At 51.6% G+C, this 62,030-nt stretch overlaps 2 protein-coding genes across 5 annotated transcripts; both read right to left on the reverse strand.

Annotated features, from left to right (window-relative positions):
* Positions 1-16,898: 16,898 nt before the first annotated feature.
* On the reverse strand, positions 16,899-26,524 carry Rsl24d1 (ribosomal L24 domain containing 1). Its single transcript, XM_003471883.5, has 6 exons — positions 26,349-26,524; positions 23,871-23,984; positions 22,296-22,368; positions 19,607-19,670; positions 18,468-18,553; positions 16,899-17,324 (listed from the first exon to the last, which is right to left on the reverse strand). The coding sequence occupies exons 1-6, from the start codon at positions 26,427-26,429 to the stop codon at positions 17,251-17,253; spliced, it is 492 nt and encodes a 163-aa protein (XP_003471931.2). The 5' UTR covers positions 26,430-26,524; the 3' UTR covers positions 16,899-17,250.
* A 448-nt stretch (positions 26,525-26,972) lies between these two features.
* Rab27a (RAB27A, member RAS oncogene family) lies at positions 26,973-59,498 on the reverse strand. Of its 4 annotated transcripts, none has more exons than XM_013154611.2 (6): positions 59,424-59,498; positions 38,476-38,649; positions 34,524-34,609; positions 33,883-33,986; positions 32,074-32,197; positions 26,973-28,822 (listed from the first exon to the last, which is right to left on the reverse strand). In XM_013154611.2, exons 2-6 carry the CDS (start codon positions 38,626-38,628, stop codon positions 28,627-28,629), a joined length of 663 nt encoding a protein of 220 aa, XP_013010065.1. In that variant the 5' UTR covers positions 38,629-38,649; positions 59,424-59,498; the 3' UTR covers positions 26,973-28,626. The 4 variants fall into 4 exon arrangements, with proteins under 4 accessions (XP_013010065.1, XP_003471838.1, XP_063105165.1 ...); XM_003471790.4 differs by lacking the exon at positions 59,424-59,498 and adding an exon at positions 56,843-56,978; XM_063249095.1 differs by lacking the exon at positions 59,424-59,498 and adding an exon at positions 48,974-49,160.
* Positions 59,499-62,030: the final 2,532 nt, after the last annotated feature.

Here is a 62,030-nt window from a genome sequence, read left to right on the forward strand (position 1 = left end):
CTATGATCTTATTATTGCTGATACTGGGGATTGAACTCATGACCTCATGCTTGCCAGGCCGGTGCTATGCCCCTGAGCCATATCTCCAGTCCATGATTACAATCTTAAACCCATGACCGGACACCATGAAATTGCTAGAGAAATCCAGAGTCGAAGCTCCATGAGACAGTCTGATTTCCAGAACAGGATCCGAAGAATGCAGGTGACAAAAGCAGAAACGGACAGAGGATTCTGGACAAACTAAAAAGCTTCTGCCCATTCCAGGAGAACATGGCGGATAGTTAACAGCAACTACCGGAGGCTCTCTGAAAGACTCGGCTCAGAAATCAGGAATGAGGGGGCTGGGGATTTAGCTCAGTGGCATAAGCGCCTGCCTTGAAGGCAGGCAGTCGTGAGTTCGATCCCCGGTACCGATAAAAAGGAAAAAGACAAAAAAAAAAAAAAAAAAAAAGAAATCAGGAATGATGTGGACTAAGGAGACATGAGCCGGTAGAGATATGCTCTGCTGACTCAGGAATGAACTGGGCTGAGAGAAACCAACTTGGAATGCAGTCCTAGCGCTAAAATAGGAACAGAAAAGTCTCGGTGTGGAGGCTGGACCCCGTGCCATTGGAAACCGCAGTTTGGATTTCCCGCCGCTCGGCGGCTGACTGCCTCCACAGCGGCTCGGTAAGGAGAGACGCGCAGAAGCTCTGGGAACGGGAGTCTGCAAACGGAGTCGAAAACAGGATGGACAAGGAGGCGTACACTGACTGGTGGCGAGGTGAGTAAGAGAAACTGACACTCCACCACAGTTTGACTCCAGCGGAGGACTTTCTGGGCTCGGGCAGTCCTGTAAGAGCAGGGCGCGGTGGCGACTCCAGCCACATATTCCCCTCTCGGACGGGATTGGTGAAAAGTGCCTGGCCTGCATGACGCTGCGGGCAGACTTGGTAGGCTGGCCTAACCCTGATCCCAGAGCCTGATGGTGGCCCGGAGGGGTGACTCCCACGTAGGCTGCCTAGTCCATAACTCCCTGGTGCGCAGCGGTGGGTGGGAACACCTAGCCAGGCAATTTGATCAGGCTGTGGCTGACAGGCAGGGAAGCTGGGCCTCCTATGTAAGCTTGCATTTTATAAGGAATGGAGAAAATGGGGAAGGGAAGCAACAAGAAAGGCTCCTCGGCCCCCAATTCTGAGAAACAGGCAATAGCGGACACCGCACCAATAGACATTAAGCGCCATATAGAGAGCCTCATAGACCAATTCAGGAATGAAGTTATCAATGACCTGAAGCTAGAAGTATGCAGAATAGTTAGAGAAATGCTAAGCACCACCCAGGAAAAAACAGATGGTGGAATGGAAGAACAGAAAAAGAGGGGAGAATTGTTTGATGGAGAAAACAGAGAAAGCATAGAGTACGTGAAGCAGGTTCAAAGGGACTATCAAGAAATTAAGAAGTCTATCCAAGACTGGCATAACAGCTTGAAAGAAACTAAGGACAGACTATCTGAGCTGGAGGGCAGACTTGTAATATGGGAGAATGAAATGAAAAACTTCTTAAAAATAACAAAGAAACAAACAGCAATAATACAAAGACAAGAAGATGATAAGAGGAGCCATAACTTAAGGATTAAGAACATAAAAGAAGAAGTAGGGACACAAACAAGTGAACTACAAAAGCTACTCACAGAAATAATCCAGGAGAATTTTCCTAATTTAGCAAAAGGTAAAGATACTCAGATGTATGAGGCATACAGGACCCCAGCTACCTACAACCCTAACAGAGAAACACCCAGGCATATAATAATCAAAATTCCAGAAATTCAATACAAGAACAGAATATTAAAAGCTGTAAGAGACAAGAAACAGACCACTTACAAGGGAACACCCATCAGAATTACAGCAGATTTCTCTGCACAAACCATCAAATCACGAAGAGCATGGGGGGAAATAATTCAAGCTTTGAAAGATAATAATCTCCAGCCAAGATTGAGATATCCTGCACAACTGTCCCTGGAAATTGATGGAAAAACGAGGTGCTTCCAGGATAAAGAGGAACTGGGGGAATTTGCAACCACCAATTCAACTCTACAGAAAGTATTGCAGGATATTCTAAAAAAAGAAAAATACAAAGAATCCAGAAATAATGGCAGAGAGGCCACAACGAATGGAGCAGAGAACAAAATGAAGAAGACAAACTGACAGCTACTGACAGAAAAAGAGCTCAACAGAAATGAGGCAGAGAAGATTGGATGATAGGAACAGCTATTTTGGAGAAAATGACATCTTAATAGGTAATACTGATTTAGTATCATCTTGTTTTGAAGTCTCATCTAGCTTTTGTTCTTCTGTCTCCAATGGTCTAAACAGGTTGTATCTTATTGGATTTTATTATGTACGATAGTATAAGCAAAAACCTTTTAAAGACAAGGAGATTATACAGAAACCATTGTTCATTTTCTGTTAGTCGATTCTAAATACTCTATAATGCTGTCATTCTCTTAAATGGTTTTACATTGTTTTGATATACTTAATGCTACAGTATAAGAAGTTGTACTCAAGGACTTCAAGGAAGGAGTCAATATGGTAACTACTTTTAGGTCGGAATTATCTGGTGGTGAAACACTATTCTGCTTAAATGGTTATGTTTTGATCTGCGCTGTTTTGCTGTTATGCTCTCTTTTTTCTCAATGTCCACTCCATTATTTACTTTTTTATTTTTATCCGTTTAATTAAAGGGAAAAAATAGCAGGATATAATATAGTAACCCACTTTGACTTTCTATTATCTCGATTTGAAGCCCTGTATTACTCTCACCATCTTGTTTTTGACTGATGTTCCCCTATTCTGTTTTGATGGATAGTATCAGGTTCGAAAGTTTAGGCATCAGCTGAGAAGATAATGAGATTCATTATAACGCCCATTCTCATTGACTTTTATCTACTTTTGAAGACCTACAATGTCTCCAATGTTTTGGATTTGTCGGTTTTGTTCTTTACTATTTTGTTCAATTGTATTATAACTAATGATATAGGCAATTCTATTAGAGATAGTGGGAGGCATTATGGTAACCATTGATGATCACCTTGTATTATGTTTTTATATTATCTATTATGTCCACCCTTTTGACTTGACCGATTCTGTCCTGTTATGTCTCATTTGGTTTTACTCTCTTCCAAAAAAGCAATAAGAACCGTGGGAGCAATGAAACCCAAAATGTGTAATAGTCATTGTACAAAAGAGAGGAAAAGAAAGTGCTCTAAACTATATAACTGCATGTGTATTTAAGTGTATAAGATAGAAAATGATATCACAGAGTTTTATTGGATCATTAAACAGAACTGTTTGCAGTATCATTGTTGGAATGTCCACTCTACAAGCTTTAATTTTGTGACTTGAACAATTATTTTTAAGATGGCAATATGTAATCCATTAACTAGTGATTTCCTACTGTTCATTTTTTTCTTCTGTAAATCTGTATAAATTGTACCCTTTCACTTTTTTTTTTCTTTTCTCCTTAAATAAAATAAATAAATAAATAAATAAATAAATAAATAAATAAATAAAAAGCTTCTGCCCACAAAGGACACATAAAGAGGAGGCCACTGTAGGGAGAAATGTATGCAAACCAGACTGCAGATACGGAGCTGATGTTCAAAATCCATACATACCTCAGACCACTCAGTAGCAAGAAAAAGTAACATGATTTTGACATAAGCAAAGAAACAAAACAGAAATTTCTCAAAAGATCTGCAAAAAGCCAATAGATACACAAAGATTGCTGCATCACTGCCCATCAGAGAAATGTAACATAAACCATGTGGGATTCGCCCTCACATGTGTCGGGATGGCGATCAGCAAACACATGAAAGACGAGAGTCAATGATGTTAAGGGGAAAAGGAAACCCTCACACGCTGCTGGCCCTGTAAATCGCTATAGCTGTTATATAAGACAGTACAGAGTTTCCTCAAAGACTAACGGGACTGTAACCCCAGCACTCTGGGAGGCTGAGGCAGAAGGATCACAATTTTGAGTTCAGCCTTGAGTTAGCAACCTGCAAAGACCCTAGTTCTTTAAAAAATACATATATTTTTAAAGGGCGGCAGATATAGCTCAGTGCAAAGGCCTTGGTTTAATCCCCAGTACCAGGCAAAAAGCTAAAAGTAGAATTTCCATATGCTCCAGCAGTCCCTCTGCTAGGTGTTTGGGAATTGAGACCAGGACAGCAAACCATGTCTGACCCGTGTATTCATTGCAGCATTGTTCAAAACAATCAAGTCGTGGAAAGATGAAACTGCCCATGTGCATGAAATGATGGAAAAGCGTGGTATGTAGCCACAGAGGAATACTAGTTATTCTTTAAAAAGAGGATAAAAATGTGTACACCGAAATGCCAGCATTTGAGTAGCTGTCTTATTTCTTAAGGGACATCAACTGAAATCCACTCAAATGTCAGTGAGCTGGCGAATGGGTGCGCAAATCAAGGCTTCACACCATGCAAAGCTGCATGATAACAAAGCTGCCATGATAAGAAGGAGCTGTGACCAGGCAACCACCTGGGTGCAAACTCGGAGCCTTGTCCTAGAGGCGGGACCAACACACAGGGCAGTGCACACTCCATCTGTGCAACATCCTGGGAAGCATTTCATGGAACAGAAACCAGGCGAGACCAGGACCAGGCCTTCACTGCAGTCAGGGTCCCCAGCATGACCAGAAGCAGTGAATCCATGACCCCTTGCAGTGTGACCAGTTGAGGGAAAACACAGCATTGGTTTGCAGAAACTCACTGACCTGCACGTCAAGCACATGATATTTGTCGCATGTATGTGTGCCACAGCCCTTCAGTGAAGATACTTCTGGTGACAGTGGATGTGTGCATGTGAGATACACACCATTTATTCATTACCCATTGCACCCCCTAATCCATCACCTTGACTGTACTGAGACCCCCCCAGAGAAGGATCAGGCTGTGTGGGCCACAGCATCACTGAGGCACTCAGACCTGAATGGAGTGCACGGGTGGAGACTGCCTGGGGAATGTCGGTCATGGGGTGTGACCATGAGGGCTCTGTCTGCTCCCAGCTCTATCCTTGCCTACCCTAGAAGGAGCTGCTCTGCTCCACCACACCCTTCCACTACCTCAGAAGCAAACACCAGAGACCGAACCCTCTGAAACCATGAGCAATCCTACCTCTCCTCCATTAAGATAAATCAGACATTAGGAGAGTTCTCCGCACACTACTACAAACTTTGCCCTTTGACCGTCTTCCACTTCAACTCTGCATTTCTGACCTTATACTGTCAGGGGTAAATACATACGATTTTCACATAAATAAAAAAAGAGAGGCAGAAAGAATTCAATAAACACATCCACCAGTGAACTATTCTCTGAGATTTCCTCTTACCATAGAACAATAGAAAGGTGCAGTATTCTTAGGAATCTCCACACTGATTTCCACAGTGGTGGCACCAATGTACACTCCCAGCTGCAATATTCTTGTCTCTGTGTTTTTTCCAGAAATCTGGTTCTTAAATCCTATTTCAGATTGTACAGTTCTAAGAAAGAAGTTCTGAGTCTTGTGCCAGTGCGTTTCTCCAACCAGAATAAGTTCTAGGGGCTGACATCTCTGGAAGAAGGAATGAGGGGATGAGGGCGGCCTCAGACACAGTCAGCACGGAGCTTCCGAGGCCAACTGGTGACACAGGAGGTGAGGAAAGAGCTTCATGTGACACAGAAGCGCCAGAACAGTCAGGGGCCATGTACCTCTGATCTCTTACAGTTTAATTAATTGAAGAAGAGCAAGGGGCATGGGAAGAAGACAGAAAGAGAGAACACGGCCAGCACAAGGCATGAGGAGTGGGTTTCCTCACTTGACATTCTCCATGCAAGCAAATGAGAGGCAAGAGAGCAAGACAAAGCTGAGCCTGGAAAGTCAGCCAGTGCTATTGTTTCAAAAGCACAGGAAATCTCCGGCCTGATTACCTAGACCCATCCCAGAAAAATAAAATGGAAGTCAGTGAAGACGGTCACTTGTCTAGAGATAGGTCCGTTGAGGTCTTTAACTTCAAATACACAAACATATTCATCTACTGTTCATTGGTGGAGGGTGAAGACTTTGCTTTCAATGTGATGGGGATCTCGAGGGCACCCATGGCAGATCTGTGAGCCCATGGCCTCAGCAGCCTTCTGGAAAGTTCCCTGGGCTGTGGAAGAGAGGGCGGTGCCCTCATTTACCGTTCTGTCATTCACTAAGCACATGGTGGAGGCAAGCATGATGGCACACTCCTGCAATGCCAGCACTCTGGAGGCTGAGGCAAGAGGATGGCTGCAAGTCTGAGGCCAGCCTGGGCTGGATAGTACATTCAAGGCCAGCCTGAACTGCCCACGGGGACCCTGTTTCTAAATAAATATACCACGTGACAGGAGCAGCAAGGACAGCTGACATGGCTGACCCTGTGCAGGAACAAGCACATGGAGTGTTTTTTAATCACTAATGGGCTTCAGATTTTCAAAAGCTTTCTCTGCATTTCCCATGATTGCCATGGAAAGATTCGCCTGAGGTCGATTGATATAGTGAATTACATGGACAGAATTTCTCAAGCTAAACTACTCTTGCTGATTAGGTTTGTAATACATTGATAGATGTGGTTATATAATGTTATTTAGGATTTTCACATACAGTTCATAAATAAGATGGGTCTATATTATAGATTAAAAACTGGTGGTCAGCTTAACACCAGTGGAATTAAATCACCATGGTGCTGAGTGTAGATGTTCCACTTGAGGAAAGTTGCCAGCATAAACAGAAACATGGAGGAGAAGGAAAGCATTGAGGCATTGAGGCATTGTGAGTTCTCCTACATATTGCTGTTTGAGCCATTGATTCTCCTGGAGAATCTCTGGTCCTCACATGGAGCATTACTTCCTGGCTCCAGAGAGGAAGACATGTACCACCCAATCTCCAGGATGAACTCATCACGCTGGCTTCTTGGCACGTACTCAACTGTGCTTGTCACTGGAGGAGCTTGGGGCCTTTGTGTCACTGAGGATGGCTGTGGTGCTTTTCAGGACAGCCCTGGTCTTTTTTTGAGAGTGACTTCTCTGCTCCCGCGTAAAACCCTCAACCTAACACACAGCGTTTTCACCCCACTGGCATAGACTTTCTAACTTCCACCACTGAGCTTTGGGCCTTCCCAGCATGGATCTGTAAAAGAGACTGGCATAAGTCCTTCTTGTGGGCTCTGGACCTCCAGTTGGATTTGTGGGAGGGTTTATTGTGAGTTCTGCATTTTCATCTGGACTCATGTGGGCCATTCAGGCCCTTGGCTGAATATCCAATGTTTTTAATGTTGTGGACAGATTTCCTGCACTTTCTTGTGTTAATTCTAGGGACCATCATAAAATAATATTATAAATTCCATTTCCTGATTTTAGTTTCTCTCCTCATAACCCCTGAATACAACAGTCTATAACGTTCCCTGTGCCATCTTTTCCTGGCTCTGAAATACTTCTGTCTTCATAGAGTGAGTTAGGAAGCTTGCCCTCTCTTTCACTTCAAATTTTGTACAAAGCAGTAATTTTCCTTACTTGAAAATCTGGTGGGACTTTCCCACAAGCTGCCTCTGTCCGGGACCTCGGAGAGTCAGGGCAGAGGAAGGGTCTCCCATGTTCCACCTGGGCATCCCTTTCTTCCTTCACCAGCTGTGGGATCTTCTGCATCAAGAGGAAGTATCTTTTACTTCCTCAACGCGAAGAAGTATCTTTTACCGCCTTCTTAAATCACTACAGCCTGCTCTCTCCTTGTTGATGCCACCCTCCAGGACCGAGTGGGCCTGGGACCCTCCTCACACACCCAACTCCCTCCCACTTGGTGGGCCCGCTGCACCCCGTCCCACTGCAATGGGGCCATGAGGACTGAGGACTGCTCTTTCCCCCAGGCTCCAGGGCTCTTGGTTTATTTGTTTCAGTCCTGAGTTCCCTGTGGATCTGCAGGTGGGATGCGCTGCATTGAACATGCACGGGAGTTTCCTGTGGCCCTGCAGACAGAGGAGCTGAGAAGGGTGCTCAGAGGCAGCACTGGGCACTCAGGGCTACCCAAAGAAGCACAGTTGGGGACGGCTTCTCTCCCTGGGCCCCCTAGTGAAGACTGCTTTCTGAGACTCCTGAGACACAGACATGAGAGGATCCCAGGCCACAGATAGCTTTGTCCCCTCTAACAGGAAGAGCCACATGGCACAGCGCCTCCAACTGCAGCCCTGGCCTGGTGCTGGACACAGCGTTCCTGCTGCACCCCACCTCCCAGCTCCACCTCTTGACCCGCAGTGAGCACCACAGCTTTAAACATCTTCTACAGTTCCAGGCACAGGCAGACAAGAGCTCATGACAGATACACGAAGCCTTTCTCCCTGCCCCCGGCTCACCCGCTGTGCCCCAGGGCTGCCATCTCAGTTCTGTCCTCAGCAGCTCCAATCCAGGAATTTCTGTGAATGGAAACTGTTGCTGAGGTTTGGAGGGAAAGTCTGTACTGCAGCAAAGAATGTGGATTTCAGTAAAAACCTGCGAACTGCAAAAGGCCCCAGGCTGGAACCCCGCCTCCTCCTCCCCAGCTTCCTTTCTCCTCTGCCCTGGCCCTGTTTCATGCCCCCTCATTGCCCTCTTCACCCATCCCTGCCTGGTCATGTGGCCCCTGTGCCCCCCACTCCCAGGTCACCAGTGCTCACCACAGACTCCGCAGGTCTGTCTTGGGTTCCACAGTACCTGGGCTGTGAGATCAAGCCTTCTGCTCCACACCATCCTTCCTGCACTCTCCACTCAGCACCCCTGCATTTGGTGCCCTAAGCTCCCCTCACGTCTACCATCCCAAGGAAGACCGCCCCACTCACTGTCATGTTTCAGTGTTTGGTCCTGGAACTGGAGCCCAGCAGCTAGGGGAAGAACAGGCCCCTCCAGAGCTGCCTGAACTCTGTGTCCACCCATCTCTCCCAGCGACCCCTGCTGGCTGCAGTCCTCACTCTAAGAGCCTGCTCCTCCCTCAGGAATCTGCCAGCTGCCCAGAGGCCTGAGCAGCAAGCTATCCGTTCTGTCATATATCCCCAATCTCCCAAATGAGTGTACAGCAGAGGTTAAATAAAAAGAGACAAACTATATGATTTTTAGGGCTCCAGGAGGGTCAAAACACTTTAATTAAGCTTGAGGCTTTGAAGGTAAAGACAAAGGATTCTCTGGATCAATCCACTTATATTAGGACCAAGGACAAAGGGCGGAGAGATTGAGGAAAGTGCAGGCAAAGAGCAGGACCTTGGGAGTCACCTCAAAGACGGCTCCAAGTAATCAATCAAGTCAATTCAGCAGCACTGTCTTATCATGAAGACATGGTAGAAGTGAGACTGTAGGAGTAATCTTCACAGCTGCAGTGTCTACCTTGTTAATTGGGGTTGAAGCCAAGTGTCCTCAACTGTGGCCTTATCTTGCCCTTTGAGGTATCTCTGGCCTTACAGGCCACTACAGGCCTCAACCAGGACCAGCGATTCATAGAGGTTCACTTACTATGAATCAAACTTCCATCACCAGGCAAGAGGCCGAGGCCTAGGACAGACTCCCAGATAAACATAGAAAGCCAATTAGTAAGATTTAAATCCTGCTGAGAGCCACTTTGTAGTGGTCTCCAACAGCAAGCAGCATGCACCCTGAATTGCCTAGGGGTACAACCCAACGACTCTTCCCCTCCTGTCTTTACATCCGCTCTCCTGCAACTTGAACACACAGTCTCCCCAGTGCACACTGAAGAACATGGCTCCCCCAAAAAGGGACATGTGCCCTGCTCTATGCCAGGCTTGCAGGCAGCACCGGGCACACAAGGCTTTTGGTAAATGTTCACTGAGTGACTGAATGAGCAACTGACCATCATTCCTGTTCAGGGATCCAGCTTTGTCCCCAGCACTCAGGGGGGACAAGCACATCCTGAGAACCTAGCACATCTGTGGGAGGAAAGAAATGAGGAGAAAGGAGTGGCGATGAAAGTGGAGGGAAAATAGGACTGTGGGGGAGAAGAGGAAAGAGTGCAGGGAGGTAAGCAGCTGATGAGCTAGCAGAGGAGCCACAGCCACCTGGAGAAACAAATGGCACAGCACGGGTGCAGTGAAGCCAGCAGGGCAGGGCTGCGGGAACCGCTGCTCCCTTAGGTGGACGATCGAGTGCTGAGAGTGAGGCTGCAGGTGCTTCCCGAGGCAGAGCTCCATGAAATTCAGCACTGCCTGGCCCGGTCAGGCGCCACCAACACATTATGGTATGTTGTTCGGACCTCTTAAGCCTGCACCATTAAAACTTGAATTTTTAATATAATGAGAACCCATAACTAGAGATAGTCTGACAAATTTTAAAAGGTGCTTTTCTTAAAAAAAGAAAAAATGAAGAGGGGGAATCAGCCCAGGAAGTTATTTAGCTCCTTTGTCCAGGGTGAATGCACATCTTATCCCCACCTTGCTGGACTCCTTCCTCTGGGAAGCCCCTCCTGGTCAGCCACAGTTGACCGTCAGACCCCATGCCCACGCGGCCCAGAGCAGGAGGCACGGAACCTGAGTCTGAGGCAGAAAAACGAATGGCAGCTAAGTGCAGAGCTGGGCTCAGACGCCATCCCCACCCTGGGCCTGGATTTTAACTTCTGTGTGACTTTCTGCGGTCACGCTGTCCGCTTGTTAGGTCTCGGCTTCTATCAGAAACACAAACGGCAGTGTTTCACACACAGGGACCCAGCGAGCGGGGCTCAGGCAGAGCAGTGAACGCTCCTCGCCATGGCACGGGAATCAGCATGCTGTCCATGCTACTTTTCCAGGTTAACAGCTCATTTTGTCACGGACCTTGCAGCCACTGAGTGGCTGGCCCTCCAAGAAGATCTCTCCATCAGTTCCCTTGGAGCTGCAGCTAGCCGTGGCCCGTCAGAACGTACAGCAGGGCATCTCTGCACCCTTCTATAAAAGCTATCATTCTTAAGATTACTCACACCTGTGATCTCTGTGCCAGGACCTCTCCTCAGGGATGTATGGCACCCCCTTCCTTTGCTACCCATCAGTTTTGAGGACACACCCCTGGTCAGGCCTGGCAAATAGATTTTACAGACATGCCCCGCCACAAAACTCTCAAATATATTCTCACCTTTGTTTTTACCTTTTCAGGATGGATAGAAGCCTTTCCCACAACCAGGGAAACTGCTGATGTAGTTACCAAAGTCATATTACAAGAAATCATTCCATGGTTTGGTCTACCTCAGAGTATTCAGTCAGATAATGGTCCCGCCTTCATTTCTCAGATCCCTCAACAGGTATCCTCAAGCTTACACATCACCTGGCACCTACACCTCCCATACCATCCACAATCCTCAGGAAAAGTAGAAAAGGCAAATGGATCCATAAAGACACACCTTACAAAACTCACTTTAGATCTAACCCAACCTTGGCTTCAACTTTTGCCCTTAGCCTTAGCCAAGTTCAGGGCACTTCCCCGGGCTCCTACTTTCTTAAGTCCTTTTGAACTTATGTACGGCAGGCCATTCTTACTCCACAATCTTCCTACTCACCAAACTCTCCCTCCCCTTGCTGACTATGTCATAGTCCTCTCCTTCCTCCCACACTTGTTGTGACAACATGCTGATCTCTGCCTTCCACAACCCTCTGGAAAGGCCAAACCAGATCCTCCCCTATCCCCAGGAGATCTAATTTATCTCAAATGTTCTAAATCCACAGGACTACAACCAAGGTGGAGTGGCCCCTACTTGGTCTACTTGGCTACCCCTAGTCTACCTGGTCTACTTGACTACCCCTACAGTGGTCAAAGTTGCTGGACTCCCATCCTGGTTTCACATCACTCAGGCTAAGTGGTACCCTCCCAGCCCTAAATCTGATCATTCTGAGTGGTCATCTCATCTTTGGTTGTCCACCGGTCTCCGTTTCACAAAGGCCTTGCAGCCACAGTTAACAGGCTAAGTCATGTTTTGTTATCCACTTTGGTTCCTAATTTCTTGCATTCTATTAATGATCATTTTTACAGCAGGACTCTTGACAGCCTTTCCTAAAGACTCCCACATCATGCATAAGATCATCTTCATAATGTTCTATGTGATGACTGTCTTAGCTCTTTCTATCCTCAGCTGTCTGGTTAAATGTGACATCCCTGAAAGCCTATGCCCTTACCTTCCCTATATGGTACAGCCACTGCCTTCCCTACTCCTCCTATTTTTTCCAGTTCAACTCCTGGACTGGAGACAAGTTTTACACACCTACCCTCTTAACTTTTATGCTTTCAGATGGGGGAGTAATCACCTCTCATAACTTCACCCCTCCTAACCTCACACTTGATTTTCAGAATTCTACCTCACCATGACAGTGATCCTACCTCAACGTCATCCTGATATAATGACATGTCTAAATCAAAGGCACCTTTCCCTCTACCTCATCTGGGTCCTTAAATATGACAGTGCCATTTCTCCTCATAACATCATGTCTCTTTGTTTTTCCAGTCTAACATACGTGCATTCACCAGTGAAGTTGTCCTGGCTAAAACACCTGGCACCAGCATCTACCTGGGCATCAACCATCATCCTGTGGACTCCCCTAGACCACCTCTGACCTCTGGGCTTCAGACAGCAGAGGCCTCCCAAGCCAATGGAGCTCCTCAAGCACGGGACACCTGGCTTGCCCCAGGCCGCCTGTGCCCCAGGATAACCGTCAGACGCTCTTAGCGTCCTATGCAAGGCTGCACAGCTGCAGCTAGGAAAGAACCCCAACCCCAAAGAGCCTCTCCAGCTGACATGGCTATGGTTGTCACCAGAAACAAAGCTGCAGATGCTGGCAAGCATTCGGAGCTCCCCACACATAGTGGAGGGAGGTCAGCATTGCACAGAGTCCCCTCCACAGCTGGCACAGAGCTGGGGGAACCCTGGGTATGTGTCAGGGGTACAAGTGAAGTCCGATAACAGATGGGGATGACTTGAGACAAAGTCTGCCATGCCACCCTTCTCTCATCATCAACAGCCATTCATGATTACCTGCTGCCCCTGCTCTTAGCACAGTGGGGTCTGCAGGGATAACTTGGCCCTGCCGGACCTGGCTGAAGACCCTGAGCACACATCAGCCTCAGCACATCGTGAGGGTCCTGCTTGTTGTTTCCCTGATTGGGGGGAGGCCTTGGTATCATGTGTGGCCCCTGCTCCTCCCTCCCCAGGGCTGCTCCCTGCTCTGCTCCTGTCACCCAGAGTCTGAACAGCTCTGCTCCATCACCTTTCCAAGATGTTCCTGCCATGAAGCCTGCTGACCAGGGACTGAACCCTCCCAAGCAGTGAGCCAAATAAACTCTCAGGATTTAAGTATTGAGCACTGTGTCCAGCAACAGGAAGGCTGACTAACACTGCCCTAAGGACATGACTAATGCTGATAGTTAAAGGATGCCAGTGCCATGAGCATGGAGCCCCACTGGCCAGCTAGTCCCCACTGCCTTCCTGCTACTTATAATCAGAGGAGTGTGAGTCAGGCTCTACTTTCCCACCTTCCCAGAACAAAGCACCAAGAGCAAAAGCAGTCTGAAGCCGTAGGGAAGCTTACTGCGTCCTGGTCCTTTCTGTTAACAGTGCCAGTGAGGGCCTGGTGTCCATCAGCTGGCTCGAGCTGCATCTTTATCACAGGAAGCACTAACGGTCTGACCAGCACCTTCAGTAGTGAACTTGCAGAGACCTGTGCAGCCTCCTGAGCTCTGGGCCAAGCTAACAGGTGCTCACAGCTGCATCAAGGCCCAAGTACCTGTTCAGGAAAAGCCCTGAGTGAAGTTAGGGGTAGCTGGCTGGGACCAAAGGAGATCAGAACAGGGCCAGGCAATGGAGCAGGGCAGTGGTGATAGTCACTGGCTATGGTGAAGGGCCTCAGAGTCGGAATCTGGGGGCTAGGCAGACAAGTGGACAAGCAGCTCAGCAGTGGTGGGCTCCCCTCTGCACCCAACCCCAGAATCTCCAGCCCCGACTCCCTCAGGCCAAACAGCGTTATGTGAACCAGAGCAGGTGGTGCTAACCCAGAGCCAGGAAAAGAAGCTAAATCTGGGCTTCACTAGGCAAGGGACAGGACAGCAAGACCTCCAATGCCTTGCCCATCCCTCATTGGAGTTGCCCTCGGCCCTGTGCATAGACTGCAGCCGGCTCCATGTCCAGAGAAAAGCAGAGCCTTTCACAGTCTCAGCAACGTATTAAACAAAGACAGAAATAACAGTAACACAGACCAGACCTCAGAAGTGTACAGGCAGGGAAAATGAGGGCTGCACACATCCCACAGCCCTAAGCACTTCGGGGCCTCCAGGCTGCTCTGGCTCTATGCTCTGGACTGGGCCCGCCAGCACCCAGAAGCTGGCGACTCTCTACTGCCCCTACCTGGCCCCCAGAGGCACAGGCACCACAGCACCAGCCCAGCCGCAGCTCACAGTTGCATTCACTGGCTGCTGTGTTATATTAGTAGAATTTTTTTTTTTTTTTTTTTTGTCCTTTTCGTTTTTATCGGTACCAGGGTCAAACTCACAACTGCCTGCTTGCAAGGCAGGCGCTTATGCCGCTGAGCTAAATCCCCAGAATTTTATTTAACCCAATATGACCTTTTCCACACCACAAATTTATTAATGAGCTTTTTACATCCTTTATCCATCAAGATCTGCTAAGGGTCTCACGACACCTCCCAGCCTGCACCTTCGCAGCCCACACCTCGGCCTCAGCCTCAGCCTCGGTGCCACAAGCCCTTCCCTACCCAGGCAGGATGGTGTCACCCAGTGCCTGCGTTCAGCTACTGCTCGCGCCAAATAAAAGTAGTCTCACCTTCAAATCCAAGCAAGATGACGTGGTGGCTAGTGACAGTGAAAAATCAGGTGTTTGCTTACATCTCCCTCCGAGGGATGATGTAGGACAAAGCACAACAGTCTCAGGACACAGCCAATGCCAGGGAAATGAACCGTCTGTCCCCTGCCCACACACGGCATGGGCGCTACTAACGTTGTTTAGTGTCAGGCTGTGGGGCACCAGGGCACACTCTGAGCATGCCCACCATAAAGTGAAACGTGTGTACAGTAGGGTCACACCTTGTTGGTAGACACACATGAAATTACAGCCAACTTGGCCGGACAAAGCTGGTTCTGATCAGGAGCTCTTGGGCTGGGGTGGGAGCAGGGTACTTAAGGAGAAAGACCAAAGCTCAGGCAGCCGGCAAAGGCCCCACGTCAGGGGGTCCTGGACCTGGAGAGCCCTGTAGGGCTGAGCCCCTTGTTAGCACTGAGGTGGCAAAGCCAGCAAGCTCGATTCCTACTCAGTTTACAGACAAATCAGATTTGCGTGTGAGCAGCCATCTCCATGAGGCAAGCAGGGAGCCCTGCACCTGGACCAGGCCAGGAGAAACCACTTTACACTGCGGCGAACCTTTTAGCGAGGCTCAGGGGCCCTTGTGGGACTCCCTGCAGGGACGGGAGCAGAACCAGTGCCTCTGAAGTAATTAAGGGCAAGTTACAAGCCCTGGAAGCTGGGACTTAGCACAGCTGAGGAGGGTTTATTCCTCCACAGGGCACTGTGGAGGGAGCTAGGTGCTCAACGCAGACCTCGACATGGATGCTGAGGCACCACAGCCCAGGAGCACCATCTGCAGGCGACTTTCCTTTTGTGGTTTGCGGGTTTGGGCCTTGGACATTCCCAGCTATAACCCCAGGCTCCTTATGTTTTGAGGCAGGGATCTGAGTGGCCAGGCTATCATCATCGCAGTGATCCACCTTAACTCAGCAGTACAGGGATGACCACGGCGTGCACATCCACAAGGTGCAGAGCGAGAGCTGCATGGACAGAAAACCATGTCATCCTGCCAGGGCAGGGGATATCTATCCCACACAGGAACACAGCATCAGTGCTCCATGTGGCCAATGGCCCCAGGGCAGTTGCACCTCCCTAACCAGCAAGGTAGAAACCAAACACGTAATCCAAATATGCTCCCTTACACACACAGACCCAAGCCTGGTGCAATGGTGCACACCTGTAATCCCAGCAAGTGGGAGGCTGAGGCAGGATCCCTTCGAGTTTGAGGCCAGCCTGAACCATATAGTGAAACCCTGCCTCAAACAATACCAAAAAGGGCCCCACAAACACAATGCAGAGGGAAGGTCGCAGGCAGTGACTTTCTCCCACACCTCACTTCCCGAACCCACCCAGCAGTCATTTTGCTTACAAATCTCACTTTGTCACTGAGAACACAACAGCAAAACCACGCTGAACTCTGGCTAACACTTGCTTAGAGAGTGATCTCCATTTTTACCACCTAATACTAAAATAAAATTTGAGCCCTTCCTTTATGATCACGTAATGCTAGGAATGTGGTGTACTATAAATTCTACCCCCAAGGTAAAGTGAAGTTGTGAGACATGTAAAGTAGTAAAGATGCAGAGACACGGTTCCCCTTAGGATACGCCTCCCACCTGAGTGGCTAGAGGAGGGATTTATTTTCTTCCAAGTAATCAGTGCTTCATACTTTTGTAAGTGCAGTACTTTTAAATACTAGATATAGACACTTTGGAGATCGTTTTATTTATGGGCAAATAATGGACAGATGTTCTGGCCATAAATTCTATTTCCCAAATTCAATGAGGTTTTTGCAAGTTTGAAAGCCACTGGGATTCACACTTCCAGACTGCTGACAGGCTGGGGACAGCTGGTCTACAGAAGATCCAAGCTCTGACCCTCACCAGCCCACAGCCACCCGACAGCCGCTCAAGTCAGGTCTCAGAGCCCAGGGCAATGTGGCTTCACTGTCCTCAAAGAAGCCAAGAAACCAAGCCAGAAAATCACCAGACGAGACACAGAAGCTGCCACACACATGGCTGGTTCCTTACTGTACCCCCCCCATTAATAAAGGGAGTATTTTAATGCAAAGAAATGTTTATTTCACGGTCACTTTTATAAATCTGGTGATCAGTCTTTACACAGACGCTGCCTAAGCTATCATGCAAATGGCACAGCCGTCTGACGTCCACTGTGCACCTCTGCACTTGCACACAGAATCATTACCCTTACAGGAAAGAGAAGCACACAATCTACCAGGAGGCCACGACGGAGGAGACCAGCACCACCGCCGGCCGTGGGCAGACAGCAGCGCAGCAGAGACTCCGGTGGCCCTCACTGGACGGACTCAGCAACCAACAGGTCAAGCGTTTCCAAGCTCTGAGCGTCCACGAGAGACCATCGCACAGAAAGAGCACACACGGCAAGGTCCCTAAGAGTCATCCTCCATGTCCACGTCCTGTTGCAACTGCTGCACCATCTTCTCTTCCAGCTGCTTTCCTTTGCCTTTCAAAAGACAGAATTTAAAATGTAATCAATTTCATGTGACTTTGAGAATCTGTTCAATACCTATAAAGGACCTAAACTGTCTTACAACAGCCATTTCTAAGAAATTCCAGAGGAGCTAATTACTAGGTCTCACACTGCACAAAGCAAGTGACCCCATCCATTCTCCTCCCAACAAGAACCCACACTTCTACCAGGACCAGGTGGGCTCAGCGGTGGCAGTGAGGCCGGAAGGGGACCCTGGCCACCCGAACCAGGGTTCCTGCTTTTACACTGTGCTTCCTGCCTCAAAAACAAAAGAGGCCCATTTTGCTGTCTCCTGGGTGTCAGCTCACACCAGCTGCCCCTGGAACAAATGCTCCAGGATTCTGTCTGCTTTGATTGAACAGAATTTGCTATAAATAGATGCAAGACTTTTATACAAATCTACTGAACGTGACAGAATCTGAACCTTACTGAGTCTGGTGCAATTTCTCTCCTGCAAGTGATCTCTATAAATTAAGTGATTTCAAAGAGACTGATCGATGTGCCAGGTGAACAGGAAACAGTTTTCCAGCAGCCCGAGCACAGAATAGCTGCCCAGTGACTACCAGGGGTAACCAGGCCACATCTTAACACCTACAGGCACCTTCGGACGCAAGGTCCAACCTCTGTAGCCCCAGCCATGCCCCTTTGTACTCCAATACCAAGTTCCCCGCCTCACTCCAGCGTAAACTGGAAGCTGAGCACCACCAGCAAGGAATGTATCCTTTGACCAGAACAGGCTCAAGACAGAAATCCCCTGAGAAGTCATCACAGGGTCTCGCTGTGCCACCCAGGCTGGCTCTAACTCATGGACTCTTCGAGGTCTTGTGGCACAGGCGTGTAACGCCAGCACTCAGAAGACTGAGGCAGAGGGTTACCTGGAGTTCAAGGCCAGCCTGGGCTACACAGTAAGACATTGTCTCAAAAAAAAGAGAAGAGAAATCACAGTCATGTCCTAAATGATCCTCCTGCCTCAGCCTGAAGAGCTAGGGAGCAGATGCGTGCCGCCGCATGGACAGGAAGTCCGTGCCTCCAAACCAAGTCCTACACAGACCGTCTTACAAGGACATGTGGGTCACAGCAGCCCCCCAGGGCACGCACACAGCTGGCTGCACTCACCTGCAAGAGGGGCCCAGATGAGGTGGATGTTCTGCTTGACCTCCTTGATGTCCTGCACTTTCTGGAGCTCTTTGTTCTTCTTCAACCTAGGGTAAAACAGTGAGGTCATAATCTCGGTCACAAAACTTCTCTATAGGATATCAATTCACAGTGCAACCACTCAACGCAGCAGAGACAGCCCTGGCAGGGACCAGGGCCAGGTGAGTTCTCCCCACCCCACGAGACCCTCTGCCCCGCCTGGCAGGACCCAAGCTCGCTGCTCGAAGGGCAGGCACTGAATATCACCCTTATTGGGAGCGACCCCTTGGCTCTTGTAAAGCAAATTCAGCGACTGTCCGGTCCTAATGACTGTCCCGTCCTAATCTGCCTGAACACAACTGCATCCTTTGATTTGCTGACTGAAGGAAGCAGACTGTGAGGAACCAACAGGCCTCGCAAACCAGGGTCTGTGGCATCGCTACCATGGACTGACAACGCCTAGGTCTTCCTACGTCGTGGAAATCTGTGTGCTTGTGTGGCTTGAGGCTAGCCTCGAACTCACGACAGCCTTGAGCTGTTTCCAGGCTCAAACAGGGAAATGAGGTCAGGGAGGAGCCTGGATGCTTGTCAGCCATAAAACAGCAAAGACTTACAGACCAAGAAGGAATGACAGAAATGAAACAGAACATCCAGCACACTGGAACAATGCAGGGCAGTCAGGACATCAGGGAGAGGTGAGGAAGACAAACACCATGAGGACCCACAAACGTACACAGACACAACACAGAATGACTGGAAACTGGTACAGGCAGCTCTGACACAGAAACATCAACTACAAAATGCGGGAGAAAGGAAACTAGCAAGTCCCACTGGGCAACCCGTCACCACGGCGATGGGGCACAGTAGCAAGGCATCCGCCCGAGAGTAAGAGATACCACCTGAGCCCAAGGGTCAGGGCTCACTGCGAGGTGGCACCGTGGCCCTCCTGACAGCATGTGACAAGGTCACACGCACAAGCGGCATTCCTGCCAATGGGGCCTACTCACACCCAAGTGGACAACACGAGGCAAAGCCATCCAGGGACCCTGTCTGTGAAATGACCTCGCGCCTCTCTGCCCAGGGTAAGTACTGTCTTGTGCTCACTTTGCACAGGCTCGTACCTGTTCATGATGAATTTGGCCTGGCGCTTCTGCTTGATCTCTTCGACTCTCTTCATCGCATCAACTGCAACCAAAGTTCACCAAAATTAGCAAGTTTATCAAGATTTACACACCAAGCAGGAGACTACAATCAACTAGCACATTAACCAACATTTTACTCTCTAGAACAAATGTGAATAAAAATTTACTGCCCAAAGTATCCCCACTGGAGAAATCTAGGGCAAGCGTTTCTTATCGCCACTGGTGTTGACCTGCTCTGCAGAAGATCATTTCTCCCATTTCTACTGCAAAAGCGTTTATCACTGCTCAACATTCCCTTACACCAGGTGAATGCTTTTCAAATCTTGTTCTGGAGTACCTGGATTAGCAGCGCTAACCCTGCTCTTGGTCTGCAACCTCCATAGACACAGACAGATCTTCTGGCAGGAGCAGCCTGTCTGCATGAGCCGGGATGGGGTCCGCAGGTGGTAAGCACCACGGGAAAGAACCCATGACCCCTTCTCTGTGCCTAGTCCTCAGCCCAGCCATTCACAGCTTTCCAGGGGACAGGTGGCAAGGGTGTGGATGGTGACCATGGACATCGGGAATCTGCATCAGTGCAGTCTGAGGCAGGGCAAACCACTTGTGAAATTTTAAATTATCTAGTAACTAGATTTTTTTTAAAAAGGTAAACAGGAACATGGGGAAATTTAATGATACTTGATCTCGACATCGAAAACACTGTTACTTCAACATGTAGATTAAGACAAAAAATTAGCTGGATGTTTTACTCCGGGCTTTACCCTAACTCTCCACAGCATAACCCGCATTTCACATTCACAGCACGTCTCAGTCCATCAAACACAGGGTGCAGGTCTGGGATGAACTGACCTCTTAAGAAAGCAGTGAGCTGTCTGGAACAAACCTATGACAAATCTTAGTAATTGTGTAACTCTAAGGAAACAATTGCTGGACTCGGCCAACACCCAGCAAATCTTCAAAAACTCTATTTTAGGATCCTGATAAAAAAGGTTAACAGCATCTGCACAGAAAAGAACAAAAGCACATCACTTCTTCCAGACTTCCCAGAAGTGTAAGAAGCAGCAGAGGAGCCGACCCAAGGAGCCAGAGAGACTGCATCCTGGGGGATGCTGACCTTGAGGGCTCCAGAGGACAGAGCTGCACCTCTGGCAGGGCCTGTGAGTATGCACGGAGCCACATGGGGGCTGCCCTCAAGATGCCCGGGACACACAGGATAGCACACGCAGCACACCACACACGTGGCGCTCAGAGCAGGTGAACGTCCGCCAGGACTAGGCAGGGCCACACAGACAGCACCAGGACTGCCAGGCAACAGAGGGGAGAGAAAGTCAAGCTGAAGTGACATGGAACCAGGCCCCACCAAGCTTCAGGACCTTTTGACAATGCCCTGACTAGAACAAGTGCCTCTGGAGTAACTCGAGCTCCTGGGGCAGTGCTTGTGGACCTCTCAAGGCTTTCCACGACATGAACAGCCAGCCACACAGTGTGGCCACTGCCCTAGAAGCACTCAGACAGCCAAGAGTCATTATTCCCTTGTCACATCACATGCTCTTCAGAAGTTAACTCTCCCTCTAATTAAAAACTAAGGGGGAAACTTTAAGAAATAGAAAACAGAATGAAGGAGAGCCAATTCCATGCCTGGACTCTGATTTCTAAGTAAGGGTGAGGATGACAAAGCTTCAGGGCACCCAACACCTTGGTGATAAGGCCCCACAGCCTCTACCCTGAGTCCCCACCCTGGGGATGTGGGGACAAGAACACGGCCTGAGGTCCACAGAGAGGGGCAGAGTCCAGGCATTCTACACCCTGCCACGCTGGAAACAGCAGCCTAGGAGGAAGGCAAGCAGGGCCCAGCCTCAGCCTGGAACTGCACACTGGGGTCCACAAGCTTGGAGGACCAAGACTGACCACACACAGGACTTACTTATCCCTCGGGCTGCTTCAAAGAAAAGAGCTAGATATTATTGCTTTTAGTTTCCACTGCCCTCGATTTCACTCATACCTGAATCAAGCATTTAGGAGTTGTTAGAAATTTTTTTTTTTCTTTTGGTACAGGAATCGAACTTATGACCCTGCAGTTGGCAGGCAGACTCTGTGCCACTGAGCCCTATTCCCTGCCCTATAATGATCATCTTAAGTGCCACACTTTTTAAGTTTAAAGCACCAAGCTGCCAGGTATGGTAGTGCAAACCTACATTCCTACAACTCTGGGAGGCTGAATCAGGGGAAGCACCGTTGGCAATCAGTGAGACAATATCTAAAAAAAAAAAACACCACATAGCACTACAGTGTATAAAGTCACGGAAAACAGCTTCTATCTCTAAGTGTCTAAACTTAGAAAGCATCCTAGGCTTTTTTATATTTTAACTGTGCCATAATCACATCAAAAGTATTTTCTCTTTGTTTCTGACGTTTGTATGTTTTAGATCTGTACAGACACTTCAGATCGGATTAACATTAACATTATCTTTATAATGGATATATCAACAATTTTGAACACATTTAGGGTAACTACAAAGATATACATGAAATGCAGCCATTCAAATGAGGACAAAATAAAAGCTAAAACTCAAAGTAAAAAACCATTTACGTGACTCCTGATGTGTGAAGTGACGTCACCTCCCCAACAGTCTCCTCCTCAAGATCCCCAGAATTCTCTGTGACTTACTAGTTTTATTCCACAGTTCTCGTTGGTATTTGACAGGTTCATTTCTACGTTTTTCAAACTCAAATGAATTATCCTGCAAGAAGCAGAGGGCTGGTAAGAGAAACAGAAAGCAAGTGTTTCTTACACTACCTCCTTCCTGTGAGCATCCCCCAGTGTCCCTGAGAATGCAGGCGCCCAGCCTTTCCCCCCTCCACACCCACAAGCACTGAGAACTCTGCTGCATGGGCTGGTGGAACGGTGGGGACCATACTCACCCATGGAAATCACCCACACGCAGGCAAGGCCTCCCATCCCATCCCAGGCCAGACGCAGCTAGAAAACTGCATTAGAGTCCAACACACAAAACTGCCATTTTCCACAGATGTAACACAGCTGAACATCAAGAATGTTGTGAGTTTCACCTGAGCACCTGTCTGTCAGAGCAAGCATGCAGAGCCACACATGCTGAAGCAAATGGGGTGCTGCTCTGAGGGATGCACTCCTGGTCACATGTGCTGCAGGTCCCCTCCACACATCCACACCCCTCCAGCTGCTGACGTTTGACAGGTGACACTCTATGATTTTAACACTTGCAAACAGGGCAGCTACAAGGACTCCTGGGTTTCAGAGCCACCTGGAATCAGCTGTTTTCAAACCACCATCGCTGCTACCTCACAGCCTCGGCAGAAGTGAGGCCCAAGCACTTGCCAAAGTCTGAGGCGGTTTCTCTCCACTCAGGCTGCCTCTCAGCCAGGTGAAAATTATGTTAGTGACTGGAGTCACGATTTGGTGTGTACGTTCACTGAAAAGCTCTGGCTAGGAGACAAGGGCCTCTGGAAAACTCCTGCAGCTTCTGCCGGTGGGCAGCAGGATATAACCCTAATCCAGGCTGGAGGGCAGCACTGTCTTCAAAGAAGCAGAAGAATCCCAAGGACAGGAAAAGGCTGGGCTCCGAGAGAAGAGGCCACAGGGAAGGCTGGGGTGCAGCTTTCTTCCTCTCCCTACTCTGGAACCAAATGTGGAAAGCTGTGACAGACCCCTCCATCAATCCAGACAGTCAGACACTCGAGGGGCCCCCGCACCCAACTTCCCACCACTTCTCCCTCTGACCACCAATCTACTCACCAACCTCGGTTCTCAGAGAGTAAGTCATACGGAGGCAATCTGGGAGCTGATCAATGAGCCTACCACAAACTGAGCAGGACTTCAAGAACCCTTCAATAATCTCTTAACTTTGTCTCAAAACCCTAGACTAACAACTCTAACTGCACCCCAATCCATTCGAGTGGACTGCAAGGATCCTCCTTGCAAGACGCAACTTTTTTAAGGGTAAGAAAAATCACAAAACTGAGCTGGAAATTTTTCCTTTTTAAATACATAGACAGACAGGTAGATAGAAAAAATTAATAAAACAGAAAGTCTACAGAATGACGGTTTCCAGAACTGTGTGAGGATTAGATTATTTCCATAGCCAAATTCATAACACTCACAACCGTGTCACAGGAACCCTCATTATGGTCAATTAGATGACAGTTTCCGACCCCGAAAAATTCAATTCTGAAACATGAAAACTGTCCCACAGCTAAACATACTCACCACTGTAAGCTCTTTGCCGGCAGCTTTCCGGAATGCTTTCGTCCACCGGACCTTGCGAGGATTGCGCTTCTTTTTAAAGTTTTTATGACATTTGGATTTACAGAATCTGAACACCTGTAAGAAAAGTTAAAATACTGAAAAGTCAACACTGAAAACTTTTCCATCATCACCTGTTACTCCTGTCAGACAGGTAATCACTGTTAAGTCTGAGAAACGACCATGGGCTTCACCCGCAAGCCCCAGGTGCTCACGACACCATCCTGGATTGCTTGATGCATGAGAGAATAACTGAACTGCACACTTTTACCTTGTTATGTCTTAGAAATTTGTGTGTGTTGCTAGGGGAAATAGGAAAAGTAATTCTTTGAGGTTTATGGATCTTCCCAAAAAGTAAAGGTATCATACCTACAAAGGGTCACTCAATAAAACTGGTTAAAATAAAATAAAGAGTACAAACATCTTAAACTAAGTAAGCCCAGATAAATAGACAAATCATAACACTCACTTCACATACTTTGTTCCTCAGGGAAATACTAAGCACAGTATAATCTGAACTGGTCCAAACCACCTGAGAAATCTAAATGAGAGCATGCCTATTCCTGAGCCAACTTCACATGAAATGAAGTCTCCCAGAGTAATGATATCATTATCCTTTATTTGCATGTTTTCAGCCCAAATATTATTACCTTCCAAATGAAATTAAAAGCACCCACCACTGATAATCTAAAGGATAAGCCCTAGACAAGCTGCTTTCTGAGATCAGATGACAGTTGGAGCTCATTCTGGTGTTCATGACACCAAACAGGGCCAGTGAGTCATCATCCTGAGTCAGTGCCCAACAGGTACCACTTGTAAAGCACCTGCAGGGTCTGAATAGACCAGAGCCAGTGGAGCCATGACAGGATTCGACAGGCACTGAAGAAGCATCTGCAGACCAGGTGCTGTACTCAAGAGACAGGGATGTGGGCCTAACTGAAACAAGTACCCCATGAACAACAGTCTGACTACATGACAGTCTCACTTTGCAACAAGAAGGATAAAAATCAGGCCAGGATATAAAATATGAGATAAAGCCATATGCAATAATGTAGGAACTCACACAGAAAAAGGAAGTGGCTAAACATACAGGAGGAGGTCAAGAGGGAGGACAAGGGGGAGCTTCACAAGCTCCCTTCTCCCCTGAACCATCATCATGCCAGTCTCCAAGGAGCCAATACACACCTAACACCTTGGCCTCAGCTTCTTCTAGGTTTTGTCATTTCACTAATTCAATAAACTCAAACTCTAATCTAGGCTGCACGTGTTCTTCCTGTTTATAAAGTATGTACAATTATGGGGCACTTGCGTTAACTCTGCCCTACACTCCCTAACACTGTTTCACAGGCCACAAGAATAGGGTTGAACCTTGAGTTAGGAAGTCACAGAAGTGACCAACACCTAATATGAACTAAGAGAAACAAGAGCCGGGCAGAATGAAGGCAGACATGAAACATACACATAAAACATATAACAAACACAAAAGTAAACATTCAAAGAGAATCTCACATTTCTAGCCAGTCCCTCCATACATGCAAGGATGGTGTTAATTCAGAGTTCAGAAAGACCTGTGGTCCTAAGGTTTTCCCCTTCAGTAGGTCCACTGCTAGGGAACAGCAGAATTTCTCCATCCAATGGAAAATTCAAACAGAGCTGAGAAGATCCAGATCTGGAAATCAGATTAACATGTCTGCTGCTCGTCCCTGCTCCTTGCTGGCCAGCCTGACCCCGGTCCCGCCTGCCCGGGCTTTCGGTCCACTCCAACGTGTCCCCCATTGTACACTCCACGCCCTGGCCCCGAGGCCGCGGTCACAATCCCGAGCACCAGCTGGGAAACGTCAGGCAAAAAGAGACTACCCAGCTCTGCACAGAATCTTGGCGCCCCAGGATAATCAGACCCGACGTGGCAATCGCGGGCTCGTCTCCTGCAGGTCCATTTCGCGACGGCGGGACTCTGTGCCCCACCAGGCTCTCAGGCCGGGACACAGGTAGACGCAGAGGCAGAGCTGACTTCCAGCACACTGAGACTGCCGCGTCAAACCCAGGCTTGGCCCCCGTACAGCCGGGGAAACCAGACCCAGGTCCTGAATCGGGTACCGGTGTGAGCTCGGTTTTGAAAAGCAGAGGGACGTGTGCGCCGCTGTCAGCAGGAACCAAAGCCTTCGCCAAGCGGCGCTGTGTGACAGCACGCTGTTTTCATTTGCAGCCTGTCCGAGCCTGTCCTCCTGTACAACCAACGCTCGCCTCCACCCGCTTCTCTAACTCTACCGGGTCGAAACGGCGCGCCCCCCCGCGACAGCACCGCACCCTCCGCCCTCGAGGTGTCCCCAGCAGGCCCTCATACCGAGCGGCCCTGCGCCTACAGTCCGCGGGGTCCGATCGCGACGCCGCCAGCAGACCGCCCCACGCAGAGAACGGCACCAGAGGGCTTCGGCCTCTCACCTTGCAATCGTTACGGACAAACATCATGCCGTGGCCGGGGTAGATGGGCCCAGAGCAGAAGTAACACTTCTCTATACGCATGTCGGAACCCGGTCGACAGCACGACCGAGTGGCACGCCGGAAGAGGAAGAGGCGGTGCCGGAAGTGATGCGCCCTCTACCGGAAGTGATGCGCCTCTACCGGAAGTGACGATATATGAGTTGGGGAAGGTGGCCTGGGTTAGGCAGGTGCTTCACCCATCGGCGCAAGCGCAGGGGCCACTGAACCAACCCGCCCCCGTCCCTCCCCTGGCGGTTACCGCAGGATCCGGGCTCAGGCCGCCGGTATGTTGTTCCTTGGGTGTGACAGAGATAGGGGCCCGGCCTATACTCCCTAGGATGTAGAACTGCTGGGTAGTGAAGCTTCTAGACTTCTCAAGTTGACTCAATGGATCAGCCGATGCAGAGGCTGATGGTGCCACATGAATAGTTGCTGATGACCTTGGATTACTTTCTCCAGAGTGCTTTGTGTGGCCCCGCGTGAGCATGGTGGACTTTGTGTCCAAAGGTTTGGGTCCTTCAGTGGTGTCATCTGTTAACTGTGACAGGAAATGAAATGTTCACACAAAAATTGGTCGACTCCATCGCCTTTTTAATCATAGCTTTATTGGCACAAAATTCGTGACACTTTTTTACACAGGCTTGTAAATAGAAAAACACTAACATATCAAATTTAAACATGCTTTTCAAAACAGATACAGGTCTTTTTTTTTTTTTTTTTTTTTTTTTTGATAACTGGAGGGAGCTTGGGGTACTGTGCCACGTGGACCTTTATTCACCCAGCATTTATGGCCAGTCGGGCCCGTAGCTGTCTCCTGGCTCTTGGAGATAGAAATGTGACTCACTGTTGTGGGTCTGATGGCATAAGAACACCCGTGGCATAAGCACGTGCTCTGCAAATGTCTTGGGACAGCGCAGGGCACCATGTATGACCCTGGCCCTGCCTCTAAACGCTTGTCTTTCCCTCACCACAAGACAACGCAGAGCACGGGCTTCCGTGGCTTCCTTGGTTTCCTTGGTATTTAGAATGGGACAGAAAAATATTAAATCTCAGTATTCATGGCTCAGTTTGCTAGAGGAGTGGCAAGGGGCAGCAGCCAGAACCCTATAGGGGCGCGATAAAAAGCCAGGTGCAAGTCATCGTGCAGGAGCAGCTGCTAGACACCTGCAGCTTTCTAACCACAGTTCTGAACACCTGCTGCCATAAGAGACCTTCATTCTGAGTTTTCACTAAATTATAGCAAGAGACATTTTTTCCTAAGTAATCACTAAAGCACTGGAAATTTCAATCGACTTTATTTAAACCACTTTAATAAATAAGAATTTCCCCTAAATGAAATAACTTTGGACCTCACAGACCACCATCTCGATGCCCACAGCCTTCCCTGCTGTGAACCTTTGGTAACCTGGAGGCACACTGAGAGCAGCCATGGGCCTGCCCTGTCCTTGCCCCGGGTGTGGGTGAGCACAAGTGGCTGCTTAGAGACCTGTGAGCATCTGACCTCTGACCCTCGGCAGCTGCACTGCTGTCACCAGCACTGACCCTTGGGTTGCAACTCGAAAAGTTACACTGTGAACGCCAGCAGGGAGTGCGGCACTGGGGGCAGGTCGGCAGCTCGTGAGCTGAGGCCAGTGCTGCCACACGCCAGGCACAATGGGCTTCCGCCTCCCTTCAGCCCTCAGTGCCACGGGAACACAGTCGGGAGGCTGACAGGACCTCAAGACAGCCCCACCCCAGCGTCAAGCATTCCCCTGTGCCACAGAGTCACAGTGAGCTTATGGTCCCAGCAGCCTAGCCGCTGGGGCCACTGGGTGGCTGTGTACACATAGGGGACACCCGTGGGCCAGGTGTGCATGTGCTCATCTGACCTGTGAGTGGCTGAGGTGGTGGTTTCGAGGTCACCTATGGTGCAGGCTTTAAATTTCGATTCAGCACTGCGATTGCATCTCATCTCCTAACAGGAGAGCCTGGGCCTGCCTGCATCTGTGCCAGTGACAGAGCCCTGGCCAAGGTGCCCCATGTGGCAGACACCTGCCCAGCCCCTGCCCCTGGAGCCCAGGGTTCATAAGGCACTTTGGGCCCCAGGAGCCACTTTTCAGGCTGAACCTTCAAGAAAAATTGACAAAGCTGCTACAATTAAAAAGCGGGCAATTTCTTACTAGGCCTAAGGGGTGCTGGGAAGCCGTTTGCCGTGAGCTCATGACCACGTGTGGCAGCTGTGCCACATGTGCTCTGGGGCTCAGCAGCTGCACCCCCCCTTCCGCTCCTCGCCATGCTGATCGGCGGCAGTGTGGCCGTTGGAGCGCACGACACCCTCGGGGATCCAGGACTTGTCCACACACCGCTCCATGCGCTTCATGATCAGGTCCAGCAGCGCCTCGATCGCGGGGCTGATGTTTGTCCCATTGGCAGCACTCGTTTCAAAGTAAGGGACACTGGGGAAACAGACGGCTCAGTGAGGACAGGACAGGCATTATCTAAACCATTCAGTGAGACATCGGAGTGGATACAGACGTCACCTACCCCAGGGCGCGCAAAGGTGAGGGACAGCAGAGCAGAATGACCCACACTGTGTGCCTCACAGCAGTGAGAGCTCAACTAGAAGTCCCACCCACTTTCAAAAGTTGAGTCTGATTATTTTTTATTGAAGGAAAATATGATATATGTAAATTGCATAGAGTACATGCTTTTTCATTTTAAGATTTTCTTTTTTTTTTTTTTTGTCTTTCAGAGACAGGGTTTTGCTACACAGTTCAAGCTAGCTTTGAGCTCACTTTGTAGCCCAGGCTGGTCTTGAATTTGCAATGATTCTCCTGCTTTAGCCTCCCGAGTGCTGAGATGACAGGAAGGAACCACCATGCCCAGCTTCTTGGATTTTTTTGACACAGGATCTTATTATGTAGTCCACTCTGGCCTCAAACTCATGGTGATCCTCCTGCCTCAGCCCTAAGCTCTGGGATTACAGACATGTGCTACCACACCTGGCTAAAATTTAATGCTTGGTGTAGAAAATTCTAAATTTCTCTACAGGAAAAGCGAAATTTGAAAACTTTTAGGAAGAAACTAATTATTTTTTATGACAACAGGAAGAATTTCTTAAAATAGGAACAAAAGAATTTCTTAAAACAGAAAATCTCAAATAGAAAGAAAAAGTTTTGGGGCCAGGGATTTAGCTCAGTGGTGTTAGCATCTACCTGGTAAGCGCAAGGTCATGAGTTCAATGTCCAGTACCAAAAAAAAAGTTTGAAGTCTCCCTAATATGATTAACACTCTGGTACCATTACATATGTTATAAACACAGTTTAAAATGAATAATGCATAAGCACCCGCCAGGCAAGCGCAAGGTTGTAAGTGTAATCCTTGGTACCAAAAATGAATGATGGCCCAAAATCATGCTTGTGCTACATATGCCAGGCAAGTAAGCCAGAATCCAGAAGATACAGATAATTTTTCAAGTAAATTAAAATAATAATAGACAAAGGATATAAGCAAAACTACCAAAGAAATAACGTTTATGGAAAAATGGTAAGCCAGGTGTGGTGGTGCAAAAAACTGTAATCATAGCATTCTGGGAGGCTGAGGCAGGAGGATCACAAGACCAGTGTTTACAGCAGTCGGGCTTTGCTTCTCTGAGTATAAATGAGTAGTAGGGTCCACGCCACTGCACTCAGCTGCGCGGACGGAGGGCTGGGATGAGGTCCCCAGAGGACTAATTGAGGACCCTTCCCAGGAGCGGACGCGAACGTGCGCCTGCGCTTAGCCTGACTGCAGGAGTGTGGGCAGCCACGCATGGGTGCCCTTTTCCTACTCTTAGTACTGGAAGCTGAATCCAGGAAGTGCTGAGCTGTAGCCCAGCCCCTTCCATTTTATTTTGAGGACAGGGTCTCTCACGGTGTTGTCCAGGCTGACGTAAACTTGCAGTCTCCTGCCTCAGCCTTCGTGGTAGTGAGGGTTAGGTGTGCTGCCTGCCACTGGGCTTCAATCGTCCTTGGCTTAGCCACAGACGAGGTGACCCAGCTCCCTCCGTCCACATGGTGGCGCCAGCGGGACACTTGCAGAGCCCCTTTACCAACAGAAAAATTCTGGCAGAAACTGCAGCTGCGCAGTTGTGTGGCCTTCTGGAGGACTCGCGGATGATTTGTTCTAACATGCTTTTTGAAAGCAGACTAATCAAGATTAGTAGATTAATCAAGATTAAACTATAAACAGCTTCAAACCAAGAAGGGCTGTGTCCTTTGCAGCTTTTCACGGCGATCCCCTCTCCTCATGCACAGGGCACCGCCCACATCCCAGTGGGTTTTTTCCTGCTATCCACTCCTCAAAACTAGGAGGTGGGGCCCCCAGGGGGAAGGTGCTCAGAGCAACAGCAAATGTGCTGGATGCCTTGTCCCAGGCCCAGACAGCGGGTCCCAGGAGGATCCAGACCAAGGCGTCCTTGGCACTGCCCGGTGTCCTTCCTGCTGGCTGCGGGGGCTCAGCGTCCACCTTGCACACCTGGCTGCAGATAATTATGGAGTGTGAAACCCGCCCTAGAAGCCATCACCGTCCACTGAGCCAAGCAAAGGCCGGCGAGCTTGCAAACAGTACGGCTGTGAAAGCCACATCCCACTGCCCTGTGTCCTGTCCACTTGGGGCCACACCAAGCCCCTGCTGTGACCTAGGGGCAGCCGTTCTGAGAGGGCTGGTGTTCCCGTCCCACTCCAGAGACCTCGGCCTTGGCTGCACAGTCTTGACCACAGGCAGCACACACGAGACACATTCTGCCATCACGCTTGGTCACATTGGCACGTCTCTCCACTACCCCAACTCCAAAGGAAGGGCCATAGAAGGACTCAGTGTCACCACCGCCCTCTGGGGATGAAGCCATGTCACAGAGGCAGCCCTGGCACTGTGCTGGTACCCCCACCCTGTGTGTCACCATGGACGTAACCCACCAAGCAGGACGAGTCCCCTCACTAGCGTGGCTCCTCCAGCACGTTCCTTCCCTGTGCCGCCCACTGGGGCTCCTGTGCCATACACAAGAGATCCTGCCCCTGTGGCACAGCCTGCTGGTGACTTGGCCCCTGCTGCTCTCCCCAGGCCTCCTGGGCCACAGCCGCAGTGCCTGGGAGCCAGCAGTGGCCAGGAACCAGTGCCATCTGAAAATGTGTAGTCGCCAGTGCCTCCTGCCCTTCTCACGTGGGTCCCGGGCTCTGCGGCTCCTTTTTACTATCACTACACACGTCCTCAGCATGTGACAGTCATAGGATGGGGTAGACCCTCCCCAGAGTCACGTAGTAGCCACCCACCAGCCCACACTCCCTGTGACAATGGGAGGACAGATGTGTGAGCACCCGCTGGGATGCTCAACCCGCTCCTGGCAGGTCACCTAGGAGCCTCTGTGGCTGGCGTCCTGCAAGAGGAAACCCTGCGATCAGTGCTGCACCCCACAGCCACGCTCTGCAGAGCCCATGAGATGCAGCAGACAGGACCACGTCCTGGAGGGTCACACATGACACATAGCACCCAGCATACCGCAGCTGTGGCTCTGTTACCTCGAGCACCTGCGTGAAGAGCATGTACTCCATGCCCCAGGCCACAGCAGAGCCTTCTGCTCTAATTCCTCACTTCTGTCTTTTTGTCATCTTTCCCGTGCTCATGTGTATATGGAAACTTCCCTGGGGGAGGCATTGCCCGCCCTTCTTACCCGTATTTCTCGGCCAGGGCCCTGGCCTCCTCCTCCTTCACCACACGCTGGTCCTCCAGGTCGCTCTTATTGCCACACAGCACAATGTCCGGGCTGTCGCAGTACGCATGCATCTGTAGCTGGCCTGCAGATAGAGAAACACAGCACAGGAGACACCATGGGCGCTCGTAAGCAGCTAGAAGGGCTCTGCTACACACTAGCTGTGCCTGCCTGCCTCACTTTCTGGTGAGGTGCACACATTCCCAGCCCTGCCCTAGCTGGGTGCTGTGGGTGGGCGGTAGGCAGTGCCCCTGGGGGAACGGGACCAAGCCACCCAGACACATTCGTTGGAGGCCCCTCGCAGGGTCACCAGAGCTCAGTCCAGAGAATCTAAGAGGTTTTTCTTAACTTTTCTCTGGTAAGCTGTGAATTACTTGTGTCAAATGCAGGCCGACTGGGTGTTTGAAAGCGCATCCCGGAGATGAGGCCTCACCACTGATTCACACCCCACGGCCAGGCCGGGGCCAGCAGGCAGGGGAAGGGGTCGGGCCTGAGGGTAGAGTGCTCCTCCTATCAGCTTCTTGGAGAGGGCAGGTGTCAAAGAACAGGCAGACTCTTAGCAGTTTAAAAAGCACGTGCTGGATGAGGGTAAGGGGAACAACACAAGCAGGACGTGTAAAAGAGATGATGTCCACTTGGGGATGCCATGAAAGGTGTGGAAACTCAATCCACTGGCAGGCCTGCAGGAAGCAAGGGCCCTGCCCAGCCCACTGTGGGAGACAACTCCAGTGACTGACTTTGAATCCAAAACAATTGCTGTGACTGATTACTTAGAGACTCATTTCCTTATACCAATATGTAAAAGGCTGGCTAGGGTATTTCCTTCTCTCTTCAATTGGCTCTGAGCATTGCAAATAAAGCTAGCCAAGGTGCTAATCTGCAAAGTCTATAGCCATCAGACAGTCCTGTTTCCTCGCATGGTGCTCTCCACAATACAGGATTGAGCACTCGAGATGTTAGAGCAAATAGCTCTGGGAATATCAACTGGGTAAGAGCCTCAAGGTAAGAGGCTATGACTCCCCAGGACACAAGAGTTTGCACATCAGAAACCGAAGCAATAGCCCCCCAAAGCAATTCTACTACTACTTTAATCAGGTTATATAAATTGATCCTTCTGCATATCTTTATCTCTGCAAATTACAGAGATGCCATTCTTGCACCTGGCCAGCCAACTCAAGTTATTCAGTAATCCCCAATATCCTCACTATCACTCATCCCTGAGCCACCCCCCATTCTTCACAAGATAATAAATGCTGAGAGAGGCCTAGGATCGAGGCCTTTGTCTGCATGTCCTCACAGAAATTGGACAGAGGACCCCTGGCTCAAGGGGCAGGCCCTGTGGGGCCCAGGCTCTGAGCAACATGGCTGTGAGCTCCACAGATGCACACACACACACAGAGGCACACACATACAGATACACACACCCAGGTACAGAGAGTCTAACTTGTTACTTAGACAGAAACAGAGGAGCTGGAATCCCAGACTCCGGCCGGCATGTGCCAGGGCACAGGAGGTAAACGCGGTGCCAACCCTGGCTGCAATTCCTGTGACACGAATTCGGCACTTCTTATTTTTTGAGACAGGACCTCATTAAGTCACTGAGTTGCCCAAGCTGGGCTAAGCTCGTGACCCTCCTGTCTCAGCCTCCCAGGCTGCTGAGCTGCAAATTGTGCTACCACTCCTGACTGAGACCTTGCCCCTTAAAGCCCCTTCGAAGCAGATGCGCCTCCCAGGCAATGAGGACAGGGGCACGGGGTGAGCAGCACTCACTGATCCAGTTGCGAACGTTCAGGAAGCTCTGCTCATTGGTCAGGTCGAAGAGCAGAAGAAAGCCCATCGCATCCCTGAAGAACGCCGTGGTCAGGCTGCGGAACCTGCAAACACGGGATAGGCGGTCACTGTCCAGGCAGTGCAGAGGGGTGTACAGTGTCAGGTCCAGAGGGGTCCCAGGTCAGCCTGCGAGCCTGAAGCCTGAGCAGGAAGCGCTGGATAGTGACAGGTTTATTGGCCCAGGAGGGCATCTGTAGGGCCAGCCCGACAGGCCTCGGCTCCAGAGCAGAGGGTGTCAGTGCAGCCACCAGTCACTCAGCAATTGGGTTCCCGTGATGATTCTCAACTAGTGTTTTAGTAAAGAGCCCTTATGGTTTAGAGATTGGCACCCGAGCAGTTACCAATGAAAAGCATGGTATCAGGGACTTTCTTCAAGTAAAGGGGGGGTCATGAGGAGGGACACAGGTGACACAGAACAGCCACAACTGGGCCACATACTCCCTAATGAAAGATGAAACCAAAGCCCTGCACACGGCTCTGGTGGACCTGAGGCTGCCCACAGCTGCTGTGGGGAAGGGAAAGGAAGAAAGCACAGGCAGCAGGGCACCCCTCCCCCCAGGGGACCCCACCTATCCACGCACCTCTCCTGGCCAGCAGTGTCCCACAGCTGCAGGTGGATCCTCTGGCCCCGGCCCACAGCTCCATCCGGCCCGCTGGCTCGGTACACCTAGGGCAGCAGAGCAGGGACAGAGGTGCTCAGAGCCACCAGCCCTGCCACTATGGTCAGCAGAGACCCCAGTGCCCCGCAGCACAGCCACACACACAAGCAGGCCAGTAGGCAACATGCAGGCAACACAGCAGCTGTGTCAAAGGCACACACCTGCGCCCTTGCAGACTCAGAAACAAGTTGATTGAGGACAGGACAGCTGGCCTTGGGAGACGCTGCCTACTGGGCTCTCCTACCCCATCTTAAGGGGCGTCCTGTAAGCTGTGTTGGAGGAAGCTCCAATGGACCTGCAGGAAAGGTGTTCCCAATGCCTCTTACACAAACAGCGATGGAGACGCTGGCAAAAATGGTCAGGATCAACCTGGACAGCACTGTGGAATCAACTCGTGCCTGCAGCTTTCCAGGAGTCAAGGCAAACAGCTCATCAGGGTTCTCACTGGCCGGCCCTGCCCATCTCTAACCATCACCCCTGGTCTGGAGCAGCTGGGAAAGCCAGCAGATGCTCCACCTTGGCAGCCCAGTAGCTAGTGTGGACAGAGGAGGCAGAAGGGCTGGAAAGTCCCACCTGGGTTTCCACAGGGTGAGGATGCTTGTTATCAGGACCAGCACCTCCTGGGGAAAATCCCAGTGGGGCCAGCAAAGTCCAACCTGAAAAGCTTTTTAAAATGGGACAGGCACTGCCCAAAGGAGGCTTTGCTGCTCCCAAATATCATGAAAATCATTCATCTCGAGATCCCATGCACCCCAGGACCACCCCCGAGAGGGGAGTGTGAGCTGTCACCTCTGACTGCCCTGGAAGCTCTGGCCAATTGGGGAAAACAGCAAACACCAAGGGAAGGGGAAGCGCACCTCGCACACAGAGAAAAGCAAGCAGCAGAAAACAGTCAAAGACAAAGATTTTAAATCAGCAAATCTAAGCGCATTCGAAGAACTGCAATGCCCAAATAATGAAAAACAGTATGACAGCAGTGACTTACTAACAACAAGACAGCATTAAAAAGTAGAGACAAATAGAAGTTGGACATTGGGGTAGGCCTGTAACCGCACTACTCTGGGAGGCTGAGGCAGCAGGATCCCAAGTTCAAGCCCAGCCTGGGCAACCCAGGTAAAACCCTTCTCAAAATAAACAAGGGCTGAGGCAGGGTGAGGGCCTGGGGTTAATCCCCCGACCATGATTTTAAAAGAAAGAAATTCTGGGTGCAAACGGTCAGTTTCTGAGGTGCGAAGTTCCCTGAGGGGCTTAGTAGGGACCAGAACGAGAAAAAGGCAGTCGGTGGGCACAGACACAGCTCCAGAATCGTGCAGCCTATGAAACAGCAAACAGGAGGCAGAGCGCGTCTGCAGAGGGTGAAAGACCCCTAGAGATGGCAAACAGATCATTCAAGCCCTGTGAAAAGGAACGGGAGAGAAAAAGAGAACTTGTGATTTCCAGATCTTCAAAGTGCTTGAAAAACAAAACTCTGGAGCAGGAATTAGAGTTCTTCCCAGCTGTGCTTGAATGAACTCTGAAGGAGAAGCCGAGATACCCCAGAGCAAACGAGAGGAGATGAAATTGCTTATGGGCCGGCCCGCACAGGGATGCCTGAAGACCACGCTCACTGGAGACAGGGCCACAGACGCAGGGCTGCGGGGAGGCAGCTGGGGCTCGAGTGAGACTCTGTCTCCAACACTGAGTAACAGCTGCGTGAGGTTCCACTGACCTGAGAATGGGCATGATCAGAGCAGGGGACATGAGAAAGCGCAAGACTAAAGTTTTATCTATACTGAAATTAAGACACTGTTCATGACAACTGGGCTGGGTGGGCATGGTGGCACACACCAGTAATCCCAGCACTTGGGAGCTTGGGAGGCTGAAGCAGTAGCCTCGCCATGAGTTGAAGGCCAGCCTGGGCCACACAGGGAGTTGAGGGCCAGCTTGGACCACAGTGAGATCCTATCTTTGTCATATATATATATATATATGTATGTGTATGTATAAAGATTTTTTTAAACAACCTAAATTGTCAAAAGTTAAGCTGATAATCTTACTGCCCAGAAGGAACTAGAGAATATAACTCAAAAATATAGTAAAATAGAGTAAAAAAAATTAAAACAAAATGCCACAGGTCCCCAAGTAAGCAGATACAGGGCCACTATTGACTTGTGTGGCTTTGGAGTCCAGTGTCCATTCCCTTCCAGAGTGGTCCTCAAGCTGGCACTGGTCACCTGTGGGCTGGTGGAGCCGAGGGCCAGCTGCCTGCCACACCGTGGCACTTCAGGGTTCGGGGTGCCAAGGAGAAGAGCCTTCCTTCCAACCCCTGGCAGGAGTGGCTTCAACTTATTTTCACCTTTGAACTTTTTCCCCACGATGCTTCATGGCTGCCAGGGGCTGGTTTTCCACTTTGCTAAACTTGTTCTCAAATTTGTGCATCTTGCGAAGCCGTGGTGCGGGGAGCATCTTAAGTCATTGCCTTTCAGCCTGGGTGCAGCTGAGGCCCAAGTTGCCTGGCTCAGCTTGGTCCCTTCAGGCTCCCCTGGAACTTTCCAGACTGAAGAGCCGTCTCTGTTCTTTCATTTCCCCCATTTAGACACATCTGCCTTTTCTCCTGCCTGCCCACCAGCACAGTTTTCCCTGGTGGCCTGGCCGCAGGAACACACAGGACAGCCTGCGTTTGCCTTCAGCGGGAAGGCAGGCAGACGCCAGCCCTAGGGTGGGCTTGGCTGTACATCACAGACACCGTTACTGGGTTGAAGATATTCCCTTCAAATCTGAATTTGCTGAGTGTTTTTTAATCAAGAACTAGAGCTGGGGTTTACCTAGTGCTTATCTGGAACTTGTGCTCCTCCTGTCTCAGCCTCCCGAGTAGCCAGCTGTAGGTGAGCACCATCTCGCCATTTGAACCCTACCCCTGGGTTAGGTTCTGCCTCATCTCCGTGAGCACCCCTTCTGCTTGCTGCTGGCTTTGATGCTTCCATCTCCCCAGAGGTTGCTGGTCTGCAGCTTCCCCTCCCTCAGAACAACTTTGTGAATTCTGGTTCTGGGGATCTTTGGCATCACAAAAGGAGTAGGGAGGTTTCCCACCCATCTGTGCTGTAGAAGTGTGGAGGTGACCCGTGCAGAATCTGTGGAACTCTGGGCTTCCTCATGGGCAGCCCCAGGGCCCCTCTGGTCTGCTGGCGGCTCACAGACCCTTAGACCTCTCGTTTCCTCTCAGGTCCATCCCTCGCCTGTGTCTAGAAATCCCTCCGTCTCTGGCACGCGGTGTAATCTACTGGCATGCAGCTATATAGCGTTTCTTCATCAGCTCTTCACTTTGTACAGTCCGCAGAGGCGCCATTTCTTAGAAATGTAGCTGTCTTTTCAAGAAGAGAGCATTTGTTTCCATGTAGTCTCTACATTCCTTCTGCTTGCTTTCATCTCCTGTTTTGCTGATTTTGTTGCTGTCTTTAGACTCTGAGGATCAGACCAGAGACCCCATGTGTGCTAACACAGAGCTCAACCACAGAGCCAAGCCCAGGCCTCTGTAAGCTTTTGCTAAATTGCCCGGCCTGCACTCAAATTTTTGATCCTCCTGCCTCAGCCTCCTGAGTAGCGGGGCGCACAGGCCTGATTTGCCACCAGGTTTTCAGTTTCTTAGGGCAGAAGGCCAAGGAGGAGGAGACAGCCTAGGAGAGGGGGCGTGAGGTGTGAGGGGGGCTGGCAGATTTGTAACAGAGATGGACCAGCAGTGGCAGGCTCAACGGGCAGACAGAGGTGGGCAGGCCGCAGGCAGCGGGGCTCTGGCATCTGACAGGCTGTGGGACTGCGGCTTGCCCGCCTCTGTGCTCTCACGGGACAGTGCACAACAGCGGGGTGCAGAACGCAGAAGGCGGGGTGCGGAACTTACCACTCTCTTCTCCCTGAAATCAATGCCCACCGTGGTGATAAATTTGGAATTAAATTTACCATCTGTGTACTGGTAGAGGACACTGGTCTTCCCTACTCCGGAGTCACCCAGAGCTAAGAATTTGATGAGGTAATCATAGTCTCCATCAGACATGGCGAGGAGCTCAGCGGTCACCTGCAAGACACAAACGCAGCCCACTGCTCAGCCCCCCAAGGCAGCGGTCACCCTGCAGCCCAGCAGCCACTGGCCGACGGCTGGTGAGGGGCATGGACCCAGTGACACCTGCAGCCTCCTTTACAGTGCCCAGGCAGGGGCCCAAGGTGGGATGAGGCACACTGAGAAAACACAGTGGCTGCCTTCTGCAGAAACCGCCGGAGAGCCGCAGAAGGAGAGGACGGGAGAAGTTGCAGGGCAGTGGCTCCAAGCTCTTCCACCGCTGTCTCCTGGTGCTGGGGCTCCCTGGGCCACCCGCCTGTTCATTCCTCTCACTCCTTTCCCCGCCTGACCATGCTGCCTTCAGAGCCCTGCTGCTGGGTTCACGCCCGCCCGCTGTGAGCTGTTACTGTCCGTGAGTGCTATTCATCCTGCTGGCCTCTCCACGTCAACATAAGCGCCGGATTCACTTAGCTCAGGCTGCAGCCCACCGCAAATCCAGCCCGTCCTGCCACACTGACCCAGAGTGGTGTCAGCCTCCACGGACACCAAGCCAACCTGACCCAGCCCCAGTCCCTCGCCACTGGTGTGTCTGTATTTTGTGACCAATGCTTTCCACACTGTGCTTTTATCCTCTAAGAGATGCAAACCCAAACACCAGCCCACCTGGGAACAAAGTCTCCCCAGGTGCTACCCTCCCATCACAGGGCTAAGATACTGCCCTGGACACCAGGGAAACACGGCCCTCCATCACCACCATCACCTCAACCTGCCCGTGGAACAGACACGCCCAGCTGTCCACCAGGGGCCACCAACTGCTCCCCCACCTTCCGCTCACCCTGCAGCCAGGTCATGGCTGTGATATTTAAAGAACTGAGTAAAATCAGCCAGATGTGGTGGCGCATGGGTGTAATCCCAGCACTCGGGAAGCTAAGGCAGAATTGCCACGAGTGTAAGACCAGCCTGGACTATATAGTGAGACTTTGTCTCAAAAAAGAAAGTATTAAATCATAAAACTACAAAAGTAATTCTGATTGATGTAAAACCACTTTGGTGCACAACAGATAAACCTGAGCAAAACTCGCACCGTGCATTTTAATTCTGTAAGGCCCCAACTGGCTGTAGACTCCAGACGGCTCTGACTGCATGGCAGACTCTCAGAGGCCAGGGCCCATTTCACTGACCGAGCTGGCACCAATAGTCAAATCCACCTCCAGCTTAGCCACAGGTGGTATTGTGTGATGAGACCAAGGTATGCGTTCCAGTCACCCACAAAGGGAAAGACAGGCTGGAGACGGTCGTCTGTGCGGTTGGGAGCCAAGGTCAGCTTCCAGATGGTCCTGCACAGACATATGAAACCCAGATGGCCACTGACAGCAGCTTGGTGCTTTCCACTCACACCCAGAACCCACCTCTGCCACGGCCTGGCGTCTACATGGGGCAAAACTGCAGGTGGGGCAGAGAACCAGGGTGGGAGCCCAGCAAAGACAGGGTGACAAGACAGGCTGGTGACAATGACTCTGTGTTGCCCACTTTACCTGAAGGCCCTGAGCTCCCTGCTGTCCCGGCATCCCAGGCCCTGTGGAGAATGTGGTGCTCAGCCCTCAAGGCCGAGGGTGTAGCTGCAGGACCCAGGGCCTCCTCTCTGGCCTAAGGCTCGGTCCACACCACCGGAGCCCGGCCAGGAGCCACCTGCTAGTCCTGCTGCAGGACCAGGGTCTCGGAGCTCCTGCCACTGCCCTCTCAGTCACACAGTGCCCGCCTCCCTCTGCACCTCGCTGAGCTTAACCACTTCCCATGCTGCCCACGCCCCTGCAAATGACAGGACTTCCTCCTTTTGATGGATGAATAGTATTCCACCATGAGCATATCCCATTTCCTTCACCTATGTTTAACCCTAACATGTATATGCTCCTAACTTTAAAATTCTTTAAAATCGGGGCATATCTTTTTTTATGTTAAAAAATGTATTACATTATAGACACATTGCATTAATTTCCCACAGGATATCCCCCTTGCTTCAAACACACCTGTTCCCTCAGGTGTGTTTTCTTTGTCTTCAACTGGAGTTGAAGAAATGCACCAATAGGTGCATTTTGAACATATATAATGATCACGATCATCAAAGAGAATTTGTACCTGTATGGGATATAACTGATTCTTTTTTCCCATTCCCCTACCTTCCAACCTCGCCTTCCCTCCCCATTTACAGAAGCTTTGTTTCTATTTTTTTCCTTTCCTCATTTTTACTTTTGCCTTCTTTCCTGTCCCCCTCCCCATTTGAACAGCTCCTGCTATCTCACACATCTATTATATATTTTGGTCTGTTCAGTTTCTCACACCAGAGAAACAATGTGGTATTTATACACATGCATTCAATTTATTTCACTTAAGAGTGTGGGCTACAGGTGCATCCATTTACTGGGGAATGTCTTGAGCTGATCCTTCTTTATGGCAGAGTAGTGCTCCATTGTATTAAAAAAAAAAACCAGCCCTTTTTGTATTTTTTATTTTGAAACCAAGTCTCGCCAACTCGCTAAGTTGCTGGATTTGAACTTGCCTCTTCCGGCCCCAGCCGCCCCAAACACTGGGAGGACAGGTGTACACTGCCAGGCCTGGCCACACTAAGGCTTCTATTACCTTTACAGTCTTGATGCCAGGTAGGTTGCTCGGCTCTTATGATCAGGTGTCACCAGAGACACAGCTGTGTGAAAACGTTGTTAGCGCCTCTTAGCAAACTCAGGAATGCAAGAGAGTGCATCTCGGAGCTGGAGACAGCCTGGCAAGCAGGTCCTCAGCTGACACAGGGCTCTGGGCCCCTTGTCCTTGCCCAGAACTAAATCAGAAACCTCCCTCACTACTCTAGTCCAGGAGCCCTGTCTCTGCAGCCGTGCAGTCCACTGCTCAGCCAGCCTCAAAGGGCCAGGGTCTGTGACCATCGGAGCCCTTGCTGTGCCCCACCACAGCCACCTCCAGGGCAGCAAGCCCAAAAAGCACAGTGCACACAGTGGAAGCACATGGAGGTTTTTGTCCCTGGAGCCCTGCAGGCCTCACCACCTCTCCAGGGACGGCCGCTGCCTCTACACCCCCTAGGTCACCTCAAAGCCCAGGGTCCTTGCTCTTCCCTGGGCAACGGCACTGGCACAGCCACTCGGTGACAGTGGGTCACAGCTACACCCTGAAGGCCACGAGGTGTCCAGTCCTCCTTACACTACACGGAGACGGCCGGCCCCTTAGCCCTGTGAAACAGACCACCCGCCGAGGCATGTCAGAGAAGTGAGCGCCCTCCAGCGCTGCTGCATTCACCACCGTGGTCTCCAAGGGCCCTGGGCCAGCACTTCCCCGAAGCATGGACTCCACGTGGGACTGGAGAGCACAGCCCTGGCCTGGCTGGGACTTCACTTCCCAGGGTCACAGCAGGACACAGCAAGGTGTAGTAGGCAGGCTTGCTTTTGTGTTTGCCTCATCTATTCAGAGATATTGTGTGTTCACCAGGCCCTGCTGCTGCTTCAGGCTCTGTGTGACCCCATTGTCCACGGTCCCCACAGCCTGTGTCCCCACACCTGCCACCATGCCCACCTTTCACGGCCTGGAACTCCTCCAGGCCAGCTGATCACACACTGGCTGCTTCTGCAAGAGAATCTCACAGAGCACCCCCACCAGAACAGTGAAACTGAGCAAGGCTGAGGTCCCCATGGGTGCTGGATCCCAAATCCCAGCCACTGGAAGCGGCTTCCTCCAGATTCAGACTCCTCCTGCCCCGCCCACCCTGGGCACCCACCTCTCCCTGGGCTCTGCTTGGGCTGGGGGGGAATCTCAGTACAGAAGCTGGGAGCATATCTCCATCGCACAGCAGCCACAAGACCTGAGCAGGACAGGGCCACCACCCTACGGTCACCACAGAAAAGGAAGAGCTGAGAGGCCAGGGCTGCACGGTCCTAGGAAAAGAACCAAGCCCAGTGCCACCCTGGGACCTGTGGCCTTGAGTGGGGAGAGCACTGTATCAGCGACCCTGCCCCACATCTAGAGGGACACTGTGGGGCCTTCAGGAGTGGTAACAAGCCAGGTGTGCTGCTGCACACCTGAAATACCAGTTACGCAGGAGGCCAAGGCAAGAGGAACACCATGGGATTACTTAGTGAAATCCTGTCTAAAATAAAATTTCTAAAGAGCAAATGTAGCTCAATGGTACAGAGATTATCTTGTATCTCTGGGGTTCAAACCAAAGAAAGGAAAAGGGGCTACAAATTCCGATGAATTTAAGAATCTAGGTTGAGTAAAATATTCAAAAGTCAAGATATGCTTTGGATAGCACAGTGTGTTCATACAACAAATCTAAAATAACTGAGAGTGTATTTTGTTCACATAAAAAGCCACCTTATTCTAAGTTATAGTACAAATAGCATAAAGTGCACAATTTCCTTTTTCAGTGCTTAAAGTCACCTCCACTACATAGATATTTTCTATGAACTCCGAAGACATTTCTATTATTGCATTTTATCCACAAAGCCGTTAGGCCTGGCCAACAGCCCTGCCAGGAGGGGCTCCGAGTGGACCAGCACTGCGTGAGCACTGGAGTCCCGGGGACGAGTCCTAGGACAGGTGCAGGCATCCCTAAGTAGCTCAGATGCACCTGCATTTGGCTCTTCAAACTGAAAATCCCCAACACAGCAAGGAACAGATCCTACAGCCCTGTTACTGCTTGCTGAGAAAGGGCGGTCTCACACTCTTTCTTGGAACAGACGCACACAGTGGGACAGAAATGCAGAGGCGAAGCGACTCGACTTTCCAGACAAAGCCTGGGCAGCAAATGGGGCAGTGGACTTTGGTGACTCTTGGGAAAGGGCCAAGTTTGGAACGAAACTCAGTCGTCAAGCACCAGAGCCTCCAGGCCTGTGGCTGGCTCAGGAGTACTCCAGTGTGAGTGAAGCAGGACGGGCCGCACACGGCCTGTGTTCTGTGCCCCTCGCCTCTGGCCACTGGTGGTCCAGAGGGAGGCAGGGAGGGACACAGTTCCACAGGACTCAGCGTGACATGTTCGTGCGCTTTCTCCATGGTCCTGCAGCTCAGGCACACCTGGCCTCCTGCCCCAGCCCAGCAGGGCTGCTGCTTCTGGGGTCCTTTAGCCCATGTGGCCTTGGTGCAGGGTGCTGTGCGTGCTCAGGTCTCTGCTGGTCCTGAGTGCCCGGCCCCTCAAAGCATGTCTGTCTCCTTGTGAAGCTACTTATCTCCTGAATGCTGTCACCCACACTAAGCTCACCACAGCCAGCTGTCTCCAGACACTGACAGCATGGGCACCCTGTACTCTGACAGCCCCTTCCTTCCTCCACTGCCCTCTGTGCCCTGCAGATCCCACTCAGAAGTGACCACGGTGGGTCCTGGGCCCTGTGATAGCCACATGGAGTGGTGGATTAAACTATCTTTGCTGGGGACTTGGCCGTGTTTGATAAGCTACCACTATGCCCAGAAAGGACTCCGAGCAACAGCCCACCATGCAGTGCTGCCCATGGGGCCCGGGCAGGCAGTGTCCCAACATGACAGGCCATTGCTGTGAGAGAGGACTAGGCTCTGGGGAGAGGATGACACCCGGTCGGGAGTCAGAAAAATGCTTCAGAGTCACCCTGTCCTGGGGCAGGTGCAGTGGCCAACAGCAAAGGGGCTGGCATGACCCTGGTCCTCACACAGGCTGCACCAGGCTCTGTCCGCAGTCGCCCTCCCAGCACAGGGCTCCCCAGCTCTGCCCTCGCAGCCACTTCCTCTTTGGGGGCCACATGGGGGACCCTAACCCCCCTGCCCAGGCTCCGGGGCAGCAGCGGCAGGAAGCAGGACCAAACCCTTCCCTAGTTACTCAAGGCTGAGGCTTCTTGCAGGGGAGTGTGCTTCCGTCGCCTGCTCCGGTATTGTCCAGATCTACGCAGCTCGCCGAGGGCGGGCACAGCCTGGCCAAGCTCCAGCACTGCCGAGGACACATGCGCGTGCCCTGTGCATTCCACCAGGCAGCCTTGGGGCCTGTGGCCACTGGATGGGGATCATGCACGATTGGAGTGCTGCGAGGCCCGGGAAGGGGCCAGGTTCCCAAGGGGAGGGAGTTCTGCATGGCAGAGGCAAAGGGGAAGGAAGTGGAAGGAAAGGGCACCCTGGGACCTCATCGTCCTCCCACGCGGCAGCAGCCGGGCCCTCAGGACACTGCAGACCATACCTTGGTCCCAGGAGGCCAGCGCCTCCTGCCCCACTCCCACACTGATACCACCAGGTACCTGATGGGCTTCCCTCCAGGCTGGCCTTTGGCTGGTCCTTGGGCTTTTGGTTTTAAAGCACTAGAGTCTATCAACTTTGTATAATTAGATACAAAGAAAAAAATTATTTAAAGTAATAAAGTTAAGCGGGGCATAGTGGCTCACACCTGTAATCCCATCACTCAGGAGGCTGAGGCAGGAGGATCATTACCAGTTTGAGACCAGCCTGGACTACACAGTGAGCTCAAGGCCAGGCTGAAGTGCATAGTGGGACCCTGTCTCAAAAAGACAAAAGAATAAATAAATAAGTAAGTAAATAACATTAGTGTTTGAACTATTTTTCTGAGATGACTGCCTTATACATTTGTCTAACTCACTGGGACCTGGTGTGTTCGGTCCTGACACCTCCATCCCCAAGCTGCCGGTGACGGGATCCACCCAGCAGTCTCTTTGGTGCCTGTGCTCCCCATAGGCAGCATAGGAAACAGCCTTGGGACTGTTTCCATCCCAGCACTGCAGCCACCACGACATCCGGAGATGCCTCCGGAGCCCGGCCCTGCGAGGACATGGGGCTCTGCCGCTGCCTGGGGACCTGGTAACCAGGTCTCCTTGGGTCTGCAGCTGAGCACCACCCCTGCAGCCACGTGGCCACACTCCCAGAACTACGGGGAGCACCTTTTCCCCGACTCAGTCAGCACCTCCAAGCCAGCTACAAGTAATTATCACAGGCAAATTTACTTCATGAGCTATCTTTGGAATTTTTTTCAGTGCTACACTTGCCTTTAGGTCCTAGGCCTTGAGCCTCCATTAGAGTTCCTAGGACTGATTGGGTAACAGATTTCAAAACTGGTCAGCAGGGAGACTTCGTCTCACATTTGGTGCAACATTGCTAGAGGAGACAGCCGAGTGTCAAAATTACATCTTTACTCTAAAAAGTTCCCAGTGAGATTCTAAACTGACTGATTACTTGAGACTCACTTTAAAAACTGACCCCAATTTGTCATTGGCCCGAACATGCCCCCTGCCAGTCTGTAGCCCATAGAGCACCACAAGGGCAGTGCAGGAACCAAAAGGGCACAGCATGATCCGGAAGGAAAAGAAGCTTTGTGTGGAAGGAGCTACTAGCCTGAACCTCTGTGTGATGGGGACAGCAGCCCTGAATGCCAAGGAAGCAAACTGGTGACAGGGTAGCAAGCTCAGCCTGCAGCCCAGCCCCAGGAGCCCCTGCCCCAGACACCCAGGGGGCACCCCCTGCAGCCAGACACCTCACATCCTTCCGGTTCTCCAGCTCTGAGAAGCGCACTCGATGGGAATCTGCGTGTGTGTGGATTTTATTGGTACATTTTAGATGTACCCCCTTACATCTTGCTGCTGGTTTTTTCCCATTTCCTCCCTCTCCACTTTCTTCCTCTCCTTAGGGAATCTGCTTTTCAATAGAGCTGTAAATTGTCTGAGAAGGAAATAAACTTGGCTCCAGTGACACAGATAGAATGATACCAAAGACCTAAGGAGAGCCCCTGCCCAAGATGGGCGCTGAAGATGCGCGTGAAGAGGGCAAACCAGTCCCAACTGGTGCCAAACTCAGCTGGCATCGGGGGCTGGCATCAGGGCAGCAACACCAGACGGGCACCTCGTGCACCAGGAATGGCACAGAGGCACTGTCTGGGAACGAGCGCTGCCCAGGGGACAGTGCAAGGCCAGCCTTTGAGGGGAGGGGCTGGGCAGTGTCTCGAGATCCACACTCAGAGCCTCGAGTGACTGATGGGAAGGTGAGGAAAGGTGTGCAGCTGATACGGGATCTCATCCTAGGTGATGAAGACAGCCTGGGGGTGCATGCAGAGGTGTGGGGGGGGGGTGATTCCCACACTTAAAGGACACTGCAGGAGCTCTGCCCCGGGGGGGGGGTATCAGGGCAGCTCCTGGGAGGCCCAGTGCCTCTGCTGTCTTCTCCTGCAGGACAGGTCAGGGGTGGAGTGAGCATCTGCTGGGAGGAGCTGCCCCAACCTGCCTGCACTGGCCTCACCCACCTGGACAGCAGCAGGCTACACTTCAAGGCTGCAGCAGCAGCCAAGTGGATGGGCAGGAAGGCTGTCAGTGACTGTGAGCACAGCCGGAGACCCGCCGGGAGGCCCGCATGCAGCAGTCAGCACAGCAGCCGTGCGAACCGCGTGCGAGCGGAAGGACCCAGACTTCTGGTGTGGGCTCATGTGATCGAGCCCATGGCTGAGAGAGGAAAGAACCTGAAACTTGTGCTGCTGAGCCTTTCTCAACAGTCCCCCAAAAAACAAGGCCCACACTGCGAAAGGGAACTCACCAGGCCTGGCAGCGCACACCTGCAACCCCAGCACTCCAGGAGGCTGAGGCAGGAGGACTGAAAGCTCCAGCCCAGCCTGCACAGCTTGGCCACTTATCAAGACCCCACCTCAAAGTAAAGAAGGGCTGGAGATGCAGTTCACCTTGTAGACCCTGACACAAAAAAAACAAAAAGAAAAAGAATACTGGAAAGGTCAGGAACCTTGGCCAGCATCACACAGCACGTAAACAGCAGAGGTGAGACCCAGACCAAGGAGCCTCTCAGCCCAGACAGGCATCTGGAAAACAGTGAAGCCCAGAGGGGCAGCAGGGAGCGGGCATCAACACAGTTGCATGTCCGGAGGCCACCAGAAGGATGCCATGGGCACTGCAGGTGAAGACAGAGCTGTCATCCCAGCACTCAGGGAGGCTGAAGCAGGAAGGTTCCAAGTCCAACCCAGCCTGGGCTACTTAGTGAAACCTTGTCTCAGAATAAAACCAGAAAGTCTGGAGATGTGGCTCAGAGGGAAGACTCTCCCTGGGCTCACCTCTCAGTACCCAGAGAGGGAAGGCAAGGAGGGAGGGAGAAAGAGAAAAGAGCAGCAAGAGCCACCCAGGACTGCAGATGACCCCGCAGCGAGCATCCCGACCGAGTGGGGCCCGGTGCTGGTGTGGGGCTCCCCATCATGTGTAGGGCACCCTGAGGGGACATGTGCCATGAGAACGGGGGGAGGAAGGAGAAACGGGCACAGGCACTACAGGGTGACCCCAACCCGCTGTCCTCATGGGGATCTGCCTCAGGACAGTAGAGCACAAAGAAGCTGCACTGCCAGTTCTGAGTCCCGCACCACCCGGCAGGGAGCAGTGAGAGACACAGTGTCCACCTGAGCCTGTTCGGGCCCCACGGGGCCGGTGTGAGCAGTCTCCTGGTAACCACCAGAGCCCTAGGCCGCCCTGGCCTGACAGCTGGACAGTGGTGAAGGGAGGCGTGGGGGCCAGCCCCACCCTGGACCCTACTCATACCCGTCCACGAGGGACCTGCTGGGCCTCCAGGACCAGGACGAGGACAGAAGCTGCCACACAGCATCCTGTGGCCCAGAGGGCTCTGTGTGCCCACACAGCCAAGCTCTGGGTCTCACAGCTTTGCAGAGCATGGCTGGGAGCAGAGTTTCAAAATGTGATGTTGCCGTGGCACTGCTGGACCCAGCACCATCCCCACACATCCCTCAAACTCCTCAGCCTCCAGTGTGACCTGTGTGGAACCAGTAACCAGGCAGAGAGTCAGCAGGGCAGGCCATGGACCCCTCAGGATGTGGAGACCGCACACCGACTATGCACAGGGTGACGTTCCCAGGCACACAAGAGCTATGGAGAAGCCCAGACCACCACACAGCCCCAAGGGCCTGGGGCTGCAAGGCCACAGCTTTTTCCCCCAGCCCTGCAAATCAGCATTGCCCTCAGGACAGGGGCCAGCCTCTCCTCCTACCCCTGCACCCACTTCTGCTGTGCTCCCCTAAGCCTAAGGTCTTTCCTGGGCACCTGCTGCCACTTTACAGGGCCCCAGGCCAGGGTTCATCCCATGCAGGGCACGCAGACACCACAAGCAGAGCCTCAGAAACAAAGTCCAGGAAACCTGAACAGGTAAAATCGAGGTCACCACAAAACATGGCTCCTTCCACCCGGACGGCAGGAGCTCCCTGAACGCAGCCATAAGTACAGGATGTGTGGGGTGCACCACCCACAGCTGAGGTCCCTGAGGGTCAGCACGGTGGAGTTCAAAAGCATACCCTGGGAGGAAAGACAAGCTGATAGCCTACCTTAGTGCAGAAAGCACGCTTGCTGTCTCCTGGTTTGGGGGCAGAGTTGCCCACACACAACACCTGACTACGTCCAGCTGTGCGTCCTCAGGGAGGACACCAGGATCTGTATAGATAGAGGGGGAGGAGGCCAGGCCCACAGTCCACTCCCAGAGCCTTTGAGGGCAGCCGCCCGGGGCCTCTGGATGCCCGATCTGACTCGTTAGCCTCAGCTGCCAGTCATGTGGCCCCACACACGCGGTCAAGTGACTCTCGCCAGGCACAGCGGCCAGCACCCAGTTAACCTCTTCCCATGCTGGATGCTGCAGCCTCTGCCTGGAAAGCATGGTGCCCATTACCTGAGCAAACCTTCTGGGACGCACGGCGCTCTCTAGGCCCTCGAAGGTTAAGTGAGTCCCAGATGTGAGGCCTGGGGACTGGGTCAGAGAGGTGGTCATGGCCTGGCGGGTGTCTGCAGTCCTCCCGAGCACTGGAGCTGCCCTGCTCTTCCCCACACACCCAGTTCCATCTGCAGAGCTCCTCCCACCCCACTGCCCACGGTCCCCGAATCCACGCACTCCTTCGCGCCCCCTCACCCTCACGCTGCCTCCTTGGGCTGCTGTACCCACAACCTTGCATCCACAACCCTGTGTCCATGACCTGTGACTCCACCAAGAGCTAGCATGTGGCCCAACCACACAGGCAGTCGCACCTAGGATTTGGTAAATAAGCACATGGTACCAGCCCAGTGCAGCAGCTCTGAGACAGCAAAACCACATCTCAAAGTGGGAAAAAAAATTAAAAAGGGCTGGAGATGTCGCTGGGTGAAAAGGGGCTGGGCTCAGTCTTAGTACTATAACAAAATTAAAAATGGATAAATGAAAGTTTTGGCGGGGGGTGGGTGGGGAGTTTGTTTGTTCTTATGTTTTTGGTTATTTTGGGGAGGGTTTTTGTTTTTTGAGACCAGGTTTTACTATCCAGCCTCAAACTGACAGAGATCCTCTTGCTTCCAGCCTCTCAAGTGCTGGAATCACAAGCATGCCCCACCATGCTATGAAGAAGTTTTAATCCTAAAACTTCTCTAAATAAAATAAAATAAATAAATAAATAAATAAATAAATAAATAAATAAAAGCTAAGCCTGGTAGTGCACACCTGTAATCCCAGCACTTGGCAAGCTGAGGCAAGAGGATTAGTGAATTTGAGGCCAGCCAGACCTACATAGTGAGTTCAGGACCATCCTGGACTACATAGTGAGACCCCATCGAGAGAGAGAGAAAGAGAAAGAGAGAGAGAGAGAGAGAGAGAGAGAGAGAGAGAGAGAACAAAATTTAATCAAGGGAGTGAAAGATTCTATACACTAAAAACTATAAAATGCTGATGAAAATATTAGAGATAAACGAATGGAAAGGTCTCCCACATTAATGAACTGGAAGAACAGATATTGTCCAAATATCCACCCTACTCAAGGTGATCGATAATCAATGCACTCTCCGTCAAAATGCCAATAGTATTTTTCACAGAAAAAAAAATCCTAAAATTCATATGGTTCCATAGAAGATCCCAAATAGCCAATGAAATACTGAGCAAGAAGACCAAAGTGAAAGGCCTCTTGATTCCAAGTTATATCACAAACCATACTAATCAAGACATATGACATTGGGGCTGGGGATTTAGCTCAGCAGTATAAGCACCTGCCTTGCAGTGCACAGTCGTGAATTCGATCCCTGGTACCAATTTTTTAAAAATCGAAGACAGTATGACACTGACAGGAAAATATTGGAGACTACTGGGTCAGAACCGAGAGATTCACATGGGAACCAAAATCAACTCACAGCCCATCAACTACACTTCAGTGAGTAACCAAGAACACACAACAGGGAAGGACAGCTCCTCCAAAAACACTCACAGGAAAGAAACCAGACTCTCAGGGTCAGGATTTAACTCAGTGGCTCAAGCTTTCCTGGTAAGCTTGGGTCATGAGTTTGATCCCCAGTCCAAAAAAAAAAACACACTCTCATGCCACACGTAAAGGGCAAAGCAGGTAAAGACTAAAGCAGAAAGAGCCGGGCGTGGTAGCTCACGCCTGTAATCCCAGTACTCAAAAGGCTGAGGCAGGAGGATCGTTGCGAATTCAAGATCAACCTGGGCCACAAAATGAGCTCAAGGCCAGCCTGAACTGCATAGCGAAACCCTGTCTCAAAAAGACAAAAAAAAAGAAAAGAAAGAAAAAGACTAAAGCAGAAGACCTGAGAAGACCCTTAGGTACCCAGGCATGTAGGAAGCTGCTCAGCACCCCTCACTGGGGATGCACATCAGAGCCAGAGTTGGACAAGGTGGCCATTCACCCCCTGACGGGGAGCGAGGGGTCAGCGCTGGCATCACCGGGGCTAGAAGAACGGGGAGCTTTGGGCCCAGGTTAGGATGGAAACCAGTACAGCTGCTATGGGAAGCAGCACAGAGAGTCCTTGAAAGACAAGAACGCAAATGCCAAGGGACCCACAACACAATGCCACTTCTGAACACACACCCAGTGGCCCTGCCGTGGGGTCTCAGAGGCGGCTGTGCTCCACACTCACTAGAGCCAAAACAGGAGCAGGCGCGGCCAGAGAGCGAGCAAGGTGAGGCAGCTGCAGCACATGCAGCCTGGCAGATGCAGGGAAAGAAGGGAACTCAGCCACCGCTACACGGATGGACCCAGCAAACAGCAGGCCAGACAGGGAACCCCTGGGTGCATGGGGAGCTGTGGTGGCTCAGGGTGGGTGGACAGGGACAGGAGAGAGCACCTCCCACTCACAGAGCAGCAGAGTCTGAAAAGCTGCCTGCAGCCTGCTGTGCAAGGGACAGTGCCCACCACTGAGCAGAGGAGACCAGAACAGCACCGGGGAGGCAGAGCTCGGGTCACTGTGCCTGCATGACAGCAAAGGCGGAGAGGCAGAGGTGATGCCAGGCAGGATGGATGTACCTGGCTCATTGAGCAAGGTGCACATGTAGAACCCAGGCAACCTTTATGTTAACCACATCACAAAGTGATTTTTTTACATGGTCAATAATAGTTTTTGTACATATGTATTGTTTTTTTTTTTTTTTTTTGTCTTTTTCCTTTTTATCGGTACCGGGGATTGAACTTACGACTGCCTGCTTGCAAGGCAGGTGCTTAGGCCACTGAGCTAAATCTCCAGCCCCTGTACATATGTATTGTACATTATGATTACATACATCACAGGGAGTTTGCACAGGCATGTGACATCTCAATTCCTTTTTTTAAAACTCCCCCTCTCCTCCCAAAGTGATTTCTTAAAAGTAAGACATTATTTCTGGACGTGACATTGCACATCTGTAACCCCAGCTACTCAGGAGGCTGAGTCTTGAGGACCACAAGTTCAAGACTAGCTTGGACAAGTTAGGGAGTCTCAAAGAAATTTAAAAAGAGGTATTGTTCAATGGGAACATGGAAGGAAAGAGGAAAGAAAGGAAGGAGGGTGTCTTAGTTACTTTTCTCTTGTTGCTGGGACAAAATACTCAACATCCAAAATGAAGGAAGGAAAGGTTTATTTAGCTCACAGTGTGTGGAGGTTTCAGTCCATAGTCAGCTGTACCAAGGCAGGGTGGCATAGCCCAGGGGCAACAGTGCCAAGTGGCAGAAGACAGCAAAATAAGCAATAGCAGAAGGAGAAACCAAGCCTCTTCTCCTCCTTTATATTGCAAATAGGTTGCCTGCCCCCTAGGATACATGTAGCACACACACAGTCTCCCATCCCCTCCTCTTGCACAGGATGAGGATGTTAACAAAGTGAGGATCCTGGCTTCCTGCTGAGTTGCTTAAATTTCTAAATTTCTCAGGTTGACACATGTATCAGCCATTACAATCCACCCCTTTGGTACCAGAACTGGGGTTGTTGCTGTGACTGTGCCTGATCAGGTGGTTCAAGAGCCTTTGGGAATGAATGGCTTGTGGGAAGAGTTCGGAAAGGTTTGGAGATATTGCCTGAAAGAGTGGCACTGGAACAGCCTAGGCTGTTCTGTGTGGGAGAGTCTGGTCAGAGCTCAGGAGACAGAAGGCTTATAGAAATCCTGCCAGTAAAAACCATGTTCAGAGGTTTCTGCTAGAAGGAAGGACTACATTGTTTTTGAACTCTGGTTGTGTGTTATAGACTGGCAGAAAGTTTGTCTGCATTTTTCTTTTGTCCAGACTTTGCTTAAGACTAAGATTAAGGGCAGTAGACTAATCAATCTGGCAGAAGAAATTCCAAGGCAGTTGAAAGCTGAGGCTGTAGCACGGCTATTATTCAGGGTTTGTAGCAGATTTCTGTGGAGATCAAGAGCAAAGAGCCCAGAAAGATGATTTAAAATGAGTTTGGCCAGAAAGAAAGCTCCGTAAAGCTGTGGACTGCAAAGACAGAGCTGAGGAGATGTGGATTGCTGAGAAGAAACAGGAGAATAGAAAAGATGGCCTGGGGGCACCACAAGCCGCAACAAGTCCCCACACTTTGCAGCCTCAAAACTCTGATTAGAACTAGAGCACAGTTCTGTGGGGAGGGGGAGGGCGGAAGGGAGGTGGGGACCAGAGTGCATTCTCTCTTCTACAAGTCAGTGGGTGTCACCTGGAACTGGGACAGTCCCGAGGGACGGCCCATGCACCCTGCTAGCTCAGCATCCAGGGCTGTGAGGTTGGGCTGGTACAGCAGGAGGGCTGAGTTCTTGGCCCTGACCCAGCAGGGCCATGGTCCTGTGCAACCTCCCTGCACCTCAAAAACCAAAGTAGCGTGCAGGAAGGGTGAGGGCCCAGTGGCAGCACCAGGGAAGCTACCTTCTTCCCGGCCCTCAGTGACCTGAGGTGGGGCCTCTACCTTAAACTGCCAAGGCAGAGGTGAGAGCCAGAAGGTTCTGGCACATCCGGGGGCTGTGGCTGCTGGACTCAGGGCCTGTGGTCAGCATGGCCCCATCCCTGCTGGTGACAGAATCGTCCCTGGCCATGCTGCCTGCAACCTTTATCTACTGGCCAAGAAGCTGAGATGTTTGCTTTGTAATTTTTTTTCTACTTTTGGCCTACATAATTTGTTCTGGGAACTAAAAATCTAAGCCAGGCATGGTGTTGCACATCTGTAATCCCAGCACTCTGGGAGGCTGAGGCAGGAGGGTTGCAAGTTTGAGCCCAGCCTGGACAGCTTTAGTGAGTTAGCAAGACCCTGTCTCAAAAAAAAAGAAAAAAAATTTGAAAAGGGCCTGGGTTCAATTCCCAGTACCACAAAAATAAAATAAAAATAAAAAGAGAGACAGAGAGAGAGAAGAAAAGATCCCAAAAGACTGATGGGCTCCACTCTGTGGCGGCCACACCACTGACACCTGCAGGCCAGGGCTCCACGAGTCACTGGTTCTAAACCGAGCACAGAACCGAGCGTGTCCTTCCTGAGGGTCGAGGGCCTGGGCACTGTGTGCTCCTTCAGCCTGCAGCCCACTTTCCTCCTCCCTAGTGACAGAGGCACTGGTCAGCCCCTCTGCATCACCAGGGCCAACTCTGTCCCCCATACTGGGCAGCCTCCCATGGTCCAGAGTGAGGGTAGTGCTGCCTTAAGAGGAGCCCAGCACTGGCACAGAGACGCTGCTCACCACAGCAGCTGGGCACTCGCTGTCTCTCTGTAGTGCACCCAGCCAGTCTCTGTCCTCAGAGCGGGGATGTGAGGGGCTACGTGGGCCCAGGATGTGCCCCTCGGGCTGGTGACAGCTCCATCGAGGTGAAGGGAGTGAAGCCACTGTGGGCCTGCATCACCATGACATTCTCGAGCACCATACACACGTCCCTTCACTTCACTTCAGAGGGTTCAGGGAGGCTCGGTGGCCCTAGGACCCTCCCTCACCGGTAACAGCCAGCAGAGCATGGCGGAAGGCTGAAGCAGGAGGGTCACCAAATACAAACTCAGGCTGAGCAACTTAGCGCTGGATAAGATCATGTTTCAAAATTTGAAATAGTATATACAAAAGGCCTAGGGGTGCAGCTGGGAGCAAAGGCTCTGGATTCAACCCCCCCATAGCACAAAAAGAAAACACTGAAAATGAAAGTCATTTCCGTTGGGCATTAGAACCACACAGCCTTCGAGCCTCCCCACATGTGGTCACCAGAAAGGGCAGTGGATGGGCCCAGCTAGGACAGCACCTCCCCACCCAGGGGCCAGGCTCAGGCTGCTGGCATGAAACCCACTATGCCAGCAAGTAACAACATGGACCACAGCTGGGGGTCCCACGTTGCCTCTCAAGCCATCAAGCAATTGAGGGACACAGCAACTCTGCATCACATGCATCAGGGGCGCAAGGGCAAAAGCCAGAGCGCCTGCTTGGGGCCTGGTGTTTGCACCTGGGGCCAGGGCTGATCTGCAGCGGGCAAGAACAGAGTGAGCCCGCTCCCGGGAGCAGCTCCTCGAGAATCCACCAAGGGAGCAGAAAGAGATGAGACCCCAACTCGGCCTGGGCTTTCAGGGGTACTAGGCTCGTTGAGTGTCAAGGCTGCTTTCTTCAAGTCACAAATGATTTCAGAACAACAATGAACAGTTTTAAAATATCATCCCTAGAGGCCACAATGTAGCTCAGGTAGAGTACTTACTTTAGCATGCAAAAGGACCCTGATCCATCCCCAGAGTGCAAAAAATAATAAAATAAAATAAAATAAAATAGTTAGAAGGATCCAGGCATGGGGACACACGCCTGTCATCCCAGCAAGTCTGGGAGGCTGAGGCAGGACGATCTCAAATGTGACCCAACAGAGGCAACTTAATGAAAATTAAAAAATAAAAAGGGTTGAGGGTGCAGTTCAGTCCCCTAAAGAGTGAATGAGCAAATAAATAAATACACACTTCCCCAACAGTACTGCCACAGGCCTGTCGCCTACCTAGGTCTCCGGCCTCATTGTGATGATACAGGGGATCCCGGGGCTCTGTGGGAGGCACCTCCTCCTGAGCAGGTGCAGGGAGTCAGAGCTCAGAGGCAGGTGAGTCTCACAGCACACTCTGGGGAGCCCTGCACAGGAGAAGTGCTCTCCTCAGGGTGCAGCACAGCAGACCTCTGGGGTGGGGCCGGCTGAAGGGCAGCCTGGTGCCCACGCAGCGCGGGGGTGGGGGGCGATGGCAGAGGAGCGGGACCAGAGTGAGGCACGGGGCACGTGGGGCCCAGAGCTGCCTGGAATCCGGGGCAGTGGAGCCTGTCTGAGGCCAACAAAGTCCCAACTCTGCTGCTGCAGATCACCCCATCTACCATGAAAGACAGGGTCGTGGCCTCTGGCTTTCCTGCCAGCACCTCTGCATGGGAACACCCGCCTAGGCTTACCCCAACCTCAGAGCTGGTCTGGCCCAAATATTACACCTATACTCACAGATAAGAAAAACAAGAGGACTTGCTGTTTATCTGAAATGCAAATGTAATTTTGTTTTGTTAAGGCACCACACCTCCATCCAGAATTACAATTTCACTTTTGTTTTTTTGGTACCAGGAAATGAACTCAGGACCTTGTGCTTGCCAGGCTATATCCCCAGCCCTAAAATTTCATTTTTAAGAACCAAAAGTCAGGGCCTGAAGATGCAGCCCCATGGTGGAACACCACACTGAGCCTAAGGGAGGATCTGGCTCCATCGAAGCCTTGGGAAACCAAGGAAGGAGAAAGAGGAAGGGGGAAAGGAGGGAGAGGGAGGGACTGGTGCCCACTTTGTGCCTGCAGGACCTGGGGCCGCCCGGATCCACAGAAGGAGGTCGGAAAGAGGGAAATGTCCGTTTTCGTCCTCATAGGTGAGGTCAGCCTGCCCAACAGGAAGTGAGCTCTAGGGTCTCCGAGCCCCGTGACATAGGATAGGCAGGTGCCCCCTGCATGCTGCTGGCAAACAGCGACCACCCCTACACTCCTTACCTGCAGATGTGAAGTCGACCCAGACCTCTGTCCCTGAGGCCAGCCCGGAGCAGCTCACATCAGCTAAGGAAACAAGGCCTGCGCTGCATTTCCTGCCAGGGCAGGGGGCAGGGAGCAGGCGCGGGCAGAACGGAAGGAAGCGGGAAAGTGGGGCCGCCCAGCTCCCCAGCCTCGCACCTGCCCGATATGGCCAGCCCAGCTCCATGGTACCTGTGCACAGATGTGCGTGGACATCGTACACGGAGAAGACAGGGCCGGGGCAGACCAAGGACAGACGGGGTCCAGAATCACCAGTGACCATCCCCACTGGGCAGTGCACTAACCCGAAGACCCCAACAGGCTCCGAGGCAGGAAACCCCACCAAGGCTATGCATCTGTTCACTGCTTCCAGCAGCTGGCCCCTGAACATGAGTTCCCGTCTAAGACATCATGCTAAATATGACTCAGAAACAAGCTGAAGTCCATCCATTCTGCTTCTGGACCGTTACAGCCTAGACACGGAAAGGTTACAGCGTGAGGTGGCTCCCTAACTAAACGCCGAGAGCTGGCAATTTCTGCCAGAAGCCACAGGAAGACTCACACAGGGCAGTGCAGAAAGTTCAGCAGAGCTGGGTTTCAGCTGGGTGCAGGGCAGCAATGCTGTGCCACCCAGCCTGTTCTCTGGAAGGCAGAGCACAGTGGCAAGTTTGAGCCCTGCCTAAGCAACTTAGCAAGACCCCATATCACAGTTTTAGAAAAAATAATAATGGATGAGGGCTGGGGACACAGCTCCATGCAAAAGCTCTAAACTCAACCCCAGCACTGCAATTGTTTTAAAAATTTCCAATTTTTCAAAAATCCATGCCTCACTCTCTCCCAAAATCAGCACATGAGGCCAAAACACAGAAGTACCCCACACCCTGCCAGCTTTCCCAGCTGCGCCTTGGGAAAGCCAGAACCCCTGCCACCCTCTTCACTTGGCAAAGCTGCCATCCCAGGGGCAGAGGAGGAATCCAGCTAATACCATCCCTCCAGAAAAGTGGACAGGAGCAGCAGGCTGAGAGCTCTGGGCCATTGGGCACGGAGCATGGGCTTCCTGTGCTTCTCGGGGCTCAGAGGCCACTGAGAGCTGGGAACGCCATGGGAACAAATAGGGCCTGAGCCCAGGAAGCCTGCACAGCCGGGGAGACAGCGTCCAGAGGCAGTGACCACAGCTGCCCAGGAGACAAAGTCATGCAGTGCTGCCTGTGGGCTATGCTCCGGAAAGACGAGGGGAGAGAAGGAGCCCGAGAAGGGGCCAGGCACTGCCCGGGCTGCGGTCACGGTTAGCCAGGTCTGGAAAATAAGCCTGGACAGGGAAAAATGATGAGGTGCCTGCAGTCCAAGGAAGGGACAGTGAGCATAGCTGGGGTGTGATCAGCATGGTACCAAGCAAAGTTTGTGTGGCAGTGAAGCCACACGCAGTGCTGTGTGAGAGTCCGGAGGATGGGAGAAGCTTAGCTCTCTACTCCACAGCGGAGCCCACAGGCTGGCAGAGAGAGGTAACAGGCACAAGACAAAGAGGGTGACTCCATGGGCCAGGTCAGGGCCAAGTGTCCAAGAAGGGACAACCGGGGAGAGCAGGTTTCAGGAAGAGAGCCAGCAGTCTGGTTCCCAGAGGCCCTGACATCCCTGCTAAAGCTCGCATAGGGACTTGGGGCCCAGAGCATCGAAAGGCCACTCAAGAAGGCAACGGCAGGAACACACACGCTCAGCACACAGCTACGGTGACCAGGCCAGCAGGACCAGCGCAAGATAGACAGAGGCCAGTGGGGAGACTGGGGTCCAGAGCGCGGCCCAGGCTACAGTCTGTGGTTCTGTATGAGACCTTCCCAGCGGCACGGGCGACACCTGGTGTCCAGCTGCGGAGCGCTGCAGCCCCCCACCCCCAACACCGCCAAAATGGGCCAAAGGGTACCGACCGGGGAGCTGGGCCTGGAGGACTCCGGTAAGGGAAGGAGCTGGGCTCCAGGAGCTCGGGCTTGACGGGGGCTTCTTGGGTTTGACCTCAAGCAGAAACAACAAAATCAATCAATTAATTCTACTATATGGAAACTAAAAATTAAGGCAGGCCCTGGAGGGAAGGGGGGAGGGGAAGAGAGAAAGGGAGAGGGAGCGAAATGAAAACAAAGGGGGCCGAGAGCTGGCATCTCACCAGCCCAGCCCATTCACTTCCCTGCTTTTTCACGTACTGGGGACCTGTGCTTCCCAGGCTGGCTTCCAAAAGCAAGCTTTTAAGAAGTAACTGCAAAGCTGCTAGAGACAAACAATTAGACACACCACATGACCTATACCTTCCAGTCCACTCAGATACAGGGTCCCGAGGTGGACACAGGCTGTGACTCGAGGTTCAGAGCTATGGGAGGCTGAGTCCACTCTGGCCTCCATTGCAGCTCCGTGCCAGGGTTGGAACCCGTCACTCTCCAGCCCCAGGCTGAAAGCGGGCAGTAATCACGCAGGAGACCGAGAGAGGAGGTCAAGCCCTCTCCCTAGGGTGCAGGGACCCTGCCCTACCACCTGGACTGCTTCCCATTGCGATTAGGAGGTCTCCTCCACCCCTCACCTGGCCCCGGTCCTGTGTCCCTGCTGGGCTTTGGGTCCCCCAGTGCCGCCTCAGCACTTCCCGTCCCCAGGAGGGCAGGCGGGACCTGCCCCGTCACCTTGTCACCTGGCCACCAGCCCCGCCCCCATGGAGGAGGTGAGGGGACAGGCTGGCGGGCAGCAGAAGCTGACCCAGCGCCAGCCTGCAGTCTGCAGCCCCTTCCTATCGGGTGACTTGGGGGTGGCGACTGCAGATGTCACTGCAGCTGCTTGGTACAGCAGAGGGGCTGGCTCCAGGTCTCCTGCTGGGCCAGGTCAGTCCAGGGTCTCTCTCAGCAAGGACAGGGGACACAGGTGACACACAGGAAAGCTGAAAGTGGCTCAGAAGCCACAGAAGACGTGGCAGCTGCTCACAGCCTGGAGCAAGGACAGTGCTGGGCTTCAGGAGAAATAGGGGAGAGAGGTCTAGAGGTGGGCTCATCCCAAGGCCCACAGGTGCTAGACTCTGACAGTGGCACTGAGCCCCTTGGCCCTGTGCCCTGCCCAGGGACAGGTGCACTCCAGCACCACCTGCCACCTGCCACCACACCTGACCTATCCACCTCCCACTGCCCTGCATGACACCCTTCCAAGGCACACTGGTCCAAGCACTTGGCATCCCAGATGTGTCTGTCTACAAAGCAACACGGGACGGCGCACTGGAAGCCACCAATACAGTCCTGTGCTGCACTTGAGAACAGCAGGAGCCATGCCCTGAGGTTAGAGGTGGCAGGGACAGACGTCAGGACTGCCCCCTCCCACAGCACTGCCAGGGAGCATCGAGGCTGGGAAGGAGGAGCACAGGGACACTGAGGACCTGCCCAAGCCCCGTGTTGCTTCTTCGAAATTCCGCAGGGCCTTCGTAAAGGAAGAAGGCTTGCTGCCCTTTCTAAATTTTTTAAGACAGAGTCTTCATTGCCCAGGTTGGGTATTAACTTGTGATTCTCTTGCCTCAGCCTCCCAGAATAATGGAATTACAGGCTTGTGCCACCACACCTCACTAAGACTCACTTTTCTATGTGGGGACCAAGATTAAAGCACACAACCCACCCAAGTCACTCAGGGACAGCCACGTGGTGTGACAGCCATGCAGGGACAACTATATGATGACAGCCACACAGCGATCACTGTGGCTTGTGCAGTACCCAGCAGGCCTAGCCAGAGGCTTACTGGGTAGGACAGGGACAGATGCCAGTACCCGGGCAGCTTGTCACCAGCTACCCTCACCTGCTCTTCCATGCCCTGAGCTGGAGATAGGGCCAGGCACAGAGCGGGCAGAAGGGAAGTAGGAAAGCTGGTTCTCACTCCTCGAGGACTTCCCCAAGAGCACAAAAAGCCAGTAGGCAGAGGAGACCCTTCCTGGGGAAGATGGGAGTGCTGCCGGGCCGGGAGCCCAGTGTGGGGTCACGCTGCCCAGCCTCAGCCAAGGCAGGGGGATTGATTGAGCCAGGGAAGTGGACACCAGCCTGAGCAGCATAGCAGTTCATAGCATTCATAGCATTCATCTCAAAACACAAAAACAGAACAAGTGGGTGTTCCAGGAGTCAGAGAAAGACGCCAGACCCAGACTTCTGAGAGCAAGTGCTGTGTGGAGTAAGATGGTGGGGGCACAGCACGATGGAGAGGGAGGCCAGCTGCAAACAGTGAGACCTTGCATGGCTCTGGGCGTGAGGTTAAGGGCAGGGGTAGAGCCAGCACATCCGGTCATTTCCTGCAGCCCCCATGTGTCACCACAAGCCACCCTCTCCTTGTATCACAGATGAGGAAACTGAGGCAGGCCATGCGAGCCTGGTCGGACTGTCAACGCGTGGCACAGCTGGGACAGAACCTGGATCTTGGTGCACAGTGGCTCCAAGCCCCAGAGACCCAGGAAGCCACCAGCACTGGGATCCAGCCAGACACAAGAGGGGCACGATGATGCAGTGCCCACAAGGAAGAAGGGCAGGGGCAACCTGCAGGTGCTAAGCAGCTGATTCAGGAAGATGTGGCTCTAAGGAGGGGAAGCGCACAGCCAAGTGGGCCCAGGTGACTGGGCTGGGCCCATGAAGGAACTCAGGGTTTCCACAAGTACCAGGCGGGCTGCTGGGCCAGCACTGGGGCCACTGCAGCCACTGCCAAGGTCCCAAGGCTGGGCAGAGCTGCCTGGGACAGCCAGAGGGTGCAGTGGGAGCTCACAGCCCAGCACCTGGGGGGGGGGGACCGGGAAGACACCTGGGAGAGGTTTCCAGAGAGCGAGGGGCAGAGGCCTCTACAAGGGGCAGAGGCCCCAGCACCCCATCTAAATTTTGAGACAGGATCTTCTAAGAATCCAATAATCTATTAAAGCTAATAAATAAAGATACAGGAGAGTATCAGATCAATACACAAGAATTAGTTGTGTTCTGGGGCTGGGGATTTAGCTCAGTGGCATAAGCACCTGCCTAGCAAGTGCAAGGTCATGAGTTCAATCCTTGCTACCAAAAAAAAAAAAAAAAAAAAAGAATTAATTGTGTTTTTACATATTAGCAAGTAACATTCAAAAGGAAAATTAAGAGAGCTATTCCATTCAAAATAGACTCAGTGGCCAAGAATGGTGACACTTACCTATCAC

Source organism: Cavia porcellus, unplaced genomic scaffold, assembly GCF_034190915.1.
Source record: "Cavia porcellus strain 051 isolate PalLab524CR breed Dunkin Hartley unplaced genomic scaffold, mCavPor4.1 scaffold_1, whole genome shotgun sequence".
Classification (NCBI taxonomy): Eukaryota; Metazoa; Chordata; class Mammalia; order Rodentia; family Caviidae; genus Cavia; species Cavia porcellus.

Coding starts and splice junctions, on each gene's coding strand:
- Rsl24d1 (XM_003471883.5), bottom strand. CDS start 26,429: ATGCGTATAGAGAAGTGTTACTTCTGCTCTGGGCCCATCTACCCCGGC. Junction 23,985..26,348: donor TTGTCCGTAACGATTGCAAG/GTGAGAGGCCGA, acceptor CTTTTCTTACAG/GTGTTCAGATTCTGTAAATC. Junction 17,325..18,467: donor CATCTGGGCCCCTCTTGCAG/GTGAGTGCAGCC, acceptor GTCTTTTGAAAG/GCAAAGGAAAGCAGCTGGAA.
- Rab27a (XM_063249084.1), bottom strand. CDS start 40,199: ATGCCGGGACAGCAGGGAGCTCAGGGCCTTCAG. Junction 33,987..34,523: donor GACACTGCTGGCCAGGAGAG/GTGCGTGGATAG, acceptor CCGTGTTTGCAG/GTTCCGCAGCCTGACCACGG. Junction 28,823..32,073: donor GCCCTGGCCGAGAAATACGG/GTAAGAAGGGCG, acceptor CTGTTTCCCCAG/TGTCCCTTACTTTGAAACGA.